Genomic DNA, 69,858 nt, shown 5'->3' with positions numbered 1-69,858 from the left:
TGCTTCCTCTGGGAATCCCAGAGACGTTGCTATTGTCTGCTCCTCTGTCTTTGCCTGTTTTCAATACCCCATAAAGTTCATGGTTTTGAGTTCAAAACTGTAAGATCAAGACCAGGTATATAGCTCTGCTTCTTCCGAGAGAGAGTTATCTCCTCAGATCTATTAACCATTGAGTTAAACCCCAACACAATCCAAAGATTGTTTGCATTATGGCTTCGATGGCAGATGACCCCAGAATTGTCTCAGCTCCGCTGAGAAGTGTCATGCTTAGGGTGCTCTGTGCCAAAGCTGCACAGTAGTCATCGTTAGGGATCCCTTTCTTTGGGGGATCCAACACTCTCTATGTGTTCACTCTGTGGCTTTATCTAGTGTTCAGATCTACTCAAAATCATCCTGTCTTCGGGGAACTACTGTATCCCTCCAAGTGCCCCAGTCTCAGGATGACACAGGTCGCTTGCCTTCAGGTTATTCTGGAGTAGGCCTTTGTACTGTCTGATTGTCCTCTCCAGGTCCTTCCAGTGGGAGACAGAAGGGACACACCTGTCACCCAACCGAGGAGCTCATTCTCACTGCACCCACACACAGTCCAGACCGCCATTCAATCTGCATCTCTAGTCACCAAAATGAATTCTAAAACATTCAGAAAACTAGTACTCTGACTGGAAACAAGAGAAGATAATATTGCAGGCTCTGGAGGAAGAAGTTCTGAATCCACACGACTTTTCTGCTGCTTAGGTTACCGTGATTTAAGAAAGAAACTCTTCAAGGAGCTGAGAGTTGCCTGACCTTCAAAAGGAGGTGATAAAGCCTATCTTCTAAGTGTATGTGAGTTCTAGCAAAGCACCCAGCACATCGCAGGTGCTTATTATACACAAATCATTGTCCTATTAATTAAAACAGGTGGGACATACTTTGGTCCTAGAAGCCTCTGGCCCTGGAATCTTCTAACCAATCAGTAGGAGCAACTGGAGGAAAGATGGCAGAGTATCTGGAGACCTTTGGCTGGCCCAGCTGCTAACAGCTCTGCCATCCCCTCGGGACAGCCCACTTGTTCTTCTCAGTTTACTCAGCTGCAAAGCAGGGACAATAATAGGGCTTATCTCCTAAACCTATTGTGAAGATTAAATGAAATTATGGGAAGCAGTTGGAACAGACCCACATAATGTGAGCAGAATGTAAATATTATCATTATTGTTTGTGATAATGTCCTAGTCTTCTGGATTGCCTCCGTAAGTTATAAGGAAAAAACGATCCAGTGTTATGATCGATCCTGTACCATAAAGGCAAGTTTATAACAATATTTTGTCCACTGAGCACTGTTTTCATGAAGCAAAGCCAATTCACCTGAGTATTGACTCAAGACATCATTACTGAACCTGAAACATGCTAAGTCCTGCTCTGCGTGTTGGGCTTTACACAGTGAATGTGGCAGCTGATCTCTAATTCTCTGCTCAGGTTTACATTCTCCACCAGTTTGCACGTGACTTTGGAGACATAGGGAAAGCACACTGGGGACACAGAAGTCATGTGGTCCAGAACCTCCAGCAGGCAGATCACAGTCTGTGGACCACTCTGAGAGCATCACAGTCAGTCTCCAAGCCAACTGTGTCACACTCTGCTTGCACTCTCTTTGCTTGATGCTTCCACGTTTCACAAGACCTTTGGGGGTCCTGCCCTGGGGGGCTGTCATACCCCTCCCTAACTTTCCCCACAGGCAGAGCAGACTACGTCATGCATGTATCATCTCAGGACACTCCACCTCTCAGCCCACCTGCCCCCACAGTCACCTCCCATCCATTCTTCCTCTGAAGGTCCTGCTCATGGACTGACCCATCCCGGGCTCTGTCACTTACCCGGGAAGGGGGGCTCGCGAGGCACAAGGTAGCGCTTTACTTGGTGGTGAAGTGGGTGAGACCTGTTTGTTCCCCGTCCCGGGGATTCTTCTTGTTTCCTGGGACCCTCGGGGTCCTGGTGGTTAGCATGTGTGACTCCGGAAAGTCCTGTTTCAGGGTAAACACACAGCAGAGAATGTTCACAGACCCAGGACAGCGAGAGGCTTATGCTCCAAGAGACGAGCGAAGACTGGAAGTGAGAGGGGCTGGAGAATCATCCATCAGTGGTCATGTGGGACGGACACGTCCTGGGCCTGCTGTCCAGCTTAGGTGACAACATGGCCTGTGTGCTTCCACATTTGCTAGGTGGGAAGATCTCATGTTAAGTGTTGTAACCACAGGAAAACGACAGCACAGAGAGCAACACAGAAGCTCTGGGAGGCACAGAGGCATCCATCCCCTTGGCCATGGGGACAGGGCCACGGGTGTTTGCACACGCCCAAATTCATCACATTGTACACATAAGTAGGTGCAGCGCCCTGTGCGAGGACCATACCTCAATAAAGCTGCAGAAACAGCAAGGGGAGGATGGATGGAGTGGGCTGGAAGAGGGGCAAACATGACCTGTGTGTGTGAGAGGCAAAGACAGAGAGGAGCAATGTCTGAAATGGGAAGTAGTGGAGCTTGAGTCCCAGTGGAAGTTAAGCTGAGCAGCCGCCAGGCTGTCACCAAGGTAGTCGTAGAGACCCCCTGAATGTCAAGGTCCTTCCTGACACACACTGTTCTTCTCTGTAAGGGAAGGAGGTGCTAAAAGGATGAAAAAGCACAGTCAGCACTGGGAGCCTCTCTCCTGGGAAGCTGCGCCACCAGCACCTTCAGAGCGTCTTTGACCCAACTCCCCGGAGGTCCAGTGGTTAAGACTCCACCTTCCAATGCAGGGGGTATGGGTTTGATCCCTGGTCTGGGAACTAAGATCCCACATGCTTTGGGGTGCACCAAAAAAAAAAAAGGGGTTGTTCACAATCTCAGGCAGAGACACCTGCTGAGCAACCCACCAGGAGCTGGGCTCCCAGAGCTGAGTTGCTCAAGGCCCAGGGGACTCCTACCCTGGAAATGACCATTGCAGAGAGACCCTGGCCCTCAGGCCCAGGTCCTGTTTCTGATTTACCTGGAAAGAGCAGAACCACAAGGAGAAGAGTGGATGGAGCGAGGAATTGCTTCATGTCGCCAAGGAGGCTGCAGCCCTGACATCCAGGGCTGGCTGAGGGCGGGTGGGCGGCAGGGAGGGCTTCCTTTATAGCCGGGCTGGGGGGTGCCGGCTGGGAGGGGCTGCAGCTGCAGTAACTTCCTACTCACAAAAGCACACAGGTAGATGCATTATTTTCCCATCGCTAGCAGAACAAACATTGAGCCATTTTTCTCAGGAAGTAAATAATATGCCTGAATGCCTTGGGTAGGTTTAGTGAATAAGATATGTCAGGGGAGGAGGAGATAGGTCAGAGGAGGAGGAGAAAGAGGAGAGAGGCAAGAAAAACGGCATTAAGGGAAAATCACCAGTTTCAAGTGGTGATGGCTAAAGCATTGCTATTCGTTAAAATGACATAAATAAAGCTGTCACAGTACTGCTATCTTGTCCTCAGAATGCATCTTCAAAAATGATGCAAGTTTTACAGTATATGGGCAACTTATTTCTACATGTTTGCTTTGCCTATAAGAAAACAACTCCGACTGAAGCAGACCAGTATCATTTGAACTCTGGTTGGCTCTTAAACTGTGTTAAAGAGTTAGCACTGAATTTTCCAAGTATGGTAAGAGCCCTCTGGTCACATTAAAAAAAGTTCTTTTCCCTGAGTTATATATTTCAAAGTATTTTTCAACGATGTGATAGAACATGGTGAGTGTTTTTGGAGATAATCCAGGAAGGGGAGCTTATTGAGGAAGAAACAAGACTGAGTCCGTGTTGACGCTGGGTGACACTAACAGGAAGGGTCACTTTTCATTTTGGGGCGAAAGGGCACAATCAGCCTCACAGCTCGTAGGTGGCATTGAGTACCTCTATTAGGAGACACCAAATGCGGGATTATTGTTCTCATTTTAGTGGCTGTTGACATTCGTTAGCAGATCACTCTTTCCCTGGGCGTTTGCAAAATAGTGATATTCTGTATCAGCCCTCCTTCATTTATTAGCTGGACTACTCACTGAAGTACAGTTTGGGCAGGAACCCCAGGTCCAGTGTTTTATCACACCTCTCACTTTTCAGGTTAAGGAGGCCGGGAGCGCGCACCTAGCCAGGGTCGGAAGCGCTCTCTGCTGCCATCTGCCGGATGGAACCCTCCACATACACCCACTGAGGTCAACCCTTCTCACAGAGCATCTCTGGTTTGTCTCCCTGGAGGTCTGTGTTTTGAATTGCAGTGTATGCCAGACAAATTGCACTCAGTATTGATTTATTCCATTTTAATTAATAAAAGACACGTATAACTATTGAGCAGAACTGCTGATCAGAAAAGAAACCCAGTGTTACAAGATCAATCAGTATGATTCAAGCAAAAGAGTAAAATGATGTTCACTTAGGCTTGTGGCGGACCGGCCGCGCTTCTGGCTCACCTTCTGGAGTGCTGAGACAGTCCTGTAAGCCGCGGTGCTGCCCTCCGCCGTCAGGCAGAGGCCTGTGCTCGCCGCGCCGCCGGCCCCGGCTCTGCGCGTGCGCGTGAGCGCCCTCGGCCGGGCCTCACTCAACCAGACGACTGGGTCCGCTGGGGAGGGTCCAGCGGGAAGGCCCGGAGAAGGGAGGCTCAGAGGTCTGGCTGGCGGCCATTTCTAGGAGCCACGCTCCCTTCGGCTTTCTGTCCTTCTGAGGATTCAGGGAGTTGACGTTCCACTTTTTCAAACAGCACGGATAGGTGTTGGGGCATTTGCCGACTCTGAACTCTTGTCTCTTACAGTTCCTCCGGCAGCGAGCAGTCCCGTAGCCGCATATCCTGCCCGCGTCAAGGTCACTTCCCACTGAATAACAGAATGAGGCAGGGGGTGATTAACTGCACCCGAGGACCAAGAGGCAAGGCTCTGGCAGGAGCTTCGGCCCGGAGACTGAAGCCGACCGGACGGCGCCGGGAGCGCCGGGCACAGACACAAGATGGCCGCCGCCCGGCGACGCCCGCCTCCACCGTCCGCGCGGATCGGCCTCACCACCTCATGTGCTCCCAGCGTGGCTTTACTATTCATTTATTTTTAACTTAATAGGTTCATGTCACGCTTCTTTTTAAAATCCCTGCAAAAATTTGCTATTACTTTTTCTTATTAAATCCAGCCAAGCCTGTTAGCTCGGCCCACAGAGCTGGCTGCTCAGAGCCTGGGCCTGCTCTTCAGCCTCCAGCTGGCCCCCAGCGGCCCTCGCTCCCCCACGTCCAGAGGCCCCTGGCCTCCGCGGGCTCCTGCACACCAGCCCCTGTCTGTCTCAGGGTCCCGCACCGCCAGCCCCTTCCCACTGCCTGGAACACTTTCCTCCTCTTCGCACAAATAACCTTCCCCTCTCTACCTCAGTGTCAATGGCAGGGAGCTCTGCCTGGTCCTCCTCACGAGGCTCAGTGCCCCAGAACTGCTGTCTTCCTGACGTAATTTTTAAAAATTATTTCATAACCTGTATCCCAAATAGTGTGTGTGTTTTAAGTAATTTGGTCTTCTCAGTTGAATTCCAGGTTCCCTGAGTGGGAGGAGGATTTTGTGTTCATGCTCACGATTGCACACCCAGGACAGGTACACACGTGTGCTTCATAGTGACCTGCTGGGCACATGCCTGCAGAGACTGGACTGGAGTGAGTAGAGGAGTATAGGATTGGGGAGAAGGAGGTGGATTCCTGATCCTGTGACCCTTGACCGAGAGCAGAAGCGAGAGAGGTGGTTTCCTCACCCAGTGTGTGCTCTGAGGCTGAACAGTCAGCGCTCACATGACAAGCTGGTCGCATCTCACAGCTGAGCCAGGAGGGCCCTGGAAGCACAGGTGATGGTGGGAAAGTGGATGGTGGATTGAAAGAACCTCCCTCCAGAACTTTGCCTAAGGCGGCTCTACAGCCAGGTGCTTCCTGGCTTTGGCAGGAACCAGACGAATGCATTTCAGGGTGGACCAAGTGATACTAGGTCTTTCTTATATAACTGATCATCCTCCTATGTACCCACTTTCCTGCTTCAAGAGCATTTCAAGGGGCTGCAGGTATGTAAGAGCCAGGGTCACTGAGAGGAGGAGCGGCAGAGATGTGGACGGCTAGTCATGGCAGTCTGGACTCCACTCCCCCACTCTCCCCCAACATCGCCCACGTCCTGGGGCCTTTCTCAGGCTCAGACTTTAGTGGTTACCCTGCCCCAGCCCTCAGTAGCGAAACTCAGGCAATGGTGACCAGCTCAACATGAATATCCCCTAGTCCTGGAGGGACCCCAGACCCAGGTTTCTGTGGCAACAGGTTCTTTGTCTTGTGATCACAGGTCAAAGGGAAGCTGGTTTTTGATAAATAAATTACCACCATACTTTGACAGGCCTAGAATATGCTGATAGCAGGACTTCAAAGAGGTGTCCGTGGGAAACAGCCCAGAAAGAACAAGGAAGGAAGGAAGAGTTAAGCTAAACATGAATCCTCCAGGATAAAGAAATAACCCACGTGAATTACTGCAGGAACTCACTCTAGATGGGGATAAGGTTGGGTACCCTTTGGAGCTTTGGAAATCCACAAAATGGTTTGGAGAGGATCAGGGAGTTTCTCCGAGTCAAACAATTGGTATTGTCCCAGCACAGCTGGACTTGAGGCTCGGAGGACCTGACTTGCCCTCACTGTGCTGTAGAGCATTTGGCTCAGCCTTTAGGAGGTGGGAGTTAGAGTCCCTGCCGAAGCTAATGGTTTGCCTCTGGGTACACAGATTACCACAGGGGTCAGGAGATTGCCAACGTCTCAATGTAACTTAGAAACTTTCTCAGCAGTGTCCAGAGGCACCTGCTATTTGTGCTATCCATACGTTTCTGTTCTGCCTACTGAAATCACAGCATTTCTCTTCATCCTAACCCTCAGACTTGATATGAAAATTTTAGGAGTGTGAGTGGGGTCCCTTTCTGTGCAGATCGAAGGTTTTCAGGAGCAGATGGGGGCCATCGATGGGAAGTGGCGAGGCAGGCATCTCTTTCCACAAAATCCCAAGTGAATAACTGCAACTGTCCTGCAATGCAGTCAGGACGGTTAGTGAATCCCCCAGTGACATTTAAACTCCCTGCATTTCTGAGTCATGAAGCTCGCTGCCGGGAGGTGTACACCAGCCCAGCCTTTCACTACAGATTACTCCTGGTCTCAATCAGGGCTGAGATTAAAGATTGATGGAAGAAGATGGCAGCCCCTGCAGGATGTTTATTCTTAGTCAAGCTTTTTCTTCACCCCCTGTCCTCTGCAGTTCCCTAAATTTCTAGCTGAGAGTCTCTTTTTAGTTGGAGAACCTTGGGAGAGCAGAAGAAAAGTGGTTAAGAGCAGGACAAGGATCCTCATGGTCTCTTGGTTGCTGGAGAGACACAGAATTGAGTCTTCAGGGGTCACCACAGGGCAGGAGAGGAGCAGCTCTGGTTACGGCAGAGTGATGCTGTAGACTGCCCACGCTTACCAAAACCAGCATTTATTGGGACTTCCTTGGTGGTCTAGTCATTAAAACTCTATGCTTTCAGTGCAGGAGATGCAGGTCTTATCCCTGGTCCAGGAACTAAGATCTCACATGCAGTGCAACATGGCCAGAAGAATTTTAAAAAGCAACATTTAGTGGTGAGCACTCATGCAGCATGAAGGCAGGTGCTAGGGACAGCCCTAGTGGCCTGGAGACAGTGCTCAGGATGGGGGGGGGGGGTGGGGAAGACCCTCGATGAGGAGTTGTTTGTGCCTCCACTTGTTTCCCCATCTGAAACAAGAATTGGATCTAGATGATCTCTTTAAGATATTCTTTGATTCAGATGAAAGAACTTGCAGTTCTGTTTCAGTTCTACTGGCATTAAATTGCCCCAGGTAAATTGCAGCCTGGGGCTTCTTAGCAGCATGCATGCTAAGTCGCTTCAGTCGTGTCCGACTCTCTGCAATCCCATGGACAGCAGCCCACCAGGCTACTCTGTCCACGGGATTCTCTAGGCAAGAATACTGGAGTGGGTTGCCATTTCCTTCTTCAGTCAACAGCATAGGCCTAGTGCTCTTTGATGATGAGCCTCAGGGAAAAGACAGCCTAAATTCAAGGTCTGACAAGCTGTGAGAGTCTGACGAGCAGGAGAGGTGGAAAGTCCTGAATGCCCCAGGCCAAGATCCAGCCCCTTCCTCCTGGGTTTTAACTCCAGGAAACCCACCAAGTTATCCCAGTGGAAAAACCAAAAACACACCCCCACTGACTCTGGCAGGAAGAAAGGAAGAGTAATAGTGTGAAATATGTCCAGAGAATTCGCTACAAGAACTCACTCCCAGGGGAGAGCATCGCTAGGGCCACAACCCATCCTGAAGAAGGGGCTCGCCCGCTCCAGCCTTCCTGCCTCACCTCAGTGTGGGGAAGAGGGGTCGGATAGGCTGAGAAATACTTGTGAAGGTGGCTCTGCAGAGACACAGGGCAGGAGAGGACTGGGCTTTAATTGTAAGATTATAAACTGCTTCCCTTCCCCATATCCACGGGGCTCCAGTGTAGGAACAACAGGTCACAGATACAAAAGCTGCATATACAAACTATTTAAAAAGGACTTGTGTGAGTGGAGTGAGTCAGACAGGGAAGTAGAAACATCATATGACATCCCTTATATGCAGAATCTAAAAAGACATGATACCAATGAACTTATGTACAAAAGAGAAACAGACTCACAGACTTAGAGAATGAACTTACGGTTGCCAGGAGAAGTTTGCAATGGACATGCACACACTGCTCCATTTAAAACGGATAACAAAAAAGGACCTGTGTAGAACAGGGAATTCTGCTCGACGTCATGTGGCAGCTTGGATAAGAGGGGAGATGGGAAAGAATGGATACATGTATGGGCTTCCCAGGTGGCTCAGTGGTAAAGAATCTGCCTACCAATGCAGGGGACATGGGTTCAATTCCTGGGTTAGAAAGATCCCTTGAAGGAGGACATGGCAACTCATTCCAGTATTCTTGCCTGGAATATCCCATGGACAGAGGAGCCTGGAGGGCTACAGTCCACGGGGTCACAAAGAGGATGACTTAATCCCTTCGCTGTTCACTTGAAACTATCACAGCATTGTTAATCATCTATGAGTGCTAAGTTGCTTCAGTCATGTCTGACTCTTTGCAACCCTATGGATCGTGGCCAGTCAGGCTCCTCTGTCCATGGGATTCTCCAGGCAAGAATACCTGAATGGGTTGCCATGCCCTCCTCCAGGGGATCTTCCTGACCCAGGGATCTAACCTGGGTCTCCTACATTGCAGGCAGATTCTTTACCACTGAGCCACCAGGGAAGTTCTTTTACTGGAGTGGGTTGCCATGCCCTCTTCCAATCAGCTATATTGCAGTACAAAATAAAAAGTTAAATAAAATATAAATAAAAAGGAGTTGTTTCCAGGGAAACCAAAAATACCAGGGAAGACAAAAACAAGGATGTCAGAGGAAGCTGAAACTTCTGATACCTACAGCTGCAATAAAGAGTCAATTCAGCCCAACTCCCAGTCAGATTAACATAAAACCTCACACAAGTCCTCATAGTCTGAGATAAATGTCCTAGGGTACAACTGCTGCATTCTTTGGGTGCTAGAAGTCTAAGTTTTAAAAAGGATACCAAACTCTTTTCCAGAATGCCTGCACAATTCCACATTTCTATCAACAACATAAGAGTGATCTAGCTTGTCCACATTCTAGCCAGGATTGTCTAGAAATAGTGGTCACCAATTTTTTTTTTTTTTTTTTTGCCATTCTGGTAAGAGTATATTAATGGTTCATTGTGATTTTAATTTGCAACTCTCTAAATGTTAATGATATTTAACATCTGTCAGTAAAATATCTGTCACATGTTTATTTTCCAGTTAGGTTGCTTTTTGTTTTGTTTTTTTTTTTTTACTAATGAGTTTCGAGAGTCCTTGATATATTCTTGATATTAGTTATTTGTTTGGATATATGGTCTTCAGACACTTATCCCCAATCCACAGTTCATCTTTTCAAACTCTTAACAGGATATTTTGCAGAGCAAATTTTGCGAGATCGCATGTATTTTCTTTTTATGGATCTTGGTTTTTTAGCAAGTCTAAGAACTGTTTGTGTAGCCCTACCTGCTGAAGATGTTTCTGTGTTATTTGTTTGCAGTCATGTGTGACTCCACAATTGTCTCAAAACAGAAAGATGTCATTAAAAGGGACATTGGTTCCAATAGAATTAAGCACATTGACCTTGAGGAATTAAAAGGGAGGTAAGGCAAAATTTCTGACCCAGCAGGGAACCCAGGTTGGATCTTAAGCCTAGGGAACATGACAGGGAGTCCTTACCTGTCATGAGTCCTTAGCTCTCCTATTACCTAGTTCAGATAAGGACTGAACTAGATAACATGAGAGTCTAGAGTCAGAAGGTGATCTGGCGGTTAGCCAGTTCCTAGGAAAATAGTAGAAAGTCAATGTGGGACCAGAATCGTGGTCACTGGAGCTACTAGCAATTATAGAGATATTGACAATCTCTGTGCCCATCAGCAAATTCGATTCCAGACTTATAGATAAGGAACAAGTCCATAGGAACTGTCTCCAGCTACAATTAAAGGCAAGGAGTCAAGATGATAAATTTAGACAGGTGTGTAACACAGGATAGTCCTTGATAAATTGATTGTCTATTCATATATCATTAATATAATTATCCATCTAAATATGTGTTCATTTTTCATCATTTATCTGTCATCTGTCTATCTCAGTAGGTTGGTAGAGTATGACAACGGCCTGAGAGCAAACTAGAGGTTTGTTAATTACAATAACTTCTAGTCCCCTTTTAGAAAGAAATATCAGGTGGCTTAGGGACAAGCCCCTTATCAAAAAACCACAGAAAATTAAGCCAAGAGTCGGGAACCATCAAGGTTAGCTACTCAGATTCCCCTTCTAAGTGAAGCAGTTGACAAAGGGATCAAAGACAGCCATTTATTTTTATTAAAGTGTCTTCTTACTGGAAGCCAGTGTAAAAGCAAGATGGAGCTGGATCATTCCTGTTGCTCTGGGATCTTAACTGCCTTCCTTACCACACACGGTTGGAGTGCCACACAGCATTTCAGAGACTTCTGGCAGAAACCTATAAGTTCTTCATTTATCTGACAAGACTCGATGCATTTCCCTTTAAGCTTGAAGCACTTCTCGTCAAAAAATCCACTCCTGGCTACACAAGGAAGAAAGAGCCACCTGGATTAATTCTTCTCTCACAGACGCCTACTTACCAGGTGCAGTCATTTAATCAACCAATGAGGATTTCTTTATGAGTTGTTATAGTGCCTCATCTCAGTAAGTGAGATGGCAGTGCGGGAGTGTTTTCCATTTGATTTTCCTGTCGTTTTGTCACACAGGATGAAAGGCCAGGAAGGACAGATCTGTCTTCCAGCATGTTGGATTAGGTTGGGCTGGGGAGGTGGGGGGAACTTTGGGAAACAGAAGCTAATGTTCTTTTATCAAAATCTGTTGGGACATCATCAACTTGTTCTTATAAACACCTGTGTTGGTAAGCTTCCCCAACACACTCTCGAAGGGCTATTTGGTGAGGGTGGAGCAAGACCCGAGGCTGGGGAGATGTCCCAGGACTGCATTGGAAAGAAGTAAATGCATAGAAAGCAAAACGTTTACTGTAGTGGATAGAAGTTGAGAGATTGCTTTAAGAGGCTCAGTCTCATTTTCTCACCACAGTCCATCAAAAGTGTTCAAGACCAGGAAGGTGGACTCTGTTGGGAGTGGTTCTCCCAGACTTTCCTTCTGCTGCTCTGCACTGGAGGCCAGTTCTGGCCTTAGTACTCGATGAAGAGCAATCACTGGAGTAGCCAGTTTCAACTTAAAGACAGGCAGTGGATCTTTTCTTTTTTTTAACATTTTGTTTTGCTTGTTTTTTATTTTTTTGGCCATGCCATCCCATGCGAGATCTTAGTTCCCCAACCAGGGATCAAACCCGTGACCCTGCAGTGGAAGCACAGAGTCTTAACCACTGGCCTGCCAGAGAATTCCCCAGGCAATGCATCTTGGCAGTATCAACATTTTAGAGTTGCACAATTTGGGTGTATGTAATGAAAGTGTCAGATGTACACAAATTGCAATTCATGTCAACTTATAAAGGCACCTAATTCACATACCTATAAAATTAAAACCAGATGGATTAGTGTCAGCATATGTGCTAATCATATGAGCATCAGCATGTAAGTTTATAAGTTTAAACACCCCAGTATTTCAAAGCTCGGTGAACGCTGGCTCCCACCCCAGGAAACTATACTCCTTCTGCCGTCCTAACAGTAGAGGGCTGTCTCAGGCCAGGGGCGCTGGACCTCACTCTGACAAGAGTCCTTGTATTAGGTCCAGCTCACAGCGATGGCCCAGAAAGAGAACGCCTCTGGAATGAGCATGCATCCTCGTGCCTACAGGGCTTCTTCTGGATCATCACAGACACCATCTAGAGGGTGACATAACCCCGTGCCTGCCTGTGTGTGCACGCATGGCTTATTGATAGGTCAGTTTCATTTAGTTACATTAGATAACTTGATAGTATATCATCTTGTGTTTATTAAGCATGAGTGATCTAGAAAGGGTGCCTTGGTCAGTTGCCAACGTGTCCACCAAAGCCAGTGGAAGGAACAGTTTAGGTGCTCAATCCCCACATGTGTACTTGTCCTAGAATCCGCTCACACAGGGTAACTGCAGAGCAGGCCAGAGACATGCACAGCGGCCATGGGACTTCTGAGCATCATGTCAGGGGTATCACTGGTATTTGGTACAAACTCGGACTCACTGTCTGTTCTAGAAAGCCCTTCGATCAGCTCTCCGGGATGTGGGACGAGCCTAGCCTTGGACTATACTTTTGAGTGGGATCCAAATGGAGCCCCTTGGAGGTCCTGGGGTCGATGACGGGGGTTCTGATTGGGAAAGGACCTTTCCCCTCCCTGGGGTGAGACAGACCCAGCTTCATGTCCTGGCTTCCCTCCTGCTTCTCCACAGGACTTTGAGGAGCTGCTCAGCCTATTTAAAGTTTAACTTCTTCAGCTGTGAAATACATGTAACATGTATTCATGTACTGAATTATGTAACATGTATATAACATGTATTTGGCTTGGCCTTCCAAGCCAAAGAGGTTTGCTATGAATATCACTAAATTAGAGGTAACACGAGTCTTTCTTAAAGGCTCTGGCACTGGAGAGAGACGTGCATTTCATTACATGACGGCTTCGTCTCAGCATCCAGCATTACAGCCTGTGATTAAGGAATGGCAGTTTAAGCTTTCCTGTTTTAAGTGCTAACACCACGACCAGCGTGATACACAGTGTCTCCAAGCTCCACCCCCTTTCTCATCCATTTCTTCCTTCCTCTGCCTCTCTTCCCTCCCGGTCTTAATCTCTATCACAACTACTTTTTAAGAGATCCATCAATGGCTAACCTTGCTTTTAATTTTTTTTCCAAGTTTTTGTTAGTGAGCGTAAGACTGGGGAGGACCAAAAGGTACCTTTCCTGGCATATTGTGATGTCTTCAAACCTGTGACAGCCCATCCTAGACCACAACAAATGCAAAGGATTTGCAGCAGAGGCATTAGAGGAAAATAGCCTCTGGTCCCCTCTGCAGGGCTCCTGGGCCAAGAGGGCTCACAGCATTCTAGAGCTGACTGTGCCCGGGAGCTCAATGAGACAGATCCTCTCTCTGGGCCTCCACCTCCGATAACCTTCCCTGCCAAAGTGCTCGTTTTACCTGGGGCCAGAAAGAAGAAGACAGCAAAGAGAAAGAGGGACGTCCTCATGACTTGCAGGTCTCGAGAGATCAGCACAGTGACCACGAGGCAGGAGCAGCAAGCACCCACATTTATAAATTTCTCCAGCCCCATAGCCTCTTGATCAGTGAGGTGTGGCAGAAGCAAAGATGTGCCTGTGCTCCTTTCAAGGTAGCCCACGGACACTTGGGTGGAGAGGAAGACTTGAACTGTCCACTTTAACCCTCCCCCTTGGGAGAGAGGGAGCGCGATGCCTCTCTTTAGGACAACGCGGAATTAGGGGGCTATGCATCCATCCGCATGGCCCCACTGCTATGATGACTGCTAATGTCAAGATACCTTAGAAGTATTGAAACAACCATAGAGGTCCCCCAAAGAGGGGATATATGCATACATATGACTGATTCACTTTGCTGCACAGCAGAAACTAACACAACATTGTAGAGCAACTATACTCCCATAAAAATTAATTAAATCGACAACAAGCCAACCACAAACGCCTCAAAAGCTATGTTATGCAAAGGTGGTTTTCATATGTGATCTGGATAAGTTCACCAGTTCACTTCCTCATGTTCTGCTGATATCAATAAGTGACTGAACATATAAATACATTCGAGAAAACAGACATGTTTCTGAGCAGAAGAATTCCAGTGGGTACTCGTGGATACTCCTGATCCAGGAGCTGGAGCATAATTATTTCAGTTTAAAGGAAAGTGAGTTGCTTTCAAAGAAGAGACTGTGCGAGGAGAAGAACAATCATGTAAGACTGGGGGCGTCTGGCAGGACAGCCTGTCTGGTGGTCAAGGTCATCTCGGGAGGGGTCCGTCACATTCGCATTATGTAACCCCGATGTGATGAATGGGTTGGGAAGGACACACCACCCTTTGTTCTCCTTCTTCAAACCCCAAACACAGTCCCCGTCAGGAGAAAACATCAGAGAAACTGGAATCCTGGCGTTTACCACCTAGTCATGTCTTACTGTGACTTTCTCTGTTTTGACAAGTGAACCACGGTTATTAACATGAGTAACTTTCAACATGGATGTTAACATTGGAGGCGCTGGGGGTAGTGGGTAGGTGGTGACACTCTATAGTCTTTGCAACTTTCCAGGAAATCTAAAATTTTTCCAGACTAAAAACTGCATTTTAAAAAGCAACTGGGGAATATCCTAACTTCGGCTTTGTCAGCATGTTTTTGTTAGATATTTCTTTATGCATATCCAGTTAGGAATGATTCACCAAAACAATGTGTTTTCTCCTATTTCTTTCCAACCTCACCTAAGCAGACTGAAGCCCCCAAGCAAAGACAAACTTCTGGATGTTTTCAGTGATACACAGTTTCATTTATCTTATCTACTATCTTGTCATCTTGTTGATTTTTTAAATTTATTTACTTGTTTTTTGGTTGCACTGGGTCTTTGTTGCTGCATGCGGGCTTTCTCTAGTTGTGGCGAGTGGGGGCTGCTCTCTAGTTGTGGTGCGGGGCGCCTCAGTGCGGTGGCTTCTGCTGTGGAGCACGGGCTCTAGAGCATGAGCTCAGTAGTTGTGGCTAACGGGCTGGGTCGCTCCAGGGCATGTGGGATCTTCCTAGACCGGGGATTGAATCCCTGTCTCCTGCATTGGCAGGCAAATTCTATACCACTGAGCCACCAGGGAAGCCTGATATGGGTATATGGGTGTAACTTTTCATACCCATAGGACTTCCCTGGTGGCTCAGACAGTAAAGTGTCTGTCTACAATTTGGGAGACCCGGGTTCAAGCCCTAGGTTGGGAAGATCCCCTGGAGAAGGGAATGGCAACCCACTCCAGTATTCTTGCCTGGGAAATCCCATGGACAGAGGAGCCTGGTAGGCTACAGTCTATGGGATCGCAAAGAGTCGGTCACGACTGAGCGACTTCACTTTGCTTCACTTTCATACCCATGGTTCTGTGTGTGTGTGTGTTTGGTCTATTAGCTCCCTAGGTTATTTCATCCATTTTCATAGCATTACTTATATTTTTGTCCAAACCTTGAGGCTTGTGGTATCTTAGTTCCCCAACCAGGGATAGAACCCAGGTTCCCTGCAGTGGAAGCAAGGCGTGCTAACCATCAGACCCCCAAGGAAGTCCCAATACCCGTGTTCTTAATGAATTAAAGAGATGTGGTAGTTATGGCTTTGGTCTTCCCAGTGGGGTTGTTACAGGTTCAAGGACTCAGAAATAACTTGGCAAAATGACTGCTACCCCTCCCTCTCTCCTTGGGAAAGTTAGGGAAGTGACACTCCACGCTTCTCGAGCTCTCACAGGGCACCAGGGTTCCTGGGCACATTCCACGTGTTCAACTCATTCTTGTCATCATCACACCAGATCCTCAGACCAGTCGGAAGAGGTAGGAGAGTGACTGTGCTCACTCTCAACAACTGTGAGCTGGTCCTTGCTTGACAGATGAGCTTGCTGAGCTGGGAGAGTGGGCTGGGGCTTCCTACTCCCTGCACCAGGACTGAGCTGCCTTGATCTCTCAGCTCCTGGCCTGGCGTCCCTTCTACCAGCCCAGTAGGCATTCCCCCAACACAAGGACCTGTGGAGGCCAAGGGCATCACCCCGGTCCTTGATCCTGGGAAACGGAGCATGTAAGTGTACTTTCTTTATGGATTCACTTCACTGACCAAGAGCACATCACATTATTTTCAAATATAAGGGAGCCTCTCGTCCTCTCAAAGGAATCCCAAATCTCCCTTCTGAAGATTCTTCCCAGAGATGGCGCCGAGCAGGAAGATGTTTTATTTTGTCTTGGCCTTTTTCTTCATGTTGGCTCAATTTCCGTCAGGTAAACAAGAGTAGATGGGATTTTGATGGGGCAGATCATAAAGCTTGATGACTCTTCTATGCACCACCCTGAAGAGGAGCCATGCACTTCAATGCACTTCTCATGGCAATTCTTCAACTAGCAATAGCATTTTCGAAAAGCAAACTATGATTCCTTAAAAAAAAAAAAAAAAGAAACTTATTGGATACCAGGAGTTCCAGCCTTCAAAAATAGAATAAGATTCAACCTCTGTGAGTGTTATTTCCCTGCATTGGTTTTCATATTCAAAATGTGCTTTGTTTTGAATTTAGGGTGCCAGGCAGGACTCCAGTATTCCCAGCCACTTTCAGCAGGTAAGATAAATCCCTTTTTTACTTTTAGGAACTCTGGCCCTGTCAGGTATCTTGAACTCCCAGAGACAAGGAAGCCGTGGAAATAGAACTGCCTGATATCCCAGACCAACTGATATCCAGACTAACTCCACCTTTTCTTCCTCTTGTTCTAAGCGTCATATCTGGATTTTTCCATTTCACAGAGAAACCTCTTTGTTACTGGTTTGTCATTTTGGTCATGGTGCTTTGGATTTCATGGCTGTTCTCATGACATCATGGTACTAACTAAACCAAGGTCACAGGACTAAGCTTGTGCCAGCCAATTAACACTGCTCTAAGAGCACGCTTACCCAACTCTTAACAGCCTCTGCTCCTAAATCCAGTAAACTGTGTCCTGAATGTATACCAGTGGTCTAAAAAGGGCGTCAGGGTGGTTCAGTGAAAATCCATCACCACTGCAGATGACTTGGTCATAATGAATAGCCCAGTGATCTTTTTTTGTAAACTCACCCAGTACAGGAAAAAAGCATATTATAAACAGAACTGAAAGAAATATTCCTGGGTAATTCTAAACAACATTTAAAAGTGTTCAGACAGAATTTCAGAGTGGGAGAGTGACTAAGGTTGCCTCTATCACTGAGTGCTTACTATGCCCCAGGCAAGCTCTTAACAACTTTATGCGCATTATGTCATTTGATCTTCAAAACATCCCTTTGAGGCAGATATTATCATAACCACCATTTTTATGGAAGACGAGACTAAGCAGTTTAGTGAGGACACATGGCCATTACCTGGCCCAAGCAAAACTGAACCTAAGTCTTGAAACTCTACCCTCAAAGATCTTTCCAAACCACAAGATCTCTCTCCCATTTTCATTTTGTAACTTTTGCAGCAGCATCAGGTATGTATTTTTTTATAGTTCTGTAACTTACATGACATTGTCCAACTGTGCTTATACTTTTGACCCATGCAGTTGTTAAACACACAGAGAAAGGGATTGCATCTTCCTCTTGCTTAAACATTGAATTCCCCCTCTATTCTGAAAAAAGTGGAGGTCTTTGGAGATGTCCAGGCTGTTTCTTGAAAACACTCTTTACAGTCATAAGCACAAACCCTCCCTTCTTCTATGGCCTTGGGGCCTTCCCTCATTCCCAGAGAGTCCTCAGGAAGGTCAAGTCAGCAGCTCTTTCTTGGTGCAGGTGATATGTCTCCCTGTGAGCCGTGCTGGCTTGGTCGGGGCAAATGCAGGAAGATATGCGCTGAGGACGAGAAGATTGTTGGAAATTGCAAAGTGAACTTTTTCTGTTGCCGGCGGAGGATCCTGTAAGCCACACCAGCTCTCTTCTGGCTTTGGAAATGGGACTGGAGGTTCAAGGAACGTGGAGAGAAGTTATGTAGCTTAACCTAGTCACACAGTGAGTGTGAATTCAGGATCATTCTCATTTCCTTCTCCCTTTGTTTTGTTCCTTTGCCTCTTTTTGAAGATGATCTCTAAAAAGGTTGCCAGTGGGGAAAGAGAAGGAAGGAAAGAGGGGAGTAGGAGTTGGGGGGTTAAGAGGTATGAACTGTTATGTATAAAATAAATAAGCTATAAGTATATATTGTGCAGCATGGGAAATAAAAATATTTTATAATACCTTTAAATGTAGTATAATCTATAACATGGAATCTCTATGTGGTACACTTGAAAAAATGTAATACTGTAAACCAACTATACTTAAATTTAAAAAAAGTCAAGACATGAGTTGGTACCTAACAGCTACTCACACAGTCAGATACTATTACTATATATTTATAGAGTCCCTTATACTTATGAATCTTGCCCGTATACTTTTCTCATACGACTCACAAACATCCTATATGGTAGATTTTATTGTCCTCATTTATATTTGAAGAAACTGAGACCAGGGAGGTTGTCATTTGCTCAAGGTACTAGCTGGAAACCAGCAAAGGGTGTGCAGACCACCACCGTGTTCTGTGTATTTATCCTTATGGACTAATTCTAACGCAAAATAAATGGATATGGCAGCCACATCACTGTTAATGGAGTTATAGTTCTGTAACAAATTGCTTTTTTCCACATCATTTCTTTTTGTACCAATATGTTGTCACTCACTTACTCCAGTACTTATGGTGTATTTTTATTGACTATCTTTGACATAAAACTATGTAAATTCAAGACATACATATTAGTTTGATACACTTCTATATTATAATATGATTCTGTTGTAGTGATGTTGAGTACCCCTATCACAGGATATACTTATCCTTTCTTTTTACTGTTTGGATAATTAAGTTTTAGTCTCTCAGCAAAACTGTCTGTATTCATTATACTGTGCATTAGATCTCTATGGCTTATTTACTACCTGTTGCAGGTCGGTGCCCTTAAACAGCATTGACTTCAGCCCTCCACTCCCATCTCCTGGTAACTACCATTTTACTCTGTGTTTTACACGTTTGGCTTTTTTAGAGTCCACATATAATAGATAGCGTTCAGTACTGTCTTTTTTTGATGATCTCACTTAGCATAATGTGTTCAAGGTCCATCTACATGGCATTAAAATGGCCAACAGGTACTTGAAAAGATGATTAACATCACTACTCCTCAAGGAAATGCAACTCAGAACCACACCTCACACCACTCAGCATGGCTATAATCAAGAAGACACAAGACAACAGGTGTTAGAGAGTGTATGATGTGTATTTTTTTAAAAAAACATTTCACATCCACTCAGTTAAGGTCCAGGACACCAACTTTATGTTTCTCTTCCCTTGCGATCCCATGGACTGTAGCCCGCTAGGTTCCTCTGTCCATGGAATTCTCCAGGCAAGAATACTGGAGTGGGTTGCCATGCCCTCCTCCAAGGGATCTTCCCAACTCAGGAATCAAACCCAGGTCTCCAGTACTGCAGGCAGATTCTTTACCTTCTGAGGCACCAAGGAAGCCCTTCTCTTCCTGCCAATGGGTGAAATGCTACAGATTAATTTAAAATGTTCAACATGGGATACGCATAAATGGTTGACTCTATAACTCTGCCTTATGAAAAAATTTGCAGTTCACAAAATAAAGGTCAAAATAAAGGCCCTACTCAAACTTGCTCACTCAGTTTTAATATGTGACTATGTTGCTCCACATTTGAGAGGACCGTGGCCTCATTGGTCTTTCTGCGCTCAGATATACGCCTGTCTTTTTCCTACTTTGCTCTGTATAACTGGCATATTGTCTGCAAAGCACATTCTCTAAGCGTTCTGGTTTTTCTGGCTGGTTTCAGTCTATTGCAAGTGCCTGGAAGCTGAATGGTGGATAAGAGAACAGGAGAACTCAGGGTTTCCCTCCCTCACTATCTCTCTTGGTTTCAGCTTCTGCATCCTCGCCTCCCTCACCAGAAGTCTTACTTCAGGCCCAGCTCCCATCGTCTTATCCTTGCTCCTGAGCTCACACCAGAGCCTCTTGTTTTTCCTCCAACCATCCGGCAGAGGGGTATTTCAGCTGTGGCTAATGTTAGGGTTGCCTCACTGCTCCCATTCTACAAATTCAGTTCTTCCAACACTTTATCACCAGCTGTCCAAATTAAATTATTTCTTCAAGCTTCTGGTGTGGGAACCATTTCATGTCTGACATGAATGTAAATAGATCAGACAACAGAGCCTATTTACATTTGATCAGTTGTTCTCCAGAAGAGATCTAAGACAAAATGCTTGTGGGACTCTACGTTTCCTTCATTTTCACAGGAAACAATTCAGGGAAGTGGGAAGTGGAGGATCTAATCCTAAAAATCTGGGTGAGTCACCATCTGCCAGAGGATGGTCCTTCTCCCTGGATCTCCACAGTGAGCGTGCAGCTGATGACTCATAGAACATCACAAAGCCAGGGTACTCCTTACTTATCCCACATCCCATACTGCTTGACTCCAAAAACTGAAAGTATTCTGGATCCAAACTAATGCTCTTTTACAGAATTCATGTACGTGTCTCAGAGTCCTACGGAGTGGAGGACCAGTGGTTGTGCCCTGCTATTACCTTAATCATTACCTTAAACAGCATCCAGAGTCAGATGGCTTATGGTCTCAGAGGGCACCTCTCATAAATGCTCAACCATTCACAAATTTCCCTTCTTCCTCTTGCTCTCTCCTCTCTTCCATACTTTGCTCCTTTTAGAACTTCTCTTTTCAGTTACCTCTTTCTCCTTGAGACACCCGGTCCTTCCTACAGAATAATATAGTCTCAGCTAACACTAGCTTCTTGTTACCTGAAAAGTCAGTCCTTTCAGATGTCAAGCGGATGCCTCAGCTAAGTGTCTGTTGATTCCTCAGTAAATTATGGAGATCTCTGATTATTGGTTTCTGCTGAATCTTCTGAAGAGGAAGGTTCTAGGTGATGGATGGGGCAGAGAGAAGTGTCAAGGAAGAGAGACCCTGGGGCTGGGTCTCTCCTACAGTGTTCCCAGTTGAGTTGGTCTACATAATGCTCCTGGTTAGCAAGCACTGAACTCCATCAATTCCGAAGCTGTAGCTTTTCTAAGCCTTATGCTAGATGGCTAGTTCCCTTTCCTGGTTCTGGGTTCCATTTCAAAGCCCTCTCACAATAACTGAAAGGAAACGATGGTGCCTACAGAGCAAGACGGATCAGTTTGGCCCAAATTCCCCAAAGGCAGAGGACAAAACGCTAAGTATCGTTAACTTCCACAGTCCTGACTGAGGTGCTAAACCGCAAAGGCAAGGAGAGTAAAGAGGCTGACCTCAAAACGAGTTCTGAAACACAGCCTTGTACCTACTTGAGGGTATAAAGGAAAACTAGAGAAGGCAGGGGCAGGGTTTCTCTGTGGTGCTGTGACTGTGACTTCACTCAGCCTCTCATGGGGAAAGGTGAGGAAAATATCACGTTCACATCAATGCTTAAGAGACTGAATTCAAGGAAGGCTGCCTGGAGAGCTAGACCAGTCACCCTGTAGTGCTCACGCCTGGCAAGAGCTGTGGCTGGGGCCGCCTCTGACGGTAGGACAAGAACAGAACAGCGCCGGGTAGCTGCCCTTAGGATATTAGGCAGAGGGATGGGTGTGATTCTCACGGACCACAGAAAGGAAAAGGGTGAGAAGAGATACACCATGCGCACAGTCACCAAAAGAGAGCTGTAATGGTTACACTAAAAGCTGACAAAACAGACTTTAAGACAAAATGGCTACTAGAGACAAAAGAACATTTTTATAAAAAGTAAACCCCATGAGACCTCATCTACGGCCCAGCCCATCCAACAACAGCAAAACACAGATTCTCTCGAGTTCACATGAAGTATTCTCGAGGACTGGCCATATGTTAGGCAGAAAACATCCTCAATAAAAAGAGTTGAAATCAGAAAATATGTTCTCCAACCACGAGGGAATAACAGAAGCACACTTAGGAAAGTCTCAAATGTGTTACAATTAAACCACACACACACCCCCAAATAAATAATGAGCCAAAGAAAAAAAATCGTAGGAAAACTTAGAAAATATTTCAAGGTGAATGAAAATGTAAACAAACAAACAAACACAAAACTTATGGGATGCAGCTAAACCAATGCTTAGAGGAAAAAAATTATAGTTTCAAATGCCTGTATTTAGAAAGAAGAAAGATATCAAATCAATAAACTGATTTTCTACCTTTAGAAACTAAAAATGAGCCAACTAAACTTTTTTTTAGTATTTGGAGCTCATTCTGTATTTTGGAGTGAAAAGATGCCCTTTCAAAGCCATCTTTTGATTAATAATAATATTCCTATTTTATATAAGCAGTTGAATGTTTAGGCATACAGTTGTTAATAACATTTTTTATTTTTTTGCTGGTAATGGCAGTCTTGCATGTATAGTCTTTTGACCTCTACTCAGCAACAGAAGGCAAGTTCAGGCTGGGAATACTTCTTTATCGAGAGATAAAAAGCCCACACAGCCTGTATTGGGCTTGTAACCTTGCATGGGAATACCTGCCCCTCTTTCAGGCCTCCAGAATGCTCTTTTATTTTCTTATTCTTTTTGGCCACACGGCATGCAGGTCTTATTTCCTCAACCAGACACTGAACCCACGCCCCCTGCATTGGAAGAGTGAAGTCTTAACCACTGAACCACCAGGGAAGTCCCTAGCTTTAAGTAACTTTGATTCTGTCCTTGTGCCTGTCCTAAGTTTAGCAAGGTGGCAGATTATTTTTACGTATTTATTTTTGGAGCTTTAACTGCTTCATGCCACACTGTAATCAGAGAACTCATTCCATTCTGGTCCATTTTTCCAAATTTAACTTTTCTCCAAAACATGTCTGTCTTTATTGTAACTTTCATTTCCTTCACGTAGGTTGTTTTTTTCCTCCAGACTTTCACTTGTTATCAATGGAAACGATCATCTGTTAGGAGCTCATTTCAGTTTATTAGTGGAATTCACTTGATTTTTTTCATGTTTCTTCCTTTATAAATTGGACTTCTCTGATAGCTCAGTTAGTGAGGAATCCACCTGCAATGCAGGAGACCCCGGTTCCATTCCTGGGTTCGGAAGACCCATTGGAGAAAAGGGACAGGCTACCCACTCCAATATTCTTGGGCTTCCCTTGTGGCTCAGCTGGTAAAGAATCTGCCTGCAATGCGGGAGACCCAGGTTTGATCCATGGGTTGGGAAGATTCCCTGGAGAAGGGAGAGGCTACCCACTCCAGTATTCTGACCAAGAGAATTCCACAGACTACATAGATCACGGGGACTCCAAAGAGTTGGACACTAATTCCACACTTTCACGTTCCTTTATTTAATTGCTCTTTCATGTCTTTAGTCCATTTTTCTATAGAAATCTTTATTCTTCTCATAATGATTTATAAAACCCTTTATATCTATTTCATGTCAAATCTTTCAGATAACTCCCTTACTTAAAACCCTTTGATGACTTTCCTTTGATTTTAGGATAAAATTCAAATTTCTTAGTGACATACAAATACACATGGTATTTACTGTCCAACACATATTTGTTGAATAAATACTATTCCCAGAAAATATAAACTATAAGCATATGTAATACTTACATTATTACCCTGAGTAATATCTTACATGTGTAAAAACTTTGAACATTAATGACAGTTCTCATACTGATTGCTTGATTATTCACGGATTCCTCTAACCAGGCAGCTATCAACCAATAAGTCAAATACATATATTTTGAGCACCTTTTGTTAAAAATACTGTTGTAAGGAATGAATGGGAAGAAAAAAGATGAGAAGAAAGTTATTTTCCTTTATGGAGTTTATAATACAAATGAGAAGATAAATTTTTTTCATAGAGTATAATTTGAAAAAGCTATATACCAGGTGCCAATCAATAATGGCTGAGTGAATCTTATAAAAGCAAACTGCATGTAAAATCTTAGATAAGGATAAAAGGAATGGTAGTTATGGACCCTATGGAAGTGGTAGGGCTTGAGAAGGGGTTTAGGGAACATAGGAGAAATCTAGACAGAGATGTAGAAGACAGCGTTCCAGGTAGGAAGACAGGAGAAGACAAGGTTCTCTCTCCTAAGTGTTTACTTAGGTAAAACCTGACCCAGCAGCCCACATATTATTCAGTGGAGCATGGAGAATAGTTCACTCTTAATGAACACTACAAACCAAAATTGACGTCCCACTGTTTCAGAGCTGTAGAACTTGTTTTAATCAATTTCCATCGATAAAACAGCTAGATTCTTGCCACTGTGTCTCCTTCATCCTCTCTCCACTGAAGCCTGGAGCCATGAAAATCTTCTTCTTCATGTTTGCTGCCATGATTCTTCTCGGTCAAATTTTCTCAGGTAAGCGGGAAATCTTCACTGATGTAAGGATGTCAGTCTGTTCAGGATCTGTCTTTTGAGAAGAAAGCTCAGCTTTCAGAAGAGTACATGACTCAGCCCTATGTCCTGAAAAGGTCCCAGAACAAACCAATTACAGGAAATCTTTTCCTAAGATTAGACACAAATCAATGTGGCCACACTGATCCAGGCTACCTTCAACCAGAAGAGTATCTCATTAATTTCCCTAAAAGCTCTACAAAGGGGTTCAGAGTTCTCTTTATGTTTAAATCTCTTTCCTCCTACAATCTTTGACCTAACTGCAAAGTATGACAAAGTGATTGCTTTAAAATGAGAGAAAATGTTAGAGACAAACTCCAAAAGAACTAGTTAATTTAGAGAAATGTAGCCTCTGTAGCCTAAGAGAAACTAAACTTATGATGGTCTTTAGTCTATTTTTTAAAGTCTAACTAACTGGTGCAAATCTCCTAATCCTAGATTATCCTGGACCTTTTTTCTGGCTCTTACACACTGATGGAAAATTAAAGCACTAACACCTCGATTAGTTTTCTTTGAAGTCCTTGAATCCTTAGAAATGGGTTCTTTTTACTCAATACAGCCAAGACTTTATCCCTAATCAACTTTCTTGTTCATTCCCTTCTCAACCATCCTTCATTCCTTCTGTTATGATGCCTTTCCTCATGGGGTTCTTGTCTATTTCTTCTTCGTGGTTTCTGAATTGCTACACTTACTTACTGCACAATCTGGCCTCAGTCAGTTCAGTTCAGTTCAGTCGCTCAGTCGTGTCTGACTCTTTGCAACCCCATGAGTCGCAGCATGCCAGGCCTCCCTGTCCATCACCAACTCCTGGAGTTCACTCAGACTCATGTCCATCGAGTCCGTGATGTCATCCAGCCATCTCATCCTCTGTCGTCCCCTTCTCCTGTCCCCAACCCCTCCCAGCAGCAGAGTCTTTTCCATTGAGTCAACTCTTCGCATGAGGTGGCCAAAGTACTGGAGCTTCAGCTTCAGCATCATTCCTTCCAAAGAAATCCCAGGGCTGATCTCCTTCAGAATGGACTGGTTGGATCTCCTTGCAGTCCAAGGGACTCTCAAGAGTCTTCTCCAACACCACAGTTCAAAAGCATCAATTCTTCGGCGCTCAGCCTTCTTCACAGTCCAACTCTCACATCCATAGTACCTAGCTTTTTGTTGTTCAGTTGCTCAGTCCTGTCTCACTCTTTGCAACCCCGTGGACTGCAGCATGCCAAGCTCCCCTGTCCCAATATCTGCTGAATGTGTGCTACCGCTAATGAGAAATTGTTCTAGGGACTACAACAAAAGGAGGTAAAGTGGAGGTGAACATTAGAGTGTGGCCTTTGCTCTTAATTTACTTACTGTTTATTAGCCTATTATTTCTGTGCTGGTCAAAAATAGGTTGCCCATAATAACGAATAAGCATGCAATAAGTTTAGAATGCAAATATATCACAAATAACTATGATACAAAACAGTGCTCACAAGTGCCATGAAGAAGAAAAGTAAAAGAGAAGCCATAGAAGCAGAAGTTTGTTTCCAACTGGGGATACCAGGAAAGGCTTCCTGGAAGGTCACTGTTTGCATCGTACTTTTGAAAATTTTGAAAACCCGCAGGACTAGAAGTAAAGAAAAGACCTGAGGAACGTTGCCCTCATGTTTCAAAGCATCTCTTGTAAAGTCAGTTTCTTAACTTCGGCCTCAGTCTCTTCCTTGGGGTGCTGGGGGTGGGGGCAGGGTGGGGGTGAAGTCAGACAACGAATCCAGGCTAAGAAAACGAGTTTTAAGCTGTCCTTTCCATCTCCTTCCATCCAGACTCCAGCTGATTCGAATCAACTGTAGAAGGAGATGTGTAAGAGCATCTTATTTCCAAAGCTCAGCTCAGACTTGCTTGTTTCTCAATAAGGAGCACAGTCTAGGGCCACCATCACCACAACAATCAGACAGAATCTCAGCATTGCAAGTGGGTTTAATGATTAATAAAAGGGGTGATGAACAGAGACTATAATGCCAACATACTTGAGGCCGATCTCAGCTCCAGTCCTCATAAGATTTATGAACTCTGTGTTTCAATTTATTTCTTATAAATGGAAATAATAACAATAGGGCATTTTTTCAAGATTAAGACATTTTATTATATTAATTAGAGTAGAGGCTAACTGGTTTTAACTTTACCTTAAACTAGAGTAATAGAAAAAAAGGAAGTTTATTTCTCTCTCATGTAAAAGTTCCAAAATAGGTAATTGAGTAGGTTGGGAAGAAGGCTCTTCTGCATCAGGTAAGCCCTACTGGGACCAGGGAGGAAGGTCAATCTTGCCATCCCAAACAGGTGACTATGTCACTGATTCTAAGATGCTTTAAAAGGAAGGAATAAAAATTGAGTAAAAGATTACACAGAAACAGCTCGTATCACTCCAGTCCTGTTTCATTGATCCAAATGATTCACGAGGCCAGACGGAAACAGAAAACCAGAAACAGTCATCTTTAGCTGAGGATCTGAAAAGTGAAAGTGAAGTAGCTCAGTCGTGTGACTCTTTGCGATCCCATGGATTATATCCCACGGAATTTTCCAGGCAAGAGTACTGGAGTGGGTTGCCATTTCTTTCTCCAAGGGAATCTTCCCTGAGCAGCCAGCCAAAACTCAGAGGTTCTACTACTTACTAACAGATGAAAGGTGAAGATGACTTCTTGGGGACAGTCTCTATATACACTGCTTAAACAGTTCCAGGCACACTTGATGGAGTTAACTATTATTATTATTCAGTTCTCATTGTTCTTATCATTATTATTGTTATTCTTTGCCCCAATTCAATGTAAACATATGACATGTCAATTGACTGCTCTGATGCTTGATAAATTTCAGTGATCTATAACTCACAATATCCCGAGTTCAACCTTGGACTACTGAAAATGTTTCCCTTTACTCTGAGCAGAAATCTAAGTTCTTGACTTTTTTTTTTCCATTGGTTAGTCCTACCCTGGGCATCAACAAGCTTTCAACATGGTAATGTCTGAGATGCGTGACAGCTAATATGCACACTTCCCTCCCAGAGTTGCTTTGCAAGCATAAGCATTACACTTTTTGAGAATAACTGTCAGCTCTTTCAATTATTTTTCCAGAGAATATTTTTTCGATCACTCCTCTCTTGAAACATTTTACTCTTTTCAGCTTAGTCTCTTTGTTATGAATGAGTACACACTGTCTCAGTCGCCCTAAGGTTGCTGGTAAAGATAATATTCTGTTGATGGTATTTATGGAGCAGGCTATTGCACTGTTTCTTTTGATCTTTATAGCAAAAGTGTGAAATTCCACAACCATATGCCAAAGTACTAATTTGCCTATAATGTACATAGCACAAGCTTTATCTTTTGTTATTTATCAGAGACTATTATTTTGGATTTCAAAAGCAGAGACGTTACTTTGCCGACTAAGGTCTGTCTAGTCAAGGCTATGGCTTTTCCTGTGGTCATGTATGGATGTGAGAGTTGGACTGTGAAGAAGGCTGAGCGCTGAAGAATAGATGCTTTTGAACTGTGGTGTTGGAGAAGACTCTTGAGAGTCCCTTGGACTGCAAGGAGATCCAACCAGTCCATTCTGAAGGAGATCAACCCTGGGATTTCTTTGGAAGGAATGATGCTGAAGCTGAAACTCCAATACTTTGGCCACCTCATGCAAAGAGTTGACTCATTGGAAAAGACTCTGATGCTGGGAGGGATTGGGGGCAGGAGGAGAAAGGGACAACCGAGGATGAGATGGCTGGATGGCATCACGGACTCGATGGACATGAGTCTGAGTGAACTCCGGGAGATGGTGATGAACAGGGAGGCCTGGCGTGCTGCGATTCCTGGGGTCGCAAAGAGTCGGACACGACTGAGTGACTGAACTGAACTGAACTGATTATTTTGGAGACAAGAAAAAAAAAAACATTTCTTGGAAAAGATTGTTCATTGGAATTCAAAAGTATATCGTCTCCTCCCAAGAAGAAACATTCTGTTTGGATACGTCCAATAAAGACAACAGCAGAGGGAACTCTTTTTCATTTTTCCTAAGTGAATACAATGGAAGGCCACAGTATATACTGAACCAGGGATGTGAGTTCAGACACAGCTGTTTAGGTCACATCTGCTTTATCTGATAGCTGTTTAGGTCACATCTGCTTTATCTGATAGCTAGATTCACACTCTGTATCTCCTTGGAATTTGGGTGACAGGGAATTCTAAGCTGGCCTGGATGGAGAAGTTTGTGGTAATTAAGTACTAGATAACTGAAGACTAATTGCTTTCTTTGCTTTCTAGCTCCAAGAAGCCTTCAAAGACAGATACGCTGTCTGAAAATGGATGGTCGCTGTGAAGTCGAATGCCTTTCCTTTGAGGATAAGATTGGGGGCTGCAGAGCTGAACTGACACCATTTTGCTGCAGAAAAAGAGTCAATTAAAAGCTAAGCAGCAGCTACACAGATCAAAGAGGTGAAGATACTCTGTCTTTGATCTCAGTTCAGAGAACCTCTCTGGATCTTCTCTCCTTTTTGTCTATGTCAGGATTCTCTGAAGCTGTCAGTCCAGTCTCTGATGCTGCAGGAAATACCCTTTCTAGGCTGCAAGCTTCTGGGGTGGGGAGAAGTTGGGAGTGAGGCAGGAAGCTCTCTGTCTTGTTTGCTTTGCCTCCCCCTTCCTCATATAGGGGCTTTAGTTACTTTATTGATGGATAAAGTGAGTAAACTAATTAGTAAAAGAGGTAGAATGGAAAGGTTGAAGAGCAAGTCAATGAATTGAGTTTTAAGGTTATACTCCTGGCTTCTACCAGACATGTGACCTGGGGCTGTATCCACTGAGATTCTGCTATTTGCAATGTGAGGAGACTCAACTCTGTGGTAAACGGACCCTTTGCTGGACACCAACTGTGACCTCCTCAGCAGCACCCTCCTCTCTCTCCTTTATACGGAGGAAATATTTAAAATGTCTCCTGTTCCTTGTCTGATCTAGAACATTGAGTTCCACAAAGATTTGGACCTTGTCCAGATTTAAGCTGGCCACAGACTAAGTAGCATCCTCATTCTGGCCACTTGCAGTCAGAGCTGATTAAATCATGGTCTGTTCAAGCAGTAAGCTCCCCAGAGATTATCTAATTCAACACCCTCATTATAGGTGAAGCGATCCAAGGTCAAGATCACACAGTTATAGGCTTAGTGACTCCTCTGTTCAGACTTCTCATTTGGTCTTGTGTTCTTAGAATGTCTACAGAAAACTGCTAGATGACCACAGAACAAGGCCAACACTAAAGATGGGACAGTTTTTAGCAGCTCAAATGAGAAGTCAGATTGAACAAAAAGTTGAAAGCAGCTGCAAAAAAAAAGTGGACACTTTCCAAAATCTCTCCTGGGATCCTTGCTCTTTGGAGAAAATTGAGGCTTGCCTTTATCCTGTAATGCCAAAATATGGAGCCCCAGATTTCAGGCAGAGCAAAACCTATCTCATGGGCCATTTTCATCCTCGAAGACTGACACCATACCCTTTCAAAGCAGAAGACAGCAAACTCCCTCAGCTGCTCTAGAGAATTCCCTCATCTCCTGGGTTAAGCTTGCTTCTTATAAATATATATTAATACATAGGAGAGAATGCAGTAAAACTAACTTTCCTGGGGCAAGATAATTTGTAAAAGGCTTTGAGAAATAAACCTTTTTTGGAAAATATTCTGGTATTATCATTTATCTTTATGGCTCATTTCTGAAATCTGCAACAGGTTGAGGACATGACCTGTTGGAATCAGAGGAATGATCTCCGGTTCTGGCTTTCCCAGCAGTGCCTGATCAACAGGCTCAGAGAAAACTAACTGCCTTTGAGAATCTAAATTTACCTAGACTGTCTCACTCCCTTCTCTCCTTTTCTCTTTTCTCCCTTTTCTCACCAAATGACCTGAAAGGTACTATATGTTTTCTGTCACCCTAGTTGCTTCCTAATCTGTAGAAACATCTTCAGCCTTCATCACACTGTTGGGACTTGTCTAGCGAGAGACAAGGGACCTCTCGGACGCCTCTTAGTCACTCTTTTCTTCTTAAAGATACCAGGGTCAGGAGTTTCCTGATGACCTAGCGTTTGGGACTTGGCACTTTCAGTGCGGTGGCCCATGTTCAAAACCTGGTCCGGGAACTAAAATCCCATAAACTGCACAGTGTAGCCAAAAAAAAAAAAAAGACGTCAGAGTCAACTCCAAAGATCTCTGATTATCATTCATCCTCGTGGCATGGAGGTGGTAAGTCTGTCCTCTGGTTTTTAGCCCTTTTGACCCGAAGTCCCTGTGCAACCGGTTACCTGCAGTAGGACCGCTCTGTTTCAAATATTCCGTATGGTTTCTGCTTACCTGAGTGAAGCCTGTCTAAGAAAAACTACGCTATGTTTCTGACTTGAACTTCTTACGGAAGTTCATTGGTGAAAGTTGTTCAGTCATTTCCAACTCTTTGTGTCCCTCTGGACTATACAGTCCATGGAATTCTCCAGGCCAGAATACTGGAGTAGGTAGCCTTCCCCTTCTCCAGGGGATCTTCCCAACCTAGGGATAGAACCCAGGTCTCCCACACTGCAGGTGGATTCTTTACCAGCTGAGCCAGCAGGGTCAGGTCTTCTCTAAATGGATTTCTGATAGATACCTCAAAAGTAACTTACCTTTATTTCAATATACTACCTTCTCTCCACAACTGATCTTCATTTAATATTCTAGATCTTCGTCAATATTGTTACCCTTTACTCAGACACTCAGGTGAAAAATGGCTTCCTCAGGAAAGCTTTCTTTGCCTCATAAATCACACAATTCACTCATTACATCAATCTACATAAATTGCTCATTAGATTCTGCAAATTGTAATTATCATCCTCCCTTCTCTCTCATCACTAATATTGTTGGGTGTTCAGAGCTGCTCCATCTTCAGTCTCTACAGTCTATCAAACCAGCAAATTCTCACTGTCAGTTACCTAAGGTTTACTTATACATTTGGGTTTGGGCTTTGTATATAAGGAATACTTTCACCTTTTCATGTTGCACATGCATGCATGAACACACATAACACATACACACACACACACACACACACCATGTGAGTTGTTCAATCATAGAAACTGGTATTAGATTCATACTCAATTTTATAGGAATACTTGGAACACTATAATAGCAGAGCTAGAAGTAGCCTTCATCTAGGTCAGTGTTTCCAAAAGCAAGTTGATTCTAATCACCTAGAATATGTATAAAATCAGAGCTCTGTGCCCACTCTAATGCTTTATACTAGGAAATCCTCAGCAAACAAAATGAATTTTTAAAACAAGTTTTCTAACCAAGTCTCCTGCCCCGTAACATCTGAAACTGACGAACAGAGGAGCATCCGAGACGCAGTGTGGTCACTGCTCTTGCCCCTTACCTCCAGGGAGTCCCAGAATCAAGAGGCACGACTCAGATCCGAAGTCTGGGCTGTGTACCCACTGCTACTTCACTGCCATGCACTTTTCCATTTGGAAAGGAGATGCTGAATGGAAATGAACAAATGGCTCACCTTCCTGCTCAGCTTAAGGGGTGGAAGTGCCATTTTAGTTGTCATGACAGACCCATGTCCAGCAAACTAACATACGTGGTGGCAAGTTCCACAAGCTGATGGGAGCCCCAGGGGAGCTCAGGACAGGAGAGGAGCCACTGACTAGTTACTGGGGTCTCGAGAAGGTTCACAGAAAAGAGGTCCAGTCACTCTTTAAAACCATGGGTTCCTCGAACTAGCCTAAGCCACTTTAACTGAAACAGAAGGACAGCTGTTGGTAACCGTCCATTCTATTGTCAATATACACGTGGCTTATGTTCCCGTTTGACAATCATTTCCATTTAAACTGCCTATTCTCATCACTGAAGAATGGAGCAGCCAGCATAACCAGGACTCCCTGGAAGCCCATTCTGCTCTCATGGGACCTCCATGACCCTGGATATCCCTGACTAAGTATTAAATGTCCTCATTATCCAAACAAAGACATTCCACTGGCCCTAGTGTGCTGCTGAGGGACATCACGCCATCTGTTCACGCACAGGAACTTCTGTTGTTCTCCTCTGCTGCTTTATTCTTTCTCGAACCACATCTCCCCAGGTAACAGAACAAATTTATAAAAGCATGGGAAGGGACTGCCCTGGTGGCTCAGTGGTGGAGAGTTCATCTGCCAACGCAGGAGATGCAGGTTCGATTCTTGGTCCGGGAAGATCGCACACGCTGCAGAGCAACTGAGCCTGCGCGCCACAACTACTGAGCCTGCACTCTGGAGGCGGGACCGCAACTCCTGAGCCCACGAGCCAGGATTATGAAGTCCGCATGCCCTAAAGCCCATGTTCTGCAACAAGAGAAGCCACCGCAATAAGTCCAAGCACCGCAACGAAGAACAGCCCCCACTCACCGCGGCCTGGAAAAAGCCCTCAAAGCAATGAAGACCCAGCACAGCCCAAATAAACAAATAAATAATTAAAACAAAACAAAACAAAAACCTGGTTAAGTTTAGAGAACATGAGAGCTTGAGAGAATCCTGCACCCAAGACAAAATCCCCAGGACCTACACACGGAGGAGCCCCGTGGAAAGTCACCTGACCTTGGAATCATCGCTTCTGATTGTATGAACCACATACCAGGTCAGGTGAAGGCTGAAGTAGGTGAAGTGGCTGTCAGAGGCTTTGCAGGGCTCTGGAACTATCTCTGTCCCATCAGTGAAAACGAACAGGATCAGGGACTTCCCTGGTGATCCAGTAGCTAAGACTCCATGATCCCATTGCAGGGGGCCCAGGTTCAATTCCTGCTCGGGGAACTAGATCCCACTTAAAAAGTGGGATCTTTTTAAGCAACTTAAAAAATGATCCCTCATGTCGCAACTAAGACCTGGTGCAGCCAAACAAGTATTTTTTAAAAACAAAGAAAATGAATAGGATCAGAGTTATAGAAAATGGGACATTTTCCTAATAATTCTTTTGTCTCTAAAACTCCTCTGCTCAAGTTCTCCAAGAGTTAGTGGTTCTAAAATGTTGGCAAGAGAGAGCCATGACAAAGTCCTGTGGACCCAGACAAAGGGAAGCAACAGGGCCTTACTTGGAAGGATTACTATGAGTCTAAGTAAACTGACCAAGGACTAAACATCTTTAGAGCTTGACTGTCCTGGTGGCCTTATTCCAAACCTTGGTTCTCTATCTTCCCTTTCAAGCCCTGCTCTTCTAAAATAGAAGCTACACATAGAGATTCAAGGTGACCCCAAAACTGAGCATGCCTGTCTACATTCAGGGTGGATGGGGGGACCAGGAACTGAAGGCATGAACCATTCTGCCCAGACATGCCTTACAGCAAGTTCACCAATGCCTTGGGCCTGGTTGATTTCTTATGCCAGCAGGCTGCCTGTGTTTAAGGCCTAATTTCCTGTGTGAAAATCTAGGAGTCCAGGTCTAAAATACCCCACAAGGACTAGGTTTGGGTACCTAGTCATTTACTCTAAGGAGTCTGTGCTCTAATCTCCCATCCCCTTGGGTTTGTTATTATCATTACATTAATGTCACTGTGACCAGCACCCTATCATTGCTGTTGTTTCCATCACTATATTTACTGTGCATCTTATGGTGGATTATTTCGGTGGTGGTTGTTGTACAACATTGAATACACTTTCTCTGTTCACTAGAGACCACTACAGATGTTTTCCCCAAATTTAGACATGTACACAGAGGCTTTACCACTCGGTCTCCTCTCATGAGACTAGCCCCCTGAAATGTTCCTGGTCCCCCTCCTGAGGTACCCTGTTGGTGGGGGGTTCAGTGGAGGACATCCCCAGGTTGGCTGAGCCTCTAGGATGTAAGCAAGTTCCCTCCAGGAATCAGCACTGTCTTGTGTAGACCTGGAAGACCCATGAAGCCTCCTTCATTCTCCAGAGCCACCCCAAACTTCTAATTCCACCAAGGGGTCCTGGCACTGTTCCTGCCACCCTGGAAAGGCTGAAAAATATGTTACCGACTGCCTGAGAATCCTGAGATTTTCTACTGTAGCTCAGGACCCAGGATCATTGTTGCCAAAAGCAGAGGCACAAGGTGGGAGTCCTGAGCTCACCTGAGCCTCTGTACCTGAGCCCCTTATTGGCCCAAGAAATGCCTGTGCTGCACTTCAAGGCATGCAGATGGGGCTGTGCCAGCCTGGGCCACTCCGCAATTTTCCGTCCTCCAGGAAGCCTATGAAATGCTTGTGCAGGCCACTGACACCCCTACTGGTCAGAAGCACCATGCACAACTCTTGTTTACACCTTCTCTAATAGAATGCAAACCCAGGTGTCTGGATTTCTGCAGGTCTGGGCAGAACAAATGGCAGAAGGTCAGCGAGGAAGTGCTGGCCATAGTATGGTGTGGGGCTTAATGGGTTCTTAGGGATGGTGCAATATCGTTCAAATCAAGTGTGTGTGTGTGTGTGTGTGTGTGTGTGTGTGTTAAGGCAGATGTAAATACAGGAAAAAAAATACTGGATACCAAAATTTCCACAAGTTGACCTGTATCTGCTGGATGTACTGTAAGCTTTTTCCTTTACAGCTCCTGTGCATGTATACTATTTGCATCTTACCTAAAATTCTGCAAAATTTAGGAAATCACTTCAAAGTCTAAAATCAATTTGATTTAATCAACTTAAAAATCTTTCAATTAAAAACTGAAAGATGGGGACTTCCCCGGTGGTCCAGTGGTTAAGAATCCACCTGCCAATGCGCGTGACACAGGTTCCATCCCTGGCCCCAGGGGATTCATGCTACAGGGAAAGTAAGCAAGCCCGAGCACCACAGCTAGCGAGCCCAGCACGCCTTAGCGCGCTTGCTCTGCCACAAGACAAGGCATTCCCATAAAAAGCCCGCACACCAAAGCTAGAGAGCAGGCCCCGCTCACCACACTACAGAAAGTCAATTCCGAGCAACAAACACCCAATTCGGCCAAAAATAACAACAAAAAAATTTTTTTAATGAAAGATGTCACAAATGGCATCTTACTTAGGACATTTTAGGCAACCTTGATTTCCTAAGGTTGCCATAACAAATTACCACAAACTTGGTGATTCAGAAGGACAGAAATACATTCTCTCACAGTCCAAGGCCCCTCAGGGGACCAGGGCTCCTTTGCTAGGCCACTCAGAGGAATACGAGAAGTAGTCATTCAAACATGGCAAAATAGAACAGTGGATTTTGGATATGTACTCAAACTGGGGTGAGACCTTAAGGGAAAAAAAAATGTCTTACAAAGAAAAGTAAAACACGCCACAAGACATATACTGTTAAAAATCTTAACATTTTGGTTATCATAGGTCATTGTAAATTTGTGTTTGTTTTGCCAAAAGTTTTCACTTTCATGTCAGGTTCAAAGAATTTGTTAACAAAATAAGCCACTCATTATATACAAATAAATAATACAAACATTAATTCAGTATTTATTAATATAAATTCATATTAATTAATGGGTATTAATAATTAATGAATGTATATTAATTCAACCACTAACATTAAATTGGGTTTTGATCAACATCCAGACTTAATCAGTGCTGGGGAGTCCCATGGCACAGCACATCTGGAGTCCCAGCTGGGAAAAGGTCCCAGGCAGCACGGCCACTCTGTGGGTGAGACTTAAAAGACTGCAGTTCGGGTTCCCACTTATAATCCCAGGAGGGTCACAGACTGACGTCATCATCAATCTGTACAGCTCTCAGTTCAGTTCAGTTCAGTCACTCAGTCGTGTCCGACTCTTTGCAACCCCATGGACTGCAGCACGCCAGGCCTCCCTGTCCATCACCAACTCCTGGAGTTTATTCAAACTCATGTCCATTGAGTCGGTGATGCCATCCAACCATCTCATCCTCTGTCGTCCCTTTCTCCTCCCACCTTCAATCTTTCCCAGCATCAGGGTCTTTTCAAATGAGTTAGATCTTTGCATCAGTGGCCAAAGATTTGGAGCTTCAGCTTCAACATCAGTCCTTCCAATGAATATTCAGGACTGACTTCCTTTAGGAAGGACTGGTTGTATCTCCTTGCTGTTCAAGGAGTCTCAGAGTCTTTTCCAACACCATAGTTCAAAAGCATCCATTCTTTGGCGCTCAGCCTTCTTTATGGCCCAGCTGTCACATCCATACATTTCTACTGGAAAAACCACAGCCCTTGACAAGACAGACTTTTGTTGACATAGTAATGTCTCTGCTTTTGAATATGCTATCTAGGTTGATCATAACTTTCCTTCCAAGGATTGTCTTTTAATTTCATGGCTGAAATCACCATCTGCAGTGATTTTGGAGCCCCCCAAAATAAAGTCTGACACTGTTTCCACTGTTTCCCCATCTATTTCCCATGAACTGATGGGACTAGATGCCATGATCTTCGTTTTCTGAATGTTGAGCTTTAAGCCAACTTTCACTTTCATCAAGAGGCTTTTTAGTTCCTCTTCACTTTCTGCCATAAGGGTGGTATCATCGGCATATCTGAGGTTATTGATATTTCTCCCGGCAATCTTGATTCCAACTTGTGCTTCCTCCAGCCTAGCATTTCTCATGATGCACTCTGCATATAAGTTAAATAAGCAGGGTGACAATATACAGCCTTGACAGACTCCTTTTCCTATTTGGAACCAGTCTGTTGTTCCATGTCTAGTTCTAACTGTTGTTTCCTGACCTGCATACAGGTTTCTCAAGAGGCAGGTCAGGTGGTCTGGTATTTCCATTTCTTTCAGAATCTTCCACAGTTTATTGTGATCCACACAGTCAAAGGTGTTGGCATAATCAATAAAGCAGAAATAGATGTTTTTCTGGAACTCTCTTGCTTTTTCCATGATCCAGCAGATGTTGGCAGCTGGATCTCTGGTTCCTCTGCCTTTTCTAAAACCAGCTTGAACATCTGGAAGTTCACGATTCAGCCTGGCTTGGAGAATTTTGAGCATGACTTTACTAGCGTGTGAGATGAGTGCAATTGTGCGGTAGTTTGAGCATTCTTTGGCAGTGCAGCTCTGGTTTCATGTTAATGCTGTTTGTTTTGTTGTGTAAAACTTGGAATGTAGTTAAGCCTGGGGCTTGATTGGCCAGGCCTCCTCCAGGGTCTCTAAAATCTCAAGATTTCTCTCCCGTTTTATCTACAGTGCTGCAAGTCTTGCACTCATAGCAGGCAGTCACTCATAGTCACTCCCAGGGCAGTGTCCAGGCAGGTTAGAAGCAAGGTCAGAGGCCTGCTCTGCTTTGCCTCTGAAGCCTAAACAAGACTATTCATTTAATTTCCCTAACAAACAGGTCTTTAGATATTTAAGATATTTTCAGAAGCTGATTTCATGATCCCAACCCTTGCATCTCTTCATATCTAGAAAAGCACTAAATCCCTTCATGATCACATCAGCTCCACCTGACTAGCAGAAAGCCTTTTGTAAAATGAGTGTTTAATGGTATTGAGGAGAAGGGGATGACAGAGGTTGAGATGGTTGGATGGCATCACCGACTCAATGGACATGAGTTTGAGCAAGCTCCGGGAGTTGGTGATGGACAGGAAAGCCTGGAGTGCTGCAGTCCATAGGGTTGCAGAGAGTTGGACATGATTGAGTGACCGAACTGCACTGAAATAATTATACTGAACTTCCTCTTCACCAAAATCTTATGTGTTGACCTTCCCCACTGCTTCTTTGGTGCAGTCTCTCAGAGCTACCTGAGGTGCTGCCTCCCAGGCTGCAGTCCCCATTTTGCCCTAAATAAAACTTAACTCACAGCTCTCAAGTTGAGCATCTTTTCAGTCGACACAGTCCAAATCTGAACACAGGGGAATACAGATGTCCCAGCTTGAAGACAAAAAGGCAGAGAGAGAGCAAGTTCATTTTTGTCCAGCCTTTTGTTCCATTCAGACTTTCAGAGGCTTGGATGAGCTTCTCCCTCCCCAGCCCTGGAAAGGGCAACTGTGCTTCTTTCAGTCTACTAACACAGATGTCCATCTTACCCAGAAACAACCTTGAGACACACCCACAATATTTAACCAAATATCTGGGTACCCTCTGGCCTGAGAATGGTGGTGGTTTAGCTGCTAAGTCGTGTCCGACTCTTAAAATCCTATGGACTGTAGCCCGCCAGGCTCCTCTGTCCATGAGATTCTCCAGGCAAGAATACTGGAGTGGGTTGCCATTTCCTTCTCCAGGGGATCTTTACGACCCAGGAATCGAACTTGGGTCTCCTGTATTGCAGGCAGATGATTTACCAACTGAGCTATGTGGGAAGCCTGGCCCCAGAACGGTAGGCAACTATTTTAATAAGAAAGGGAACATGTGAGGCTTGTCTTGGGCAGCTACAAGGTGGGTAGATCTCCACATCCATCTCCCAGAATCTTAAGCATTTTGAGAGGCCTCAATGGAGCCTCAGTCACACACACCATCCATATGGTCTCGACACGACATTGCTCTCAAAGCTGCCTCCTAGAAATGACCCTAGTGAGGGAACAGAGCAGAATATACATTTCAAAGACAGGGGAGGGGATGAAAGACCTCTAATTGCCTGGGTCCAGTTCTTGAGTCGACCAGTGGTTCCATCTTCTCTTGGTGACCTCCTCCAATGCCCCCCGCACATCTTCATCTAATTACCTCCCAGAGACCCTATTTCCAAACACCATCACATTGGGGGGACAAGGTTTTAATGTATGAAAACTGGGGGCAGGGGGGTCACAATTCAGTTCATAGCACCATATCACTGGTTGACTGGTCTAGAGCCCACTAGACCACTTGTTAGTGAACAAATCATCCTATTGCTGAAGATCCTGGAACAGGGAGGTAGGGGGCCAGGTGCTCTCAGGAGATCTTAGGGCACATGAGCAGGATTTGGGCTGGACACTTTAGTCCTACAGCTGCTGTCAAGGGGCTGCGGGGGCCGGTTGGGGAGGTGTGGGGAGGGGTGGTCAGAGTTTGGTTCTGGGAGGGGCCACTTGGTGTCCCTTGTTACTTTTAAGTAACTGCGATAATAAACACAAATGAAAATGTGAAACTACAATATATTAAGACAGTAATGACTTACACAACCTGTGGGATGTCATTCCCACCCAAATGTCAAACGTATCACAGGACTCACAGGACTCACAGGACACGCTCCCAGAAAGGATTTTTGACTTAAATGCTTTTCTATTTTTTGAGAAGGAAAGATCTCTGCATTCAGTATAAGTGGCCTCACGACCCTAGGTTTTTACCTGAAAGCACCGTAAACATCTGACTGGAGGGAACGTGGGCGCAGCGCCAGTGGCCGGACACGGGACAGGGTCCCAAGGCGATGGAGACTCCGAGACGCGGTACCCACCGACCGCAGACGCCCAGGGGCGGGGAGGCGGGCGGCCACGCCCAAAGCCACGCCCCTGGTCACGCCCCCGGCGGCGCCATTTCCTGCCAACCGGGAAGCAGATCTGCGGGGCCGGCGGCCCGGTTCCCCGAGTGAGTTTCAGTAGTTCGCGTCCAAACTCGCGCGCTGACGCGCTCAGCGCCGGGTCCTCCACACTCCCGGGCCCCCGCGGCTGTTACCGTCCCAGCCGCGGGGAGCCCCGCCTAATCTGGAGGCGCTCTGCCGCGGGGGCCGGACCCACACCTGTTTCTGGTAAAACCGCTTCGCGCCTGGTCCTCGCCCCGACCTCGGTCCTCGTCCCCGTCTTCCCGCCTCTCCCCGCGCCTGGTCAGGTCCCTCCCGGCGCGTCCCCCGGCCCTGGAGGGCGGAGTCGGGCCGTCATGCCTGCCCCTGACCGCGGGTCCCGCAGACCCCTCTCCTCTCTGGAGTCCTCCTTTGCAGCCTTGCTTCGTCCTGGGCCCCAGCCCTACTGCTGCCCAGGCGATCTTTTCGCAGTCACGTCCTCAAAGAGGCCCCCGAGACCCGGAGTGGGGGCGCCCGGCCACCCCCGTCCTGTGACACCCCGTGGTTTCAGATCCGATCCCATTGGCAGCGCATGTCAGGGTGTGTTTACGTTCCCAGGGCCCCACTGGAAGGCGTGCTCATCTGGTGAATGCGTGGGGCAAGGGGGTGAGGATAAAGGGAGATTGAGGGAGAACCAGGAAGACAGCGTGAGATAGAAGAAGGGGGCAGTTGAGTTTGGGGGAGTGGGCTTGGAAAGACACAGTAAAGAGTGAAGGAGAGTGACCTGGGCAAAAAGCAGGGGATGAACGAAAAGGCACAAAAAGATGATCCACAGACAGACAGAAAAGGACAGAATGGGAGGAGGGAGTTATTATGAGCCACAGTAGCAGCGAGGGGCAAAAGAAAAGTAGATCCCACATTCATCCATTTTGTTCTTAAATTTCTAACTTAATTCCCTTTCACGTGTATTGTGTCAGATTCAGTTGATTCAGTCTCAGTAGTTTTCCAATGTATATCATATATTGAAAATATTCCTTAGTGCTAAATAAGTTTATGCTATCTTAATGTGTTCTTGCTAAAGATATTGGTAATTTTTGATATTCACAGTCAAACCCTAGATTAACCAGTTAGTCTAATATTCAACATCTTTATCCCCTTACATGAGCTTTTAATTTAGTGGGCTGCAAGCTGAGGTTTCCAACCAACTCTGGGCCCTTTTTCTGGGTTCTGCAGACCCCTGTCCTCTCCTGAGTCCCCCTCCCCAGCCTCGCCTGGTCCTGGGGCCCTGCTGCTCCCCAGGGCATCTCTTCACAGTCTCCTCTTCAGAGAGGTGCCCCTAGACATCCTTTCCTCTTGTCTTGGAAAGTGACCAAGGGTGAGCTGGATTGTCCTCAGAATTAGTTGGAAGAGAGCGCTTCTGCTCGTAGTGAATAAGCTGCTGAGCTCTTTCCATTGCATGTTTTCCAATGCTACTCCTTTCTTTCATGTTTTCCAGTGCTGCTGATTAGGTCTTCTTAATATGTTTTTTTGATAGCCGTAGTGTGATATTCTGGGAAAGAGGAGTTAAATCCTTTGAGATTACTGGGATTAAAGTCATGAAATGAAGTGGCTCTTGCTCAGAATTAGGAGATGTGATTTTTAGGAGCAGGCAGGGTTGAGAAGGGCAGACCCTGTTACTGTCCCAGGCAGGCCATGTCGTTCCCGTGGGGACGGTGCTAGTTCCTCCCTGAGGGCCTCTCCTGCTGACCCCCTAGCCTGCTCCATCAAGCGGAAGTCATGAGTCTGCTTGATAAGGGAGGGTCCAGGCTTTTGTTGTTGTTGTCATCTCACTGGGTCTGGGGGGCACGGGCTTTGGGAGTTGTGGCTCATGGGCTTAGTTGCCCCACCACATGCAGAATCTTCCCAGTCGAAGGATCGAACCCAAGTCCCCTGCATCGGCAGGCGGCTTCTTATCCACTGTGTTGCCAGGGAGGTCCACGTCTAGAGTTTTTAAGCTAAGCGCAGGTCAAAAGTCTCTCTCCAGTGAGAAGGGATTAGAGGGCGCTTGCCTCTGTGAAGGTAGCTGGAAGAAAGAACAGGCTGCTGTTGAGGGGTTAAGGAGCCAGGAATGGGAGGGAGACCGAGAAGCTCAGGAGCAGGAAGAAGGGAAATCTCTTCCATCCTCCCCTGAGGTGACCCTGTGCTTGGCAGATGCTAAGGAGACCGTGGGGTCTGTGACTAACAGGGAAGGCCAGTCCAGCTCACATACCCACTGCTGCCACCAAATACGTGGGGTTTCTTGTAGGGTGGGAGGGTGTTCTGAAAAAATGGACAGAAAAATCCACCTGTTCATCTCCTGTTTACTGCTTCTGAATCCCTGTGAATCCTTTTGAATCTTTAGACAGCGGGAGACTATGAGTGAAGTGAAGTCGCTCAGTCGTGTCCGACTCTTTGCGACCCCGTGGACAGTAGCCCACCAGGCTTCTCCGTCCATGGGATTTTCCAGGCAAGAGCACTGGAGAGGGTTGCCATTTCCTTCTCCAGGGGATCTTCCCAACCCAGGGATCGAGCCCGGGTCTCCTGCATTGCAGACAGACGCTTTACCGCCTGAGCGACCAGGGAAGCCCCAGGAGACTGTCTCTGCCACTCAGGAATTCCTTCCCCTGTGTGGTTGTGGCATTGGAAAGGGTGTGTTGAGTTGAAGCCCTGAAGGCATGTTCTCCACACTGAGGAGTGATCACAGGACTGGTCTTGCCTGGGAAATAAGCTTTTCATGTGTCTTTTTTAATTCCTTGATTTGACTGTCAAAACTTTTACTTACTTGATTTCTGTCAAATAATCTGTTTCATTTTATTCTTTAATCTTTTATTTAATCTTTTGTATTTCTTTTAACTTTTACTAATATCTTAATTCCTAACAATTTGAAATGTCAATTTACTCTAGTTTCCTTTTAGTTTCTCTTGATTTATAAGGTTGAACAGCCAGCTCATTCATTTTCAAGCCCTTTGTTTCTGTTAAGTATATTTAAACATTTTTTTCAAGATAACAACCATGGCCCTATTCTGTGGTATTGATCATGTTCCTTCTCCATGGTGACAGTATCTGTAACTGTTAATTGGCAATGATCATTTGATTGTATTGTAACCCTATTGTTTAAACTGTCATTGTCTTTAGAATAGTTTGTTTCTACTACTGATTATTGTTTATTTTCTCACTTTAACTTTACTGTGGTAAGCCTATGTGGCCTATTTGACATACTCTCTTTTGCATTTAGCTAAAATTTTCTCTGGGGCTAATTACACAGTCAAATTAGATGGATGCAGTGAGTGAACTGAAGTCTATCCTTTGGGATAAATGGAGATAAAACGTCTCTACAGTTTGGATATATGCTCATATACATGTACACTCATGTTCATTTACGTATGTGTGTATGTGTCTTCCAGGGAATCTGGCCTCCGGGGAAGAAGGCCAGACTCAGGGATTATGCCCTGTTTCCCAGCCCTCCAGGGCCGCAACTACTCTGAACAATAAGACTAGAGCCTTTCTCAGCCCAGACTGTCTTGCTACACATTCTGCCATCTGCTCCACCCTACAGCCTAGAGGTATGTACTTTGAGATCTTGCGTCCAAGCCTGGGGCTGTGAGTGGGCAGCCAGATGGTCCCTTCTTGCCCTCCTCTATACTCATAGGATGTAGAGCAGGTGAGTAGTTGCCTGGTTCTGGGCACATCTAGAAAATGCTGCAGAGCCTCCAGGTGGCAAGGACCTCCTCTGTAGTTTCCATCCTTCTCCTGTTGTATCTATTCCAGGGCCGCTAAAGACTTTAGGAAAATTTTCACTCAGCCTGGCCAGCTGTGGGCTTCCTTCCAGGCCTTGCAGGCAGGATCAAATGGTTGCTGGTTCCCAGTATGACTTAGAACATTTTCCAGAGGCTCAGGCAGGCCAGGGTGTCCTCATCTAGTATCTTCTGTTGAAATGGCCACTTCTGGCCTCCTGAGAAAAACTTGGGAAATTGATGGACACTCATTTCTGGAAAGGGCCCTGGAACGACTTGAAAGCATCAGTATATTTGTATATATTTGTAGAACCCTCTGTAGTCCGTTCAGGAAACTCGGAGCCCTGTGTGAACAGAGAAAGGTGAGTCAGTGTTTTTTAACAGCAATGATAAATCATAATTGTTGTAATAAGTACCGTCACAGTGATGAATGTTAGCAGTGATAATGGTCCTGTGATGGGAGCAATAACTCTCCGTTTCCTCCTTCCATGTCTCCTGTCAGCTAAGACTTTTGCCTATACTGTGTTGTTCTGTGTATTTTTTTATATGTTTTAATCCTTTATTAAATTAAATCATAACATTATTTTTGTCATATCATTTCCTTTGTTATCTTTACCATTAATGTGGATTTTATAAGTTGCAGACTTTGGCAGTTTTCAATTTCTCTCTGATCCTTTCAATAGTTTTTACTTGACTTTTACTTAATTCTTTTATCTTTTGCTCATTTTAAGCCTGTCATCCAGATAAATGAGTGAGATTTTAGCACCGTCTGTTCTCTTCTTTTTGATCTCCCAATACGGTCTCTTCTCTGAAATTACTAATAATCTGTATTTTCCTTCAGAAGTTTTGGAGCCCTGTCAACTCATTTTTCCTTCTGATGTCTTAGAATCTCTTATTTTCAGTCCTGTACTTAAGCTTTGAAGTCCTATTAATTAAGGTTTTTAATAGTTTGTAGTCTAATCACTAAAATTGTTATATAATTTTTAAATGATGTTCTGCTTCAAGGCAAAGGAATCTGAATATTAATATTCAATCTCTTTACCATGCCAGTCTCTCTTACGCTTTCAGTTCAGTTCAGTCGCTCAGTCATGTCTGACTCTTTGCAACCCCATGAACTGCAGCACGCCAGGCCTCCCTGTCCATCACCAACTCTCGGAGGCCACCCAAACCCATGTCCGTCAAGTCGATGATGCCATCCAACCATCTCATCCTCTGTCATCCCCTTCTCCTCCTGCCCTCAATCTTTCCCAGCATCAGGGTCTTTAACAATGAGTCAGCTCTTCGCATCAGGTGGCCAAAGTATTGGAGTTTCAGCTTCAACATCAGTCCTTCCAGTGAATACCCAGGACTGATCTCCTTTAGGATGGACTGGTTGGATCTCCTTGTAGTCCAAGGGACTCTCAACAGTCTTCTCCAACATCACAGTTCAAAAGCATCAATTCTTCAGCGCTCAGCTTTCTTTATAGTCCAACTCTCGCATCCATACATGACTGCTACAAAAAACCATAGCTTGACTAGACGGACCTTTGTTGACAAAGTAATGTCTCTGCTTTTTAATATGCTGTCTAGGTTGGTCATAACTTTTCTTCCAAGGAGTAAGCATCTTTTAATTTCATGGCTGCAGTCACCATCTGCAGTGATACTGGAGCCAGAAAAATAAAGTCAGCCACTGTTTCCACTGTTTCCCCATCTACCTGCCATGAAGTGATGGGACCAGATGCCATGATCTTCATTTTCTGAATGTTGAGCTTTAAGCCAACTACTTCACTCTCCTCTTTCACTTTCCTCAAAAGGCTCTTTAGTTCCTCTTCACTTTCTGCCATAAGGATGGTGTCATCTGCATATCTGAGGTTATTGATATTTCTCCTGGCAATCTTGATTGCAGCTTGTGCTTCTTCCAGCCCAGCATTTCTCATGATGCACTCTGCATATAAGTTAAATAAGCGGGGTGACAATATACAGCCTTGACATACTCCTTTTCCTATTTGGAACCAGTCTGTTGTTCCATGTCTAGTTCTAACTGTTGCTTCCTGACCTGCATATAGGTTTCTCAAGAGGCAGGTCAGGCGGTCTGGTATTCCCATCTCTTTCAGAATTTTCCACAGTTTATTGTGATCCACGCAAAGGCTTTGGCATAGTCAGTAAAGCAGAAATAGATGTTTTTCTGAAACTCTCTTGCTTTTTCGATGATCCATTGGATGTTGGCAATTTGATCTCTGGTTCCTCTGCCTTGTCTCAAACCAGCTTGAACATCAGTATTCACGTATTGCTGAAGCCTGGCTTGGAGAATTTTGAGCATGACTTTACTAGCGTGTGAGATGAGTGCAATTGTGCGGTAGTTTGGGCATTCTTTGGCATTGCCTTTCTTTGGGATTGGAATGAAAACTGACCTTTTCCAGTCCTGTGGCCACTGCTGAGTTTTCCAAATTTGCTGGCATATTGAGTGCAGCACTTTCACAGCATCATCTTTCAGGATTTGAAATAGCTCCACTGGAACTCAATCACCTCCACTAGCTTTGTTCATAGTGATGCTTCCTAAGGCCCACTTCACTTCACATTCCAGAATGTCTGGCTCTAGGGAAGTGATCACACCATTGTGATTATTTGGGTCGTGAAGATCTTTTTTGTATAGTTCTTCTGCCACCTTCTGGTGTATTCCTGCCACCTCTTCTTAATATCATCTGCTTCTGTTAGGTCCATACCATTTCTGTCCTTTATTGAGCCCATCTTTGCATGAAATGTTCCTTTGGTATCTCTAGTTTTCTTGAAGAGATCTCTAGTCTTTCCCATGCTATTGTTTTCCTCTATTTCTTTGCATTGATCGCTGAGGAAGGCTTTCTTATCTCTCCTTGCTATTCTTTGGAACTCTGCATTCAAATGGGTGTATCTTTCCTTTTCTCCTTTGCTTTTCACTTCCTGTCTTTTCACAGCTATTGGTAAGGCCTCCTCAGACAGCCATTTTGCTTTTTTGCATTTCTTTTTCTTGGGGATGGTCTTGATCCCTGTCTCCTGTACAATGTCAGGAACCTCCATGCATAGTTCATCAGGCACTCTATCTATCAGATCTAGGCCCTTAAATCTATTTCTCACTTCCACTGTATAGTCATAAGGGATTTGATTTAGGTCATACCTGAATGGTCTAGTGGTTTTCTCCACTTTCTTCAATTTCAGTCTGAATTTGGCAATAAGGAGTTCATGATCTGAGCCACAGTCAGCTCCCGGTCTTGTTTTTGCTGACTGTATCGAGCTTCTCCACCTTTGGCTGTGAAGAATATAATCAGTCTGATTTTGGTGTTGACCATCTGGTGATGTCCATGTGTAGAGTCTTCTCTTGTGTTGTTGGAAGAGGGTATTTGCTATGACCAGTGCGTCCTCTTGGCAGAACTCTATTAGCCTTTGCCCTGCTTCATTCCGTACTCCAAGGCCAAATATGCGTGTTACTCCAGGTATTTCTTGACTTTCTACTTTTGCATTCCAGTCCCCTGTAATGAAAAGGACATCTTTTTTGGGTGTTAGTTCTAAAAGGTCTTGTAGGTCTTCATAGAACTGTTCAACTTCAGCTTCTTCGGCATTACTGGTCAGGTCATAGACTTGGATTACTGTGATATTGAATGGTTTGCCTTGGAAACGAATAGAGATCATTCTGTTGTTTTTGAGATTGCATCCAAGTACTGCATTTCAGACTCTTTTTGACTATGACGGCTACTCCATTTCTTCTAAGAGATTCCTGCCTGCAGGAGTGGATATAATGGTTATCTGAGTTAAATTCACCCATTCCAGTCCATCTTAGTTCGCTGATTCCTAGGATGTCAACGTTCACTCTTGCCATCTCCTGTTGGACCACTTCCAGTTTGCCTCGAGTCATGGACCTAACATTCCAGGTTCCTATGCAATATTGCTCTTTACAGTATCGGACCTTGCTTCTATCACCAGTGCCATTCACAACTGGATGTTGTTTTTGCTTTGGCTCCATCTCTCCATTCTTTCTGGAGTTATTTCTCCACTGATCTCCAATAACATATTGGGCACCTACTGGCCTGAGGAGTTCTTCTTTCAGTATCCTATCTTTTTGCCTTTTTATACTGTTCATGGGGTTCTCAAGGCAAGAATATTGAAGTGGTTTGCTATCGCCTTCTCCAGTGGATCACATTCTGTCAGACCTGGCCCCATACGGCATGGCTTTGTTTGATTGAGTTAGACAAGGCTGTGGTCCATGTGATCAGATTGGCTAGTTGTCCGTGACTGTGGTCTCAGTCTTTCTGCCCCCTGACCCCCTCTCTCAGTGCCTACCCTCTTACCTGGGTTTCTCTTACCTTGGACGCGGCATCTCTCTTCACGGCTGCTCCAGCAAAGCACAGCCACTGCTCCTTATCTTGGATGCGGGGTATGCTCTATGCTTTAGTCTTTCTAATTATTATTGCTTTGGTAATTTTTTAAAGTCTTCTTCATTGAGTTGGGTTCTCCTTAAGCCACATGAATACATGGTGATAGTTTGGAGAAAGATATCAGCTCCAGCGGGGCTACCTTTATTTATAGTTCTCACCTACTGGTGACCTTTGATGCCTTCCATTTGGAAGTGTGGGCAAAGCACAGTGATAGCTAGATATGTTCCTTCCCATTCACAGGGCTGTTCTGTTTTGTGTGCAGAGGGCTTCCCTGGATATCTTTTATCTCCTTAGAAGAAAAACTCTAAAGGTAAAAAAAAATTATTTTACATTTCAATTTAAATCTGCCTTGAGGTCAAAACCTAACCTAACCCCATGGACAATGCCCCAGTAGTCTTCCTAGGTCTTCCTTCTCTTTATGACTCAGTAGGTAAACTATGTTGACAGAGTAGCTTCCGGATATCGTGAACTGTCCTCACTATTGACAGCCTTTCCCCAGTTATCAGATCCTTACATTAATCTGGGGCTTTTCTTACAGATCTGACAGACAGTACTGTCTTCCTTGTTGGGTGACTCACAGAGGAAAATAAGAGGAAACAGTACCCAGAATTCTATTTCTCACCCCCACCCCCAGACATTTAAATCACTCTCCAGATCTTTAGTCACCTCAGTTCGCCCCAGAAGATTCCAATTCCTCTTCAGAGTGTGTGCCTACAACAGGCAGAGAGTGAGCCTGAGAACCACCCTGGCACTGCTTGTCTCTGGGATGCTGACAACATTCTCCCTCCTGTGTATCACAGAGAAGATTCAGGTTTCCAGGTATGGACCAGTGTTGGGGGAGGGGTGTCCTCATTCTTCTGAACAGCCGGTACCTCAGAGCTCAAGGTAGAGGCAGGTGTCTAAGGGGTGTAGAACATAGGACCCAGTCCATACGCAGTAAGGAGGAACGCTGTGGTAGAGCTTAGGACCCACCTGGAGCGGGGCATCCAGCCACTTCCTGGCCTTGTGTGTAGGACGGCAGGAGCTCAGAGGTGAAACCACAGACTTGCCTCAGTTTCAGAGAATGAAGGAATGCCCGTTTTCTCCCTCTGCAGAGTCCGTCAGCTTTGGAAGATGCTAGCTGAACAGTCTGCTCCATGGAGACATGTGCCTGACATCTTACAGAGTATGTATGGATTCTACTTGGGAAAGCGATCGAAGGTCTCTGCTCTAAACTGGGCGTGGCAGTTCTGACACAGAACCTTCGCTGGGCTCCTTGAAGGGGGAGGGGATATATATGATGGCTCAATGAAGCTTTGATGTTGTCCAAAGGCCCTGAATCTCAGTCATTCCTCTTCCTGATTCTGGTTGAAGGCAATTGGTTTTAGTCCTTTGGTCATCAGAGTCTTTGGTTGTTGCAGGGAGAGGCCCCAGTTGTCAGGCTTCTCTTCCAAAGATTCATGGGATTCAGGTTCTGGTCACTGAGTATGGAACTCTTTGTAATCTCAAGCATAAAGCCTTTTGAAATTATCCCAGCTCACCTATACACCCTGCACCATTTTTATCCGTCCCCTCCCTGCTGAATGTTTATCCCTCTGGGGTTCTGATTTTTCAGAGGCATTTTAAACCATGAAAGGACGTAACTCACGTTAAACTGTGGTCAGGGAACAGACTTTGGAGTGAGATACACGTGAGCCTGAAAGATAGTTAACCAGTTATATGCTGTGTAGTTTTGGGTGGTGAATGACTGTATCCCCAATAGTTGGCTTCTTTAGCTTTTACATGGGCTGAGGTAAATATTAGAATTTTTACCAGGAAGGACAGACTCCATTATTTTGGAAGGGAGTTTATAATCAGAAAATAATTGTTTACAGGACTGCAGCCACTTGTGGGCAAGGCACTGAGGGCAAGTTACCTTACAGTGGACATTTCTCTGTATTTATAATTCATATATAATGGTCAGAGGTGAACTTGCTTAATTGTATCATTCTTAGGTAGATTTAGACCATTGGGAGGACAGAGCGTAAACAAATATCTAGTGACTAGTGAGATGAATGGCCTCAGGGAGTGGTAGAGTTCTGTGTAGATCAGGACAGAGGGAAGGGAAAGGTTTAGCTCTGGTTGGATTTAGTGAAAGTCTCTGTTAGTTGAGATTTAAACTATCCATGTCATCTGTTAATTGATAAACTAAAATCGCCAGGTTACTGTGAGGACTAAGTGAATATGTAGATATCCAAGCACAGAGTCATATTTGATGCAAATATATCTTTTTTTTTTCTTTTGTGGACCTCAGGTACAAATGGGTGAGTTAATCTTATTTTTATTTATGATCCATTATCATCATTTTTCCATAAAATATATTTAGTTATTATTGGTGTTTTAGAGGCGAGCTCCCTGGTGGATCAGTGGTAAAGAATCCGCCTGCCAATCCAGGAGACATGGGTTCAATACCTAGGATGGGAAGATCCCCTGGAGAAGGAAATGGCAACCCACTCTAGCATTCTTGCCTGAGAAATCCCACAGACTGAAGCCTAGAGGGCTGCAGTTCATGGTGTCGCAAGAGTTGGACATGACTTAGCAACTAAACAACAACAAAGGGGAGAATTTACACTTTATAAACACTTTCTCTGTGTGTCTCTCACGCACATATATGTATGCATGTACACATATGTGTGTTTGTAGGTAATGAAATGTAGGCGTATGGCAGCTAATGAAGATTAATGCAGGGATTTCAAGAATTTCAGCTACCCCTTTACTAAGATAATCAGGTGGCCTTAACTAGATTTCCTCCTGAACTCCAACCAGCCTTGACCTACAGGGTTGAAACAGTCCGTGATGGTAACACTATGACTCTTGGACTCCTGCTACCTTCTGGTGCAGGGGATGTTAGGGACAAGGCTGGCAGGATAGGTGCCATGATTCCTCCAAATGGAATAAATTCTTAAATTAATTCCAGCATAATGCAGATCTTTAGTTAACTGACTTCTAAGTTCATGTGGAACAGATCTAGAAGAGTTAAGGGAGAGCTGGAAGGGAGTAAGTGTTCAGAGAGCCAGCATGAATGCTGAAGAACCGTTGTGGGTGCATAAGTCAAGAATAATATTTCCACAGTGTTACCTACAAATGAAAACCAAAATCTACATGTGGCGTGAGTCAGGGGTCACTGTGGTTTGGAGTCAGGGAGAGAATTGAATAACTGGATATCACAGAGTTATTGAAGTTACTTATTGATATGAAGCTCAATACTTTGAGCTTTGATGTTCTTGTCCATAAATGTCCATAAGTTATCTGTATTTCTTCCATTGCTGTTAATGACTATAGTTACAGTCTTCTTACTTTTGACCCTGGGAGAGGAGTAGCATCCTCTGTGTGTTTCTCATAGAGTGTGCACTGCATGTTTGTTGGTTAGTCTGGGAGTCCACAACCAGGTGAAGATTTGGGGTTTCATGAGATGTTGGACTGGAACGTGTGCGCAGGACTGGAGTCTTTCAACATTTCTCTCCATCCTCAGCTTTGCCTGCTTAATGCTTGGACTGTCTGTGAGTGAAAACCCAGAGAAAGACTGTTGGCAACTGAGTTATTGACAATGCAGCCATTGGTGAGTAAGGAATGCCTTTTTCTGCTGAAACTGCATACCCTGCTCCTAAGAGGAGATGGGCAGGTTTCTCTTATTGGATGGATGTTCTAAGTGCAATCAAAAAGTATTCATGGGTCTGAGCACCAGTGAAATGTAGTAACTAGTATCCTTCCTAACATCACACTGATTTATTTCAGCCTCCATGCAGCTTGTGTATTTATAGAAGAGTTGAGAGAAGTATTCTTTCTCTAACCTGTCCCTGGTCTCATCAGGGAATAATTCACTTGTTAATCATGTTATTGGCTATAATGGCCTAAGGTTGTGGTGACCAGAGATGAGAGGAGCAAAAGATTACCATCCAGTGCAGAGGCTGAGGTCTCATCACCTGAGTTCAGTGAGTCCGGTCTTCACTGGTCCTGGGTGGGGGCTCTGAAAGGAGGATGAGAGAAGTTGAGGACAGAGAAGCCATGAGGAATCATTCTTTTTTTTTTTTCTTTCTAATTTTAAAGTTTTGATAGAATATATCTGCTCTTTTAGGAACTTCTTAAAAAGAAAATTAATCCTTTTTTCATACTTGGTAACTGAAATTAATATATAGGGGGTATTATTTCCTTTATTGTGGCTGCATGTTCAGGAGGAGGATAGTAGAGTAAAAATTTAAGACCCTGTGGATAGTTTTGAAGAGCTAGATAGCCCAAACGCAATCAAGAGGCTTCTGTTATCCTTTAGCAGAGAGGCAAGCTGAAGACAGGAGAGAGTGATGAGTGGTGTTTGAGGTCCCAGAGAAAATTGAGAACAGGCATGGTCAGGCTAGGACTGTCCTTCAGGAGAGCTCTGTCAGAGTCCCTGGCTTATGCTGCTGAACCATCTGACCTCATACCTTATTGTGAACATCCAACTCTTACTGAGTTCAGTGAGACCACATTTACTGATACCAAATGCTATATGAAACTTGTTCATTTCTGAAGAATGATGGAGATGGTTTCAAGGTTCTTGGACACTTTCCTGAGTAATAGACTGAGGTGTGTATTTAATGCATGTTTACTGAGATAGGAAGAACTTCACCCATTAGTTCATTGGATCTTTTAATACTCAGCACATTAGTAAACCATTTAATAGGTGAGGAGTCTGAAGTTCTTTTAGGGGAATGATATAACCATAGTTATGGTTTAAAGGTGGCAAATCATGGTTAATGTTTGCCTTGTGATATGTCTGCAAGTTATTTGAAATTAATCAAGAAGAGAGTTTTATGAATTTTCAAGTGAAAGTTTTAATTACATGTCTGAACTCATAATTACCAGTTTGGGGGAGATTTTTCAGGTTTTATCATATCACACTTCATGTGATATTTCTTTATGACAAAGTTGTATTAATTCAGACTGTGTATATCTCTGTGACATATCTGAAAAGCAAATACCAGCTCAGCATGAACTAATGGGAACTCCAAACTTGGTTTGATCCTTCTGTACACCCAGCGTCTCTACCCCCTTACTCAGCGCTGCCATATCGACCCTCCTGCCCTGGACATTAATAGAGATTGTTCTGTCAGAACCATAATATCCATGTTGTAGGAATCAGTGACGTTTGAAGATGTAGCTGTAGACTTCACCCAGGAAGAGTGGGCCCTGCTGGACACATCCCAGAGAAAGCTGTTCAGAGATGTGATGCTGGAAAATATCAGTCATCTGGTCTTCGTGGGTGAGTCTGTCAACATTTATGTGTATATGCAGGTGAGTAGATAAGTAGGTAGGTTGGTTGGTAGGTAGGTAGGTAGGTAGGTATTTATTGATTCAGTCAATAATTATCTCGAACAGCTTCTACATACCCACCCAGTCACTGTCCTGATTTTTTTGGTAGGCCTTATAACTACATTCAAGTTGTTTCTTTATGTAATACTTACATCTAGTTTGTCACCCCACTAAATGTAACCTTGACCACAGTTTAATCTCTTTCTTCCTGTTCAGTCTCTAATATTCAGAACAGACCTGGGAACTTAATATTTTTGATATATCAGTAAATTGAGTAAATATTTTCTAAAATTCTGCTTTAGTCACTGTGCTGAGGATTGACAGCAGACTAGAGAAAATAGTAAAACCTTGATTATGCTTGTGGAACTTGTTGGCATCTGTTTGAAAATAATATTCAACCCATTATGGGGACATGTAATTTTTCCATTTTTGAAAAGACTAAGGATTCTGTGTGTCCTGTCTTCAAACATGAACATCAGCATCTAGAGGTCTTCACTATTTTGGACACACAATCTGTATTTCAGGGTTTTCTCTGTTCAAGGTGTTGTTGCCTGAGTTGAACTTCAGTGGTCAGCCTCCTTATTTCTCATAGCCTGTCCTGGACTTGATGATAATGTGCTTTTAGTAGCACAAAACTCAAAATCCACCTTTTTTCCATGAACAGGGTATCAGCATTGCAAATTGGATGTGATTTTCCAGTTGGAGCAAGGTGAAGAGCTGTGGATTGAAGGGAGAGGATTTTTCCAAAGCCACAGTCCAGGTATGCATCAGGGGCGCCTGTGCCTAGTCAGCGAGTACATACTCAGAAAACGTCAACTGAAGATTTTGTTAACTGAGTGATATTTTATAAGATGTAGGTGCAAAATTCTTTAAATGTTGTTATTCCTTACATATTTCAGGCTCACTCGTGTGTCCTGCTATTATCCTTTTTTGGCTTTAGGGAAAAGGACATTCATATACTTAATTAAACTTTCACATAATAACTCTTGTTCTCATCCTCCCCTCTGAAGGTTTTCCCTCTTTACCTACTCAGCATCTCATCTCCATTTTAATTTTTTCATATTTCAGTCCTGAAAATCTTTACTAATTGTCAATGCCCTATAATGTGTTTCTGTTTCTTGGAGTGTTCCCCATCGACATGCCAGTTTTTGAAACATAGAGGCCATAGTTTTTCAACATTTTCATTTCACTAATGCCATTCTAATTTTTTTTCCCCAATTATTTTAGGCAGGGAAAGTGCCTTTAAAGAAGAATTGTTCGCCACACAGCATATCAGCAAGAAGGACACATCTACAATCATCCCAATGGTCAGTTTCCTGAGTGTTAACCCTGGTCATCAACATTAAAAACCTGGCTGTGGGTATTAATAATTTGGATTAAGGTATTTCTGAACAAAAAGTTTTAAACGGTTTGAATGTAGTGAAGAAATTAACCTGACCTCAAAACCATAACCTCAGATCTTTAAAAAAAACAAAAGAGGGGGTGGGCAAATGCATAAATATTGTTCATATGTCTAGTTTTTGAAACATATTGCAGACTTCAAAATTAACCTCTAAGCTCAAACTAAAGTTGGGATACTATTTAGAGAAAGTCTTTACAACCCATAAAAAGCAAATCACTGTGTGTATGCAGGTAATATTGGAAAGATTATATATGGAAGCTCTCACTGAATGATCTGTTTTGGATTCGTATGTAGAGCAAGGAGTGTATGAATGTATGTAGACAAACCACTAACAACCTTTCATCTCCTTTCTAAAAGCAGACATTTCACACTCCAGAGGATCCCTGTGAATGTAATGATTTGGAAGATTTCAGTCCTAGCTCTACACTGAGTCAACATTTGTTAACTCACACGGAAAAGACAACCAATATCAGCAAACAGTATCAAAAATCCCATGGTGACCAGTCATACCTTAATCCACATAAGCAGATCCACTCCAGAGGTAAATCATGTGAGTGCCAGCTGTGTGGTAAAGCCTTCAGCAATTGCTCTAGCCTTAGAAGACATGAGATGACCCATACTGGAGAGAAACCTTATGAATGCCATATCTGTGGGAATGCCTTTATTCAAAGCTCTGACCTTAGAAAGCACAATCTGACTCACACTGGAGAGAAGCCGTATGAATGTCATCTCTGTGGAAAAGCCTTTAGTCAGTCCTCCAACCTCAGACAGCATGAAAGGACGCACACTGGAGAGCAACCGTATGAATGTCAGCTCTGTGGGAAAACCTTCAGTAAATGTTCTGCTCTTAGACGTCACGAGAGAACTCACACTGGAGAGAAACCGTATGAATGTCATCTCTGTGGGAAAGCCTTCAGTCAGTGTTCCGCCCTTAGGCGACATGAGGGAACCCACAGTGGAGAGAAAATTATGAATGTTTTCAGTAAGTATTCTGACCTTAGATGACATGGTATTATGAATGTAATAAACATGGACAAGACTTCAACCATAGCTTTAATATTTGAACACATCAGAGAGTCACATCAAAGAAAGCTGTAATCTCTGTAAAACACTAATCAGTGGGGAGGACCCTTCAGTTACTCCTTTTAACATATGCACATTTATATGAAAGAGAAGCCACATGTGTGACACTTATAAAGCAAAACCTTCAGTCTGTTGTGTGGTCATAGATGTCATGAGAGAATTTGCACTGTAATTATAAGGAATGTAAACGTCTTTAACAACAGCTCTAAACTTTAAACATACTGGAGGATTTGCATAGGGGAGAATCCAAGTCTGCAGTCAATGTGAAAATGCTTTCATTTATAATTCATGGTAAACAACATGAACAGACTCCCATCTGGGAAAGCCTCTAGGTCTAATCACTGTAAACAAACATTAAGCCAAGCACAGCCGATGTGCACAACAAAACTCAGTGAAGAAATAATCACTATGACAGGAAGTAAGATGCTGAAGGCTCTTGAGAAATACCAAATAATTCATCCTAAAGAAGTGATTTACTGAAAAATCATGACAAATCCTTCCTTCATAAAAACCACACCTGAGGTACATATGTGGATTCAGACTGTACAAAACACTCTGTCATGAAAGAAGGAAAGTATTCAGTGACCTCATTTCATAATCAGCATTAAGGGTCTCATGTTGCAGAAACAGTGATCCTAAAATCAAGTGAAGAAAACTTCATCTAGATTCAGAAAACTAAGGGGGGATGGGCGGTGAAAAACCCTTTAAAAAGCTTTTAATGTACAATTTTGCAAATAATTCAGAATTTTGAGTGAACTATTTATGCAGAAAAGTCTGACATATAAATACAAGATAGTAAAGTGATCTGGGAAAACTGAATGCCAAATTTTGTAAGAAACTACACTTTTTTCAATAGATTATTATTTGTAAATATTTAAATAATAAAGTCTGTTGCTGAAAAATCTAGTATGTTGATGAAGTTCTAGTTTTCTTCATGCAGCTGTAAACACATAGATCTGGCTCTGTACTTGGTGACATGTGGGTAAGATTCAGCCTAACTCTGAGTCTTCCCTGTTTCTCTAACAGCTCCTTCCACACAGCTCAGCTCCACTCATTTCAGCTTCCCACCACCATCAGCTGTCTCCATCCACACCCTGGTGACAATATTCACCCCGCTGGCTGCTTTTTCAGGCGCGTGACCCTGGCCAACCTTGTGCATAGTGTCATAGACACCGAGTGTAAACCTCTGGGCAGTCCCCAGCCTGTCTCTGCCCTGGGGCAGCTACATGGGGCCAGAGACATGGGGCCTAGCTCTGCCGTCCAGGCCAAGAACACGCCTTAGTAGGATTTTTCTGTGAAGCCTCTGAGTTGGACTAATTGGGGGCAGAGTTCATTGTACAACCCCATCCCACATTTTATTCAGGTGAGTCCTAGTTATGCACCTATTCACCCTCCAAACAGTCACTGCTGTGCCACCCCATCCCCCCCACACACAGCAGCCCTGGAAAGAAGACCCAAGCAATATATTGTAATATCCCCTACCTCTCAGACATTAACTTATTCTTATCATTCTTAACATTAACTTATCATTAACTTATTCTTTTCCCCAAGCAAAATGAGGTCAAAGGAGGTCTCCCCTGCTTTGCTCCCAGGGCTTGGAAATGTATTGCCTTTCAACAGACTTCCACACTGAACCTATGTCTATAGCGGAAGTACTCTCAAGAGAATACTAAGCAGATGGGTGCTCTTCCCAAACTAACACAATCACCAAATCATAGCCTGAAGCCAATTAAATAAGCACATCCCAGGGTGAAACTGACAGTTTTTTTGAAAAGTGATTGTACTGTTCAGCTAGGGTGGAAACAGGTCATGTGTGAGGAGGATGAGCAAAATTCAACATGTTGGTGTTCTGGCTGGAGAGGGATCGGCTGTGATCAGGGAAGTCCCTATTAATATTTTATATAATAAACACAGATGAAAGTCCATAGTACTTTTAGCTCCAAATACCTATTTGACTCCATTTTATAATCTCTATGTTGGGAATTCCCTTGTGGTCCAGGGATTGGGATTCTGTGCTCTAATTGCAAAGGGCCCAGGTTCAATCCCTGGTTGGAGAACTAAAATCCCATATCCCAAGGGCACAGCCAAAAAAAAAAAAAAAACCTCTTAACTGAAACTCAAGTGATTTGATGAAGCATCATTTGCCTGGTTTCCTTTACTTCTTTGAGCAACATTGAGACAGTTATTTAAAGCCTTTTTCTGGTAACTCCAAAGTCTGTCCTTCCTCAGGGACAGTATCTGTTAATTTCCTTTCTCTCCTAAGGATGGGATGTATTTTCTTGTCTCTTTGTATGAAATACTGGATATTTTGAATATTATAATGTGTCTGGAAATGAGACTCCTGCCTTCCTGAGATTTGTTGACATTTTATGTGGTTTATGCTTATTTGTTTAGTGATTTTCTGAACTTTGTGTAAAAGGTTTTGTTATGTATGATATGCCATTGAGGTCAGTATTAGTTTAGTGGCCACCTTGTGATTTTAGAGAGATCTCCTTAAATACTAGAGCCAAAACCAAAAAGCCCCGCACACACAAAATACTCTGCCAGTATTAACAGATCTCTGTGTTGGTTTCTTAAAGCTTAGCCAGAAAGTTTACAACTCTGTCTCACCCTTCACTCGCTTGCTCTTACTGTCTTGCATCACCGTGCAAGATTTGAGGATCCACCTTCTTATTTGAGAAGCACTGTCCTTGTATATATAATTATAGTGTGAGATGATGGATTACACCAAAAATAGAAAACCCGCACCATCTGAAAACAGGAAGGTAGCAGAGAGTGTGGTTTTCATTTCCTGTGTGGAAAACAGCAGTGAGAGGCCTCCCCATAACATGAACTAAAACCTAGAAATAGGTAAGAAAGCAGGTCGTCAAATCCTTTGAGAAGTTCTTCTATAAGACATGTAAGATCTAGAAACTCCTCTAAGTTTAAATCCATGAGATATTGAATGATATGCAGAACTGTTCTAAAACTGGCTCTGGTGTTGCCACATCAGAGAAAAAGCCATCCACGTGCACGGATCTCCCCTTCCCCACCGCTCAGTGACCCTCCTCATCACAACGCCCAGTCGGTCACAGCCTTGTGAGCAGTCAGCCATAACTAGGGCGAGAGAGCAACCACCCGCTCTCCAGCCTTTCCAGATGGGAGGACAACCTCCGGGTGATAACTGTGCTGGACTCAGAAGACTAATACCACCACCACATTTAATATTCAGAGGTACCCCTTACTCAGTTTATTAGTTCCTGAAGACAAATCTGTCCTTTAGGGAAAATAGCCCAGAGAAAGGTGACCAACTGGTGATTCATGATCACATGCGTATGGAACCTTCTGAAAAGCATCTCTGAGTTGACTGAGAACTATAGTTATATTCAGGTTAAACTGCATTGAATAAAGACTATTTCTTAGGGATTTTCACATTTTAAAAACTTTTAATTGCAGTGTTACAAGCCAAATATGATTGAGATGAAAGCAAAGTTAATTTCTTCTTGCAGCCCCCAGGCAGTGAGAGCCCTCAGAGCCTAGAACAACAGGATTTGATGACAGGTCGACTACAGTCATGTCTGGAATTCAAAAGAAAAACCAATAAGATTTTGGATAACCTATACTAGAACTTCTACTATTAAAGTAGAAGGTGAATTTAAAGATAGTAATTACAATATTGATGATACAATAATAATGATGGAATATTTTAATGGTAAACAAATTTCAATTTCAGTAATTAGTAACATTAATGGAATATTTTAATGGTAAACAAATTTTAATTTCATTAACATGTAACATGCTTATACTGAATTATGCAGTAATTAAACAATGATAATATCAAATAATGAAGTACTGCTAACATAGTCTATATTACTAATATATCAGAATTTGAAAGATATGTTAATAAAATTTTAATAGAATGCTTTCTAACGTTCTCAGTAATAGTTATATAAAAGTTGTGTGAGATTATTTATTCAACAAATAAAGTAATGTTTCTCAACATCAATTTTAGGTTTACAACAAAATTGAGAAGGTACAGAGACTGCTCCTTCCCCCAAACCATGCAGTCTCCCACATCATGGACACCACTACTAGACGGAACATTTTTTCATAAAGATGAACCTGCGCTGACACATCACAATCTTCCATGGCCCACAGTTTGCATTACAGTTTGCTCTTGGTGGTGTATCTTCTGTGAGTCTGGACAAATGTCTAATGACATGTATCCATCATTATAATGTCATACAGAGTATTTTCACTGCTCTGAAAGTCCTCTTTGGTGATTAACTTTTTAAAAAGTGTACATTTACAAAAGAATGAGTTATCTGAAGTTATATTTAAATGGCTTTAATTTTCCATGTAATAAAATTATTGCCACCATTTATTTATGAAGAATTCCTAGTATTGGTTAATGTTCTCATCTGAAATGTCAAGTAATTCACACTCTGGCATACTTTACATATATCATTTCCTGGTAAAGAACACTTTATCTGAATGTTTTATTACTATTAACTAGACTATCTTAATCTACAACTTTATCTATGTGTGCTAAAAATTATTTGTTAGGTTAATACCATTGACTTTAAATTTCATAATAATTGGTTATATTTTGATGTAAAATTTTCATTTTATATAATTTTTTTATTTTAGTTCTTATGGAGAAATGTCCTCTGTACATCAACAGTTATGTGGGTACGTGAATGAGCCTAGTATGAAATGTTGCTAGATGACAGACCCTAAGATTGAATTAAAAATAGACATTATTTTATTCTTTATATGCCTTCAACATAAAAATCCACATATTATCACATGAATTAGCAGTGTACATTATGCATAAATCAAAACACATTTATTTTTCCACTATGCTGATTCTCTTAAAAAAAAAAGCTACAATAGATTTCCAAAATCAGCTTTTGGGAATTCCCTGATGGTCCAGTGATTAGGACTTGGTGCTTTCACTACCCTGGCCTAGGTTCAATCCCCAATTGGGGAACTTAAGATCCCTCAAACCACGGGGCACAAAAAAGTAAACTTTTACTATATATTCTAAATATGATAATCCAGATTTAATAGTGACAATAACAAAACAGCACATATGCCTATACTATGTTACAGAGCATACAATAGCATTTAGTAATTATTCATAACTTTCCTTGTTGTTCTCCTCAATCCAATTAAAAAACTAGAGAAGTCTGGGAAAAAGGAAGTTCACCTTTCTGTTGGAGAAAATGACCACTGATCCCCAGAAAGCAGGAGTGAAAGTATTATTGTGCAACAGTCCGTGAGATAAACTGTAAACACTCGAGGCCATTTTCCTCTGGGAGATTCGGCCCACTAGGCCCAGGCGAGTGCCACAGGGCCCAGAGCGTGCTGTGAGCGTGCCCGCCAGCACATCCACACAGGCTTGGTGGATCCCATGGGCACTGTCATTTCACTGTTACATCACATACAGTTTACACATTAATTCTGAGTAAAAGCCAAAGGGATTTTGATTTCATTTCAACTAGTTTTTCACTGTCATGAATGCTCCACACAAAATGATTTTTGTGATAGAAATTTCTATTTTGTATCAATTCGCTTACTATTTGGAATGTTCTCAAATGAGACTAGGGAAGCCACCATGGCACATAAATGTAGGTCACTGATCAGCCTTTGAATATCTCACTCACTCCAAGCTGGCATCTGGAGTAAGGCTGGCTCAGCACTTACCAGCCCTGAATCCGACAGGGCGGGCATTAAAGCAGCTTCAGAGACTGAGCTGAGTGCAGTGGGTATGGGAATGGGCAGGGTAGCGTTGGGGTGCAGAGAGAAAATTGACATCTGTTCCTAGTGCAAGGGAAGGTGAGAGACCAACATCAGGAGAAACTGTGGAGGGATCAGGCCTAAGGGGAATGAACCAGGGCTCACGGGCTACCTGGACCCCAGCTCATCCCTTTGCTGAAGGTCGCTGTTACCACCAGCCCAGTTCCCATCCTCCTCCAGTAGGCTCTCTCTGGCTCCCATATGTTCCATCAGGTTTTCACTCCATTTCTGTTTTCTCTTGGACCTAGAGTGCAGAGCAGACTCCCTGAAAGCTCTAGCTCACCTGCTGCCCTAGTCTTCTTTGAGGGCATTTCCACATTAATTGCAGACACACAGTTTGTCCCTGTGTAGGTTCTCTGGTGTGTATAAACATTAAAATTGAGGATGAAGACAGTCCTGCATTACATTTATACGGTGAGTTCTTTCACATCAACTAAGGTTAAAGAACTACTTGAAGGCTTTTCCTTAATGTGATTATTTTCTTTAAGGATTGGACATACGCCTGGAATTTTGGCCACATTTATTTCATATGTAGGATTCCTCTTTAGTGTGAACTCTCTCGTGCTATCTAAGGCAGAGTTTTAACCAAAGGATTCCTAGTTTTTCCCCAGTATGATTCTCTTTTGTTGACTAAAGATGAAGGAAAGGATGACAGAAAGCTTTACCATGTTTATTACAGACAAAGGATTTCTTTTGTATGAATGTAAGTTAACCTTTTGACTGAAACATTTCCCATATTCATGACATTTGCAGGGTTTCTCTGTAGTGTGTGTTCTTCGGTGTATACAAAGCTGAGTGCACTGATGGAACTCTTTGCCACACGCATTGCATTTATAGGGTTTCTCTCCTGGGTGAGTTGTTCCGTGTGAATGTAAGTAAGTGCTTTGGCTGAACTGCTTCCCACATACCTTACATTTACATGGTTTCTCTCCCACATGAATTCTTCATGCAAGTAAACATTAGCCCTATGGCTGAAGCTGTTGGAGAAGACTCTTGAGAGACCCTTGGACTGCAAGGAGATCAAACCAGTCAGTCCTAAAGGAAATCAGTCCTGAATATTCATTGCAAGGACTGTGCTAAAGCTGAAACTCCAATACTCTGGCCTCCTGATGCAAAGAACTGACTCATTGGAAAAGACCCTGATGCTTGGAAAGATTGAAGGCAGGAGAAGGGGACGACAGAGGATGAGATGGCTGGATGGCATCACCGACTCAATGGACATGAGTTTGAGCAAGCTCCAGGAGTTGGTGATGGACAGGGAAGCCTGGTGTGCTGCAGTCCACGGGGTCGCAAAGATTCGGACACAACTGAGCAACTGAACTGAATTGATGGCTGAAGCATTCACCACATTTGTTAGGTTTATAGGGTTTTTGTCCAGTGTGTGTCCTTCCACATACAGAAAGCTGGGTGCTCTGGTGGAATTCTTTCCCGTGTTTATTACATTTACAGGTTTTCCCCCTCATATGATTTAGCACATGTCTTGCCACTGGAGATCTGTGAGTGAAAATGTCCCCCAAATCATTATATCCATGTATATCCTCTCTAGTGTGAAATCTCTGCTGTTCCAAGGAGACGAGAGGCTATTAAAGATTTCTCACAGACATTAATTTTTCTCTACACGACTTCTAGATTGACCATGCCACGAACAGGCTCCTGTTAAATGCTATTTACATACGCATTGCATGCTATTTTCTACAACACAGATTTCCTGTTTCATAACATCTCAACTGCAAATCTGTTAAATATTTCATTAGTTTCAAAGCCATGTTTATGCAATTATTTTATAAGTACTCAGGTTATGGTTTCAAGTATGAATTAATTTTTTTCCCTAAATTGAAACTATCTAAAACTTTCTGCTGCAGCAGCATTTGCGTTCACCTCAAATAACCATGGTGCCCTGCATTCTAAAGCCTTTCAGTTCCCATGCCTTTAATGAAGAGGGATGGGTTCACCCCCTTGAGACTTACCATTCACAATTAGATAGGTTTTCCTTGTAGGTATCTTGCAGGAATATTTCTTCTTGTCTCACAGGGTCACTTTTCCCGTCTAAAATAATGTTTAAAAAAAATGCTAGTGTGGCACTGGAAGAAAACTGTTGAAAGCATTCAAGGCCTGCGTGAGTATGTTTCAAATACTGACTCTGACACAGAGCAAGAATGTGGAAAGGAGGTAAAGTGAGTTAAAACCCATTTTAGAAAACTGAAAATTAAACAGTATTTTCAGGATTGAAATAAGAGACAAAATAAAATCAAAATTGGTTGTTGATAAGGTAAAGAGAAGGAAATTTGTCAAAGGGAAGAAAACAGGACAAAGAACGTTATACAAAACTTTAAGAGGACATGAGCCATTCCTTTCTGAGGCCCAAAGAAAATGCAAAAGAGAGTACAGGTCCCAGTGGCCTCCACCACTTTCCTGAAAGCAGAATTCACTCAGGAAACTCTGCCGCTGACATTTCCAGGCATCTGCTCCCCTAGTATCAGGATATTCTTGATACTGACCACACGGGAGCCTGGAACTCACCTGATCTCGGGCACTGGGGAAATCCTTTCTCTTCCTTCCACAACTCCACTCCCTGCTCCAGCTGGAAAATCACATCTGATTTGCAGAGTTGATACCCTGTTTAGAGGGAGGGAAAAGGTATTTTTGTCTTGGATTTAATTCAGGGTTAAAGAACTATGCACATTCTTTCATTTCAGGGCAGGCTGCCAAGGAAGGACACAGTAAATACCTGAGAACAGCCCAGAACAGCACCACTGACAACACCACAGCTTCTTTCAGGAAGCTGTTCCTTCTGAGCAAGAACAACATCCCGGCACTGGGCCAACACAGGGGGCTCTTCTTGCTGATGTGTGGGCCCAAGGTCAAAGCTAGAGTGAAGAAGCCTCAGTGTTTTCAATGGAGAAATTAAATCTTCCCACAGTAGGATAGGTCCCTGGGCTCGCAAAGAGTCAAACACAACTAAGCGACTGAACAACAGTAAGATAAACTTTACTTTTAAAAAAGAATCCAAAACACAGACGCTCCACAGGAACAATCTAATTTCTCTTTGGAAATAGATCGCTGGTATAATTTTCATTAATGCATTTTTAACTATCAGGTAAGTAAACAGAGTTATTTAGTAAATATTTAACACTTGCATTTATTTAGAAATATTTATTGAATTCCTGGTTGTTAAAGAAGCAAGAAAGGGAAGAGTGGTCAGGAAAACTATATTCTTTGGGGCTGACAAAAAACAGGTATAAGTAAATAAATAAATAAACAAATTAACTTCAAGGAGTTTTAAGAATCATGAAAGAATGTGAATGAGGGCTGAGAAGGGAATATGTAGAAGCTGTTCTGGATACTTGCTTTAAAAATGCATCAGTGTTGACAGACTCACCCACAGAGACCAGATGACTGATGCTCTCCAGCATCACTTCTCTGAACAGCTTTCTCTGGGAGGTGTCCAGCAGGGCCCACTCTTCCTTGGTGAAGTCTACAGCTATATCCTTGAGGGTCACTGATTCCTAAAACATGGACATTTTGTGCAGCCAGACCTTTCCCCACAAAGTGCCACGGGAGGATACTGTACACAGTAGGGCTGCAGTTAGATTGCTGTGTAAGAAAAAGCTCAACCTTGTTTGGGGTTCTGGTCAAATATTTCTCTGTGCTGACATGCCGTGTGTCTCTCACACATACTCACAAAAAGACACACCACTTTGAAAACAAAGTGGTTTCCCTTGTGGCTCAGCTGGTAAAGAATCCGCCTGCATTGCAGGAGACCTGGGTTCGATCCCTGGGTTGGGAAGATCCCCTGGAGAAAGGAAAGGCTACCCACTCCAGTATTCTGGCCAGGAGAATTCCAGGGACTGTATAAGCCAAGGGGTCACAAAGAGTCGGACACAACTGAGTGACTTTCACTTTCACTTTCTTTGAAAACAAAACATCATTACAGTGAATGAGGTCACTAGTGGGAATAACCTGGCAAAGCAATGGCCAAATTCTGCAGAACTGAACACCCTCCTGGAGAATGTGATAATTAGGTGGCTTCTCCCATCTCTGCACAACTCATATGTTCATGACAGAGAATAAGACATATAGTTCAGAAGCAAACCCCAAGGGGCCCTAAAACTGCCAGACAGAAGGAGTGTCCTGACCCAACCCTCCTGTGATGGGACCTTGCATTTCCATCTTCTCTGGGACCTTCAAGCTTGGGTTATCACAGTCCCTCCTATACCACCAAGCTGTTTATATGCTAACAGGAAATAGAGGCCTCTCAGTGGAACCTCATCTTTCCAGCCCTTCAAAAATTGCTACAGGACCCTAAGTTTATTCTGATATAATCCTTCTTCCTAATGCACAGCCCCAAATAAGAAAAAAGTACCAGACATTTCTTTCTGTTTGCAGTTTTGATTACAAAGAAGGAAACTGGGTTGTTGGGGACAAAAGGGGTAAGGAGATTTTCTTTTCTTTTTTTAAGTTATTTAAATGTGCAAGAATATTCTATAAAATTTTGAATAAATTTAAAATTGGGGGGAAATAATGATTCTTTATTGCTCTCTTGCTTGCCTCCTCTCACCCCAATCTCCAGGCTACAGAGGGCTCTGCAGCATCCAAATCACTGGATGGACTAAACTCACTTGAAAACCAGCTGCCTCCCTGCAGGACTAGACACTTGGCTCTTAGTCGTTTCGGCTGCCTATGTTCACCACATGCCTGAGCCCGCTGCAGACACTGACATGGGACAAATTCGAAGAAACAACTTTTTACCTTTTCTTCAAGGACGTCCTTAAGGGAGTGAGGAATGGAATGAAGCAGTGTAAACATTGGGTAGGGAATTATTTCTCGATTAGTCCCTGACCTGCCCCTAAGCCTCCCAGAGTCCTGAGGAAAAGTGACTGACAGTAATTTAATTTCATGGGGCCCCAGGAGATCCAAGCCAAGACTCAAAACCCACACATTCCCAGGAAAAAAAAAAAAAAAAGATAGGTATCAATTCACAAGAAGGAGCAAGTCCTACTCACCTGGGGTGGCACTGTCTGGAACTTAGTCGCCCTGTCTTCGTGTGTATTCTCACCAGAGGACAGTTCAATGACTAAACAGACAAAGTTGAGGAAAGAGAAAGAACCCGAGGGACTCCAGTCATTTCTAACATCCCCAGAAAAGCCCACCATCTTGACTCTGCAAAACTTCACATGGTAATGCTCCCCACCTCAGTACAACCCACAGGCACCTGCAGAGAGAGGGAGCAAAGACAGACGGGGAGGGGGCTCTCCTCTCGAAGGGGCAGCAATAAGTCTCTGGCTCTTGACAGTCATAAAGAAGATATTAACATCCTCATTAAAAAGATAACAAAGCAGAAGCATGGGGCTTTACAGTTTAATTAGACATGTTATTCAGATGGATTATTTAATCCCATCCCTGGCAGCTATCAGGGCTTCCTAAAGAATCCGCCTGCAGTGCAGAAGACCCCGGTTAGATTCCTGGGTTGGGAAGATCCCCTGGAGAAGGGAAATGCTACCCACTCCAGTATTCTGGCCTGCAGAATTCCATGGGGTCGCAAAGAGTCAGACACGACTTAGCGACTTTCACTTCACTCACTTTCACTGGCAGCAAATCCTAAGAAAACCTGACTTATGCCATGTGGAGACTCTCTTAGTCACAGAAAAAAAAAAAAAGTAAAACAAAAATGACCATCTTTATTCAGCAGCTCTGAGCCTTTAGCTGGTTTCCTGTTACCTGATTTGAAATTGTTAAAAAAAATTTTTTTTCAGATAAAAACACACTGGGGACACTGCCAAGAAGCAAACATTTTGGTGATTATGGAAAGTTCATATTTTAATACAAAGTAAGAGAGAGTCAACCCAGGATGCATTTCTGCAAGAATATTTAGCTACACCCTAAGTATGTAAATCACTACTACAAATTTTTAAAATATTATGCCCTTTCAGAATAATTGAGTCACAACTTAGACAAATATTTTCGGTATAAATAAACTGTGTCTTAACTAATATTTTAGGACTTTCCTAGTGGCTCAGACGGTAAAGCGTCTGCCTACAACGCAGAAGACCTGGGTTCAATCCTTGGGTCAGGAAGATCCCCTGGAAATGGAAACGGAAACCCACTCTAGTACTCTCGCCTGGAGAATCCCATGGATGGAGGAGCCTGATGGGCTACAGTCCATGGGGTCGCAGAGTCGGACACAACTGAGCAACTTCACTTCTTCACTTCACTTAACTAATATTTTAAAAAGTAAAACTTAGGGACTTCCCTGATGGTCCAGTGGTTAAGAATCTGCCTGCCAGTGCAGGAGACATGGGTTCAACCCCTGACCCGGGAAGATCCCACCTGCCACGGAGCAACTAAGCCCCCAAGCCGCAACTAGACAATAAGCCCCGTTCACAGCAACTAGAGAAAGCTGTTATGCAGCAATGAAGACCCAGGGCAGCCAAATATAAATAAATAATTTTCCTTAAAAAAAAAAAATTAGAACTGAGATGTCTCAGGCTCTGCGGCTGTGATGGCAGCCTGGCAGGTCTTTCCTGTTCGCCTTTCCTCCCGACCCCTCCACCTGCCCTCCGCCTTCGCTCTCAAGAAAGAAAACGCAATTCTGAAAAAGTGTTAACCGATTATCATTTCGAGTCTAAGCTTTTGTTTCAAAATCAGTATTTTCCCTTCATTTCTTTTTATGACAATTTTATAAACTTGCAAGGGTCCTAGGTTTCTTTCAACAATTCCTACCACATCGAGCTTCTGAGAAGACCTGCCCTAAGATGAAATTAACTCAGAATTATAAAAAAGCTGTTATTGGGTCACAACACAAAAAAAGTTAATCATGCAATAATTCAACTTGAAACTGAGATACGTGAAGTGTTACTTTAAAGGTATGAGAGAGAAGACCATTTTCTTTAAAGCCTGGAAAGTGAACTTACGATATATTCTGATTTGGATGTGGGGGAGGGGAATCAATATTTAAATATGGTTGGAAGTTTTAAAACACCCACTCTTCAATTTTTCAATATTCCAACTATTTCCACTTTACAGAAAAATTACCCTATAAAAATAAACACGTGTAGTGTTGCAAACACTTCCCTTCCCCCTGGGACTGGGTGACTGCTGACCAGACCCACGCGACCGAACCGCCGCTCATGGTTGCTCCCACCATCCACACGTCCACACGGTTCGCTTCCTCCAAATTTGTAGAGAGATTACTCCTCAGAAGTCATCCCGAATCCATAAAAAATACTAAAGCAGGCTGTGATTTTTCACCCCAAACCACTTAATGAATGAATACTTCTGTAAAAGAAGTCTTGTTCATAGTGCATAGGAGTCTAATTTATAGTACACGAGAACGTGAATAATAGGACAACGGGAAAAGTCCAGAAAATGAAAAGCACATTCCCTCTATTTGAGAGAAATACCTCCTGGTCCCGGTGGGTCCCGAGGGTTCACAGCTCGTGTCCTCTCGTCGGGAGACCGTGTCCAGCTCCCCACGTGGCGACGCATTCTCCACGTGGCGCGCTCCGGTGCCCGGCGCACTACAGGATGCCCGGAGGTCGTGGGGGTGGGCGGCTGGCTAGAAGAGCCCATGTGCCCGTGGATGTCAGACGAGAACATCAGGATGAATTATTAAGCTGGGTCTATGTTAATATAAAGGACAGTTATTCCTTACGGACATACATCTCTGTCTATGTGTGTGTTAGTCGCTCAGCTGTGTCTGACTTTTTGAGACCCGCCTCCCGCATTGCAGGCAGATTCTTTACTATCTGAGCCACTGAGTCTTTGTCTATTTGTATATACTGATCAGTGGATTGATAGACACAACTTAGGTGGGCATACACAGGTCAGGACAAACAAAAATTTCCTCACACTGTCCACTGAAAAGCCAACAAACAAGCACCCCCTCTAGCAATGAACACATTCAGATCTATGCTGTTGTTTTTGAAATCATATTTGCTAATAAAAACAAACCATATTCCTTGGATAAATAGTTCATTCTAGGGTTGGAGCAGGAAATAGACAGATTTGTAGATTCTTGTGGTTCCAGAAAGTGAGGAAGTATTAATTCAACAAAACAGCTACACACAGACACACATACACATAGAGGCATAGAAGGGATTGTGTCAAAAGAAAACAGAAGTCAACTAAAAG

At 43.8% G+C, this 69,858-nt stretch overlaps 5 protein-coding genes and 1 long non-coding RNA gene across 14 annotated transcripts; 3 read left to right on the top strand and 3 right to left on the bottom strand.

Moving 5' to 3' along the window:
* Positions 1-10,389: 10,389 nt before the first annotated feature.
* Positions 10,390-13,783, bottom strand: LOC120865596 (beta-defensin 106A-like). The gene is made up of 3 exons (XM_040242876.1): positions 13,735-13,783; positions 11,048-11,181; positions 10,390-10,419 (listed from the first exon to the last, which is right to left on the bottom strand). The coding sequence occupies exons 1-3, from the start codon at positions 13,781-13,783 to the stop codon at positions 10,390-10,392; spliced, it is 213 nt and encodes a 70-aa protein (XP_040098810.1).
* A 2,705-nt stretch (positions 13,784-16,488) lies between these two features.
* LOC120865595 (beta-defensin 105-like) lies at positions 16,489-18,301 on the top strand. Its single transcript, XM_040242875.1, has 3 exons — positions 16,489-16,558; positions 16,849-16,890; positions 18,069-18,301. Exons 1-3 carry the CDS (start codon positions 16,489-16,491, stop codon positions 18,194-18,196), a joined length of 240 nt encoding a protein of 79 aa, XP_040098809.1. The 3' UTR covers positions 18,197-18,301.
* A 2,263-nt stretch (positions 18,302-20,564) lies between these two features.
* Positions 20,565-29,183, top strand: LOC120865594 (beta-defensin 107A-like). The gene is made up of 3 exons (XM_040242873.1): positions 20,565-20,651; positions 24,507-24,660; positions 28,968-29,183. Exons 1-3 carry the CDS (start codon positions 20,565-20,567, stop codon positions 29,105-29,107), a joined length of 381 nt encoding a protein of 126 aa, XP_040098807.1. The 3' UTR covers positions 29,108-29,183.
* Positions 29,184-35,631: 6,448 nt separating this feature from the next.
* Positions 35,632-40,728, bottom strand: LOC120865829. The gene is made up of 4 exons (XR_005721524.1): positions 39,873-40,728; positions 38,963-39,123; positions 38,417-38,487; positions 35,632-35,902 (listed from the first exon to the last, which is right to left on the bottom strand). It is a non-coding gene; the product is annotated as an uncharacterized LOC120865829 (long non-coding RNA).
* Positions 40,042-56,640, top strand: LOC120865827 (zinc finger protein 596-like). 9 transcript variants are annotated; one of them, XM_040243223.1, is made up of 9 exons: positions 40,042-40,270; positions 43,444-43,602; positions 48,697-48,977; positions 49,253-49,323; positions 51,649-51,735; positions 53,286-53,412; positions 54,127-54,222; positions 54,690-54,769; positions 55,225-56,640. In XM_040243223.1, the coding sequence occupies exons 5-9, from the start codon at positions 51,724-51,726 to the stop codon at positions 55,867-55,869; spliced, it is 960 nt and encodes a 319-aa protein (XP_040099157.1). In that variant the 5' UTR covers positions 40,042-40,270; positions 43,444-43,602; positions 48,697-48,977; positions 49,253-49,323; positions 51,649-51,723; the 3' UTR covers positions 55,870-56,640. The 9 variants fall into 9 exon arrangements, with proteins under 9 accessions (XP_040099157.1, XP_040099156.1, XP_040099159.1 ...); XM_040243221.1 differs by having other exon boundaries at positions 40,186-40,270; positions 55,222-56,640; XM_040243222.1 differs by lacking the exon at positions 48,697-48,977.
* A 2,619-nt stretch (positions 56,641-59,259) lies between these two features.
* Positions 59,260-69,297, bottom strand: LOC120865593 (zinc finger protein 705A-like). The gene is made up of 6 exons (XM_040242872.1): positions 69,129-69,297; positions 66,732-66,802; positions 65,108-65,234; positions 64,249-64,344; positions 63,696-63,774; positions 59,260-59,504 (listed from the first exon to the last, which is right to left on the bottom strand). Coding segments are annotated over exons 1-6 (543 nt in total). The 3' UTR covers positions 59,260-59,503.
* Positions 69,298-69,858: the final 561 nt, after the last annotated feature.

This window comes from Oryx dammah, unplaced genomic scaffold, assembly GCF_014754425.2.
Source record: "Oryx dammah isolate SB20612 unplaced genomic scaffold, SCBI_Odam_1.1 HiC_scaffold_7, whole genome shotgun sequence".
In the NCBI taxonomy this organism is placed as follows: domain Eukaryota; kingdom Metazoa; phylum Chordata; class Mammalia; order Artiodactyla; family Bovidae; genus Oryx; species Oryx dammah.
The sequence above is the reverse complement of the archived record's forward strand: the minus strand, read 5'-3'. Positions and strand labels throughout refer to the sequence as shown.

Coding starts and splice junctions, on each gene's coding strand:
- LOC120865596 (XM_040242876.1), bottom strand. CDS start 13,783: ATGAGGACGTCCCTCTTTCTCTTTGCTGTCTTCTTCTTTCTGGCCCCA. Junction 11,182..13,734: donor CTTCTTCTTTCTGGCCCCAG/GTAAAACGAGCA, acceptor TTCCTTGTGTAG/CCAGGAGTGGATTTTTTGAC. Junction 10,420..11,047: donor TGGCACTCCAACCGTGTGTG/GTAAGGAAGGCA, acceptor CTATTTTCCTAG/GAACTGGCTAACCGCCAGAT.
- LOC120865595 (XM_040242875.1), top strand. CDS start 16,489: ATGGCGCCGAGCAGGAAGATGTTTTATTTTGTCTTGGCCTTTTTCTTC. Junction 16,559..16,848: donor GTTGGCTCAATTTCCGTCAG/GTAAACAAGAGT, acceptor TTTTGAATTTAG/GGTGCCAGGCAGGACTCCAG. Junction 16,891..18,068: donor TTCCCAGCCACTTTCAGCAG/GTAAGATAAATC, acceptor TTCTTGGTGCAG/GTGATATGTCTCCCTGTGAG.
- LOC120865594 (XM_040242873.1), top strand. CDS start 20,565: ATGCTTGTGGGACTCTACGTTTCCTTCATTTTCACAGGAAACAATTCA. Junction 20,652..24,506: donor ATCTAATCCTAAAAATCTGG/GTGAGTCACCAT, acceptor CCACTGTTTCAG/AGCTGTAGAACTTGTTTTAA. Junction 24,661..28,967: donor TCTCGGTCAAATTTTCTCAG/GTAAGCGGGAAA, acceptor TTTGCTTTCTAG/CTCCAAGAAGCCTTCAAAGA.
- LOC120865827 (XM_040243218.1), top strand. CDS start 49,303: ATGTGCCTGACATCTTACAGA. Junction 54,223..54,689: donor TTTCCAAAGCCACAGTCCAG/GTATGCATCAGG, acceptor CAATTATTTTAG/GCAGGGAAAGTGCCTTTAAA. Junction 54,770..55,221: donor CATCTACAATCATCCCAATG/GTCAGTTTCCTG, acceptor CCTTTCTAAAAG/CAGACATTTCACACTCCAGA.
- LOC120865593 (XM_040242872.1), bottom strand. CDS start 69,297: ATGGGCTCTTCTAGCCAGCCGCCCACCCCCACGACCTCCGGGCATCCT. Junction 64,345..65,107: donor CAGTCATCTGGTCTCTGTGG/GTGAGTCTGTCA, acceptor CCCTCTAAACAG/GGTATCAACTCTGCAAATCA. Junction 63,775..64,248: donor TCCCCAGTGCCCGAGATCAG/GTGAGTTCCAGG, acceptor ACATTATTTTAG/ACGGGAAAAGTGACCCTGTG.